This window comes from Homalodisca vitripennis, chromosome 5 (genome assembly GCF_021130785.1).
Source record: "Homalodisca vitripennis isolate AUS2020 chromosome 5, UT_GWSS_2.1, whole genome shotgun sequence".
NCBI lineage: Eukaryota > Metazoa > Arthropoda > Insecta > Hemiptera > Cicadellidae > Homalodisca > Homalodisca vitripennis.
The window spans coordinates 66,985,648-67,057,736 of record NC_060211.1 but is presented as its reverse complement, the minus strand read 5'-3'; the positions used below and the strand labels follow the sequence as shown (position 1 = coordinate 67,057,736).

Genomic DNA, 72,089 nt, shown 5'->3' with positions numbered 1-72,089 from the left:
CTTTCAATTAGGTCTTTTATTCCAACGTCGCTTTCTTCTGATATGAATGAGGTTAATGAACTGTCTGATGACGAATCTTCAATTTTTCTCTTCTTTAGGCCTACTTTCTTTACTTTCTTTTTATTTTCTTTGGAACTCTTCTTTTCAAGTTTATCATCAAACAGTGAAATCCTAGATTTAGACTTGATTTTTTTCACGTTGATATTTCTTTTCAAGATCAGTTTCTTCTTTTTTTCTGCTTCAGTTGCTACTTCATTTTTTTCTGGGGTGTCAGTTAAGATTCTGCATCGACCAGGTTTCCTACCCTTAACAGCAGGATTTCTTCTTTCTGCTTTAGGAAATGGTCTTATTTCCTCTACTGCTTTAGGGGTTAGGGGCTTGCCAGTGGCAGTGCTTGGAGTGGAAACCATTGTGCTACAAAAACTGTAAGGAACAGGATCCGATGACGATGATGGTCCATGAGCGAAAACATCTAGGCCTATATTATTAGGACCTGTGGCAGGAGAGACAATCATTGAGCTAGAATGATCAGGGGGGAAACTTGGGTCATCAACCATTCCTTCAGCGTTTATCAAAATGCTAGTCTGAGGGGAGATGACACAAGTCCTGGACTCTGGATTGGGCCTGTCACTTACGAGGCTAGCTGAATATTCATGGTCAAGGAATATGTTCCTATTAAAAGGCCACACACCAGATGATTTAAACCCAGATAGTATGTTTGAGGGAGTGAAAGCCAATGGGTAGGCCTTACCACAGATACTTGCAATGTTATAAATTGTCAATGGTTTGGGTTTGACAAAAACCAACTTTTACAAGAATCGTTGTAATATGTCTTAAAAGGACCAAAAACTCCCCTATCTAGAGGCTGGAGTTTGTGGCTAGTATGGGGTGGTATTGTTAACATAACAATACCATTCACCCTTGCTAGTTCAATGGCCTGAATAGAAATATGGGACTCATGGTTATCCATGATAACCAATACCTTATCATTCTGGCTTGGTTTCATGTGCTTAATGAAATGGTTTAAAAATTCTACAAAGACGTCAGTGTTGGACCAGCCAGAAATGTGGCAAGTGCCGATACTTCCAGGCGGGGCTCCATGAAGCATGTGGCTTTTGAAATTTACACGAGGGAATACAAAAACTGGTAGAATTGAATTTCCTACTGCATTTATGCACGCAAGCATTGTAGTGTTTAATCCTCTTTCAGTTGAGGTAATCCCTCCAACCTGTTTCAGTTTCTTTGAGGCAATAACCTTTGGAGGAGTGTGGACAGAAGATACTTCCGGCTCATCCATATTGTAAATCTTTTCTGGTGTAAATTTATATTTGGCCAGCACACTTTCATACTTGTCGAAAAACAACTGAACAATCGGTTTATTAAAACCTGATGCACGAGCAATACTCGTAGGTCTTGGAGTTCTTAGCGACAACTCCTGGTTTCGTTTGCGGAAATCGACAAGCCATTGCTCTCCAGCTTGGCAACTGACGTCCCAAGGTGTTGGATACTTTTTGTTATTAGACTTCGCAAACTGATATGCCAGCTTCTTCAAATCTTGTTTTGTTAATCCGTAGTGCATAGAGCTGGCAGTTAATAGATAATTCCGCAGACACATCTCTTCTTCCTTAGAAAAAAACTTGATGGATTGAACTGTTATTTTTGTATTCAAATTCTTTATTTCCACTTTCAACGTGAGATTCAAAATGCCTTTGGAGTTTAGTGCGCGATACATTGCACAGTTTTGCTGCATTTCTAATTGAAGTTCCTGATTCAAGGACAAGTTTAATAGCCTCCTGCAGATTTTGAATGGACACTTTCGGGCGTTTGATCCCTTCCTTGCTCCTTGGCATCTAAAGTAAAAAAGGCATTGTAAGAATTTATGTATTGTACCTTGGGCCGGCCCAAGGTACAAGGAGTGTTTGTAACCCATGGTACAATGATGGTAGAAACAATTTTTAGGTTAAGTTACCTCAACAAATCGTTAGTCTAGAAACCTAATCATAGCGTCATTTTAAGCCTATAAGAACACTCTTTATGAATCAAGTATTAAAGTTTTCATAATATACTTACTTTAAGAACAATGAAGTCGAAACTAAGTCGAAAAATATTTACTTTTGCACTTGCAAAACAAACTTTCACACATGCTTAGACAACAACTAAGGTTAGACATTGGAGTGTTAGCTGGGAAAGGTTCTTGCAGTGATGCCACTACAATGCCACCTTCAAAACTGAAATTCCCTGCATGGAGAGAGAAATACCCTGGGTGGCCTAAGGTACATTGTGGCCCAAGGTACAAGCATCTCCCCTACTTAAGGTAGGAAATAGTTATTTCCAAAGTCAATAACAAACTTTAAACTAAGGAGTAGAATAAATGATATGTAAAACAGCAAATTACATGTTATGCCTTTGTTATCCGGTGTTGAGCTTTATTCAAACTTATAAGAATCTAGGCCTACTCGTATGCAATATTTGTAAAATATCTGTGCTAAACAGACCGGAAAGTGGGTTAAAATTAACTTTCGAACTAATAAACTTGAGATTCATCCTCCGTCCGGACCATTTCCTATTAGATCCCAATCAACAAAACCCATGATAACAACTCTTTCCTTGTTTGAATTTTTTCTTTCTTGAAGAAAGAATTATAAAGGAAACATAGTTTACCCGACATTTGTAATCCTTCAGTGATCAAAAAATCAGTAGTAGCAGTACGTTTCGAAATCTGTAATCTGATCTCTTCCACTCGAAAAAGAATGAAGTTAAAACAGTTTTTCTGATAATTTATAATATTTTTATTTGTTATCTGCATATGTAGTGTAAATGAATCTGATTATCTGTAATTTAAAATTTTAACTTAGCCTGTACGGTTTTAAATTTATTTCTACTAATTCCGGTTTATATTTATGTATTATGTTTATAATGTATTTTTTAATACATAATCTTACTACCACATCTTTTTGTTAAAACATATACATAGCTAACACTAGTTTTATTATTATAACAAGTGCAAACATTAGATTGTTTCTTTTAGAAGGACAACCATATAATTATTTAAAAAATAATCAATTAGGCCTAATTCGTTTTTGATTCGCTTAACTTTTTATCTTTTTAAAAACTGTTTTATATAGCCTATTTTCTATTCTTTTATAATATTTCTAAATACATTTTTTTTCTTGTTTCCAACGCTATTTCTTGTAATTCTCGTTTCCCTATATTAAAGTTTTACATAAATAGAGAATTATTTGCATGACATTTCCTTAAATTGTCTGGAAATAATTTGTTTGCAATATGAACGGTTTTTAAGCAATATCTATCAGGAACAAATTTTTTTGATTATTCATAATTTCTTCTACATTTATCTTTTACGAAATTTTATAAATCATAGTATTAAAGTAAAAAAAATGTTTCTTTCCTGCAAAAAATATATTGATATTTAAAATGTATAAACATTTATAAATGTTATATTCTGTAATCTTAGGAAATATAGGACAATGTGGCAATAACTTCAATAGTTCTGATTTCCCGATATCATATATTTACAGCGCTTACGAAGAAATACAAATTTCATATGTTAAAATTAATCTATTTATAAAATGCTATTTTTGTTTTTATTACTTGTGATTTACCATTTTAACTGTCCAATAGAAGCTTAAAGAATTGTTATGTACGATTATTTTCAGTTATTAACAAATCACTATCAGTGTTGAAAGGAAAGAATTACTTTAACTTGGTTATACAAGACAAAAACTGTATGTGTTTATGAATTTATAACCTATACTAAATTTGATCATCTATTAAATAAATAAAGAATTGTTGAAAAACTAATTTAAGCTGTTAATTTATTAGATAAATACTAAAGCATTTTGTTGTGAACAAGTCTAATACATATGTTGTAAATGACTTAATCTGCCAGCATTCCGCTTATCAAGTAAAATGTGCGAGATAGAATTACCGAAGTAAATATGTTTTGCAAATCTCTATTAAATTACCTAATTATAATAATAAATATTATTGCTTATACATACTAACATAAAATGTAAAAATATGTAAACTGTAACATTTATTTATTTAAAACCGATTTAGTATCGTTCTTTTATGAGCAGCATTAATCTCAAAATTCTATTATTTCTACTGCAGAAATTTAGATAAATGGAATATAATTTTAAAAATAACGATATATGTTGGTACAATGTTTACCCCATAAGGAAAATGTCAAACACTTTTGCACATAACATAATGGAGGGGATCCTATTTAAATCATCTGAATAGTACAGATCTAAACGCTTTTCAGTTTGTCATATCAAGAATTTATCTAATATGTATAACATTGTATACAAATCGTTTAGGTTTTTTTTCAACTATATTGTTAGTTACTTCACATTAGTTAGACTACTTCACTTAATAATTCTTAAATGTTTCATACCAAACTGTTATTTGCTCGGTCAAGAAAAAAGTTTAAATAGTAATTTATATAACTTTCTGTCATAATAAATCTAAAACTCCGTACTTAAAAGCAGTACCCTTGTACATATCTCCTATAATAGTTGTTATTATTTGGATCTTAAGTTTATTAGAAAACGCTCCAAAAGTCGGTACCTGGTCGATCGATCGGTGACCGTTCTATTAAAACTATAGTGTGGTTGAATACTGTATAACACAGGGTAGATGCGGTGCTAGTATGAGTAATAAAAAAAGCAAAACCAATAAATGTTTGCAACTGTATTACGTCCTGTAATGATAACTTCACTTTGTTCACCACCTCAAGAGGCCCTGAGTATTGAGGCGACCTTTGCACTTAAACCCGCACACACTGTCAGATGTTCAGCCTGTCCTGATGACTCACGTATGACACGACCCTTCTGAAAAATATTTATAATGAAGGCAACTACATTCCTGCATTCCTGGCGTACTTTAGAAATAATGTGGTCAATGATCAAATTTTCTGTATAATATCAGATACGTAGAATTTATGTTAATAGATATCTATTAGAGACAATTAACTAAAGCAAATAAATAATATGTATTACAACAGAAAATAACTTTAGCGTGATTAACATAATATTTGCTTTTCTGCTAAAGAGAAATAGAAGCTACCACTAATGTGAGCAAAGTCTATGAAGGCATTCCCTTTATGTTTCATGAAGCAAATAAAACTTACCATTATACTCTTACACATCATGTTAGTTACTATGAAAAAGCTTGAATATACGACCATTGCTGAATACCTGTTTTAAAGATAGACCAAATTTATATATCATCTGACTAAAATTTTGAATCAAGGTAAGAGTACGGTTAATCTAACAAAGACATTTTTTAATATATAAGTTTAAACTTTAAAATACATGATAAAATTAAAAGTTTTTAATTTTTTTTATTACTAGCTGTTACCCGCGGCTTCGCAAGCAACTTTTAGAACCGTAGTCCTTATAAAAAGCAATTATTATACAGGGTGTCCCATGAAGAAACGGAGAAACTGTCAGGACTTGTTCTTACGGTGAAAATAATGAAAAAAGTTCATATACACATGGGTCCAGAAACGCTTAGTTAGCGAGCTATACAGGGTGAAAGATTTCGCCCAGATTTCAGTGCCACCGTTAAAACGGAGCCCTATTGAATTATTTTGGGCGTTACCCAGGACGTAAAATTTAATGTATATTATGCAAATTGAACTGAAAAATTGAATAAAATTGGTACCAGACCTCTAGCTGCAGTAATTTTTAAGATATCTGTAGAAATACGCAAAATTCGGCGTCCAAAAACAAGTTTCATTTAGGTTTCAAGTAGATTAACTTTGTTAAATGTGTAACAAACACGTAAAATTCTTTAAAAAAACTTGTAAAGAATTAATTTCTTAAGATAATGATGTAAAATAAGCCAATAACAATTATACGTAAACTTTAATAAAATAAATTTTTAATTAAATAAATAACGTACGAAGAATAGACAAATTCGGTTACACTTTTTTTCTTGCTGAACGTACATGTTTTTATAAAATTTTATTTTAACTTACTATTGCAAAAAAAATAAATGCTAACAAAATAACTAACCTTAGTTTAGTAACTGTTCGAAATTCCCTCCTTCACAATGGACACAGCACTCTGCTCGACGTAAAATATTTGGGGTGGCTCTGCGAATTATGTCTGGATTGTTTCTTATACTGTCAAATACGTTGCGAATTCTAACGAGTAATTCTTCCTTGGTATCAACTTTACGTTTATACACCATAGCTTTGATATGTCCCCATAAGAAGTAGTCAAGAGGCGATAAGTCAGGCGATCGTGGTGGCCAGTTGATTGGTCCACCACGCCCAATCCAGTTCAAGAAATTAGCATTCAAATGATTTCTAGCTACTAAAGAAAAATGAGGAGTTGCACCATCGTGTTGGAAAATCATTTTTAATCTTTTTTTGTAAAGGGATATCTTCCAAAAGAGCCGGTAAATCATTTTTCAAAAATTGTTCGTACATATTTCCTGTAAGGTTTCATTCAAAAACGAATGGCCCTAGAATTTTGTCATCAATAACGGCACACCAAACATTAATGTGAAATCTGTTGGAAAAAGGTTTCTACGGTACCATGTGGATTTTCTTCGCTCCATAAATGACTATTTCTACAATTGAAGGACCCGTTTCTCGTGAAAGTTGCTTCATCAGTAAATAAAATTGAATTCACCTTATCAGCATTGTCTAGAAGCCAATGAGAAAAGTTTAACCGTAAAGGGTAATCTGTCGGCAGCAAATGTTGTACCTTTTGAAGGTGAAAAGGATGAAGTCCCTCTTTACGCAAGATGCGCCACACTTTGTTTCTCGATAAACCAGTGCGATACGCAATTCGCCTCGTACTAGTACACGGGCTACGATGAATATGTTGAATCACTTGAAGTTCATTGTTAACGCGATGATGTGCCTGCCGTTCAACCGAAAACGAAATTGTTGGAAATGATCCATTCGTTCTTAAAAACTGAAACACTGAAGAAAAGGTTTTCGCATTCGGAATCCGCCTTGCAGGAAATCTTTCCTGATATTCACGTCGAGCAGCTTCCGCATTTCCATTAGCATATCCGTAACAGAACATTATTTCGGCATATTCTTCATTAGAAAATTTAGGCATATTAACTTTTATACTGTATCAATATTTACACTTAACTTATCTGTATGACACTTCAATATAAAATATTCAAAAAAAGTTCGTAATTGTGATTGTTGAACAGCTGTTAGTACTGCCAACCTATGAAAATAATATTTTTGTTACAAAAGTTGTAGAATAACGTAAATTAATTCGCAATTATTGTTAAGTTTCAGATTTTATGACACTAAAGTTTGTTTACTAGTAAGTAATTCATTAGAAAAAATAGAAGAATGTTTCTATAAATAAAATCTATACATAATTATTTTCAATAATTAACATGTTTTCTCCAAATATTAGGATGAACATTCCTGACAGTTTTCCGTTTCTTCATGGGACACCCTGTATAATATGATGGGAGTCCTACAGACATTTTAAAACGTAAGTAGGCATACATCAGGTAGATATTATTAAGTTAATGGTAAATAGTATCAGAGTTTAACTTAATTATTACGAGTATATCATGTTTGGCACGTGTAGGAGCATTTCTGGTTCTAATTAATTAAATACATAACCTAACAGCTGAATCTGCCTTGTAATCCCGATCAAGAAAACACAAATCTCGGATCACACAGGTCTCGGAAACTTACTTTGGTCAAAAAGCGTATATTTCCAGTCCTTGTCATATATTTCAGGTCTAAGATATTTCCAGTACCATAGTAGAGTTTGCCTTGTTGTTCTGAAGAAGAATATATATATATATATATATATATATATATATATATATATACTTATATAGGACCGAGATGCCTACTTCGGTTAAAAAGTGCCTACTTAAGACCGATTAAATTCACTTAGGTACCTACTATGTCACAGGTTTGCTTGCCATATTGCCTCGATTAAAATACTATATACGTTCGATTATATAGTTCTCGGAAATCTATTTTGGTCAAAATTGTGTTGGCATAGTTGAGTTTGCTAGGACTGAAAAGCCTATTACGACCTAGGGGGAAGTCGTACCTACTTCTTATGTACTTCCGGTATAAGGGGGAAATCCTTATTAAGGATATGCAACATTCCAAAATAATCGTTATTAAAGTTTTGCGTTACACTTTTTTTTGGACTGTAGCCAGGGAAAGAATGAATCGTTAAGTTATGTTAGTATTCATTTCTCTGTTTTTCCGTAAGCCATTGTTAAAATGTAATATCATAATGTCAAGGCAGCCCATCAATTTAAAGTAACTTATGTGAAAAATTAATAACTTTGTTCATTAAGGTTAGTTTTGTAACAGTATTTAATGCATTAGATGATTTTAATTCGTCACTGGCGCAATCTTGAGTTAAATTTATACATTAATGTTTTATTTACCATCTGCATTACACTACCGATCAAGTACTGTTTACTTATTATTGATAAAATTTAAATGTAAACAGATGTTTCAGAAAGTTTGTCGAATTATAGCTGTCAACAGTTGTTTAGTACCAGTTTGATTTGAATTATGAAACGTTATTATGTTTTGTTCTTATCATAACATTAAAATGTAAACAAACAAATTTTTCAATTTGAATTCGACTTTATTTGGTGAATGTGTTATGTGGAATGTGTTATGGGTGGTAAAAAGCACTCTAAGTGTTAATTCAGACCAAAAGCTATAACTGTTCCAAATTTCAGCACAATCCGTATAGCAGGTTCAGCGTGATTCGAGGACAAACCACCAAACATGTAAACATCTAAACATACAAACATCCAAATATCCAAACATTCAAACTTTCGCATTTATAATATTAATGGGATTTAGAAACTCACGTCTCGAGAAAGGGAGAGACAGCAAGAGCAACCTAGCGGCAGTGGTTTGAACTGCCCGTGCAGTCAAGGTTAGTTCACCCGGTTTCTCCTAGGGAGCACTCGTTATTATCATAACATTCAAGTCTAAACAAACTAATTTTTCAATTCGATTTCGACTTTATTTGGTGAAATGAATGTGTTATGGGTGGTGAAAAGTACTGTAAATATTAATTCAGACGAAAAGCTATACCTGTTCCAAATTTCAGCACAATCCGTATAGCAGTTTCAGTGTGATTCAAGGACAAACTTCCAAACATCTAAACATCCAAATATCCAAACATTCAAACTTTCGCATTTATAATATTAGTAGGATTAACAGTATAGTATCGTGTTCGTAATATCGTTATCGTTATGGAATTTTGTAATATATATATATATATATATATATATATATATATATATATATATATATATATATATATATATACTGTATATGTATTATTTATTTGCTTTACTAATTGGTTTACTTTCAAAAGTCTGAGTATCTTATATTAAAAGTTGATTTGGATTCATTAAATCATTTATTTTTAAGTTATAATTAAAAATATTTTTTGTAAAATAAATTAACCTGAACACTTTATTCATAAAAGTAAACAGTTGCAACTTAGTAATATAAACTCTGATTAAATTTAACAATATAAAAATTACTCAGTAACATTCTTGGCTACTTATAGAGATAACGGTGTAGTCTCATTGCACAATTGATTTTGCTGTTCAGGGTAGCTTAGTGCTCACTGTTGATGAAGAGTGCTAGATCATGTGTAATAATTGCATTCACCCTGTTAACAGGATTGGGTAGGCTATACAGTATTATCATGAGTAGAAGAATGGCGGTGAGCCGTAGAGAAATGAGAAGGCAAGTTCGCCTTGAACCAGGAGTTTCCTCAATTATACATAAGTATATGTGCTTCAACAATGGAAATGGATGACAGCTTAATATAACTAAAATAATAAAGTTGTAAAATAAAAAAACCTCAACACTTTAATTGTAAAAGTTTATAACAGTTTCAACTTAGTAATACAAAATCTGATTAAATTTAACAAAATAAACGTTACTCAGTAACATTTTTGGCTACTTTACTTAGTAGGCTAATTTTGGTTTTTCCAAGTATAAATTATTTTCAACGTGTTGCACGTTAAATTTAGTACAAGTATTGGCATTGGCTTATTTATATTGTTAAATTAGATAATATTATTTAGTATTGTTGTTTACTCTGTCCTGTAATTAACAATCCATTTGAAGATTTCTAGGGAGTACAACGTAACATTATGTAGGAAAACGTGCTGATTGTTAATGGACTATTACATTAATGAAGGCTTACTCCGTACTGTTATATTTCCTGGCATCCCTGGCGCAAATGACGGTAATAGCTATAAAAGTACACCAAATACCTCCTACAAGAAAACTAACAAAACACTATAAGTATAAATGCACTGGATATTTGAAGGTCAAACTAATAAGTAAAGTTAAAACACTAATCCCAAAAAACGGGTTGCTGTGATCTCGAGTTTTTTTTCAGACATAATTGAAAACTTTATTTTCGTTTAGGTTAAGAATCTCGTAATAAGAATTAAAATACTGTATTCACTAGAATTCATATTCTGTATACATATATACACATACAAATTAGGGTGGTCCAAAAACTAAAATGTTAGAAAATGTATTCTCCACTTTCATGCCCTTGTTCCGTTTGGTATTATATAATACAGAAAAACATTTATGTGAATAGGTCAATATGTGTCCGTAAGATTTGACACTTTAAAGAACAAAAGTGAATTTTTAGTAAAACATCGATACTTAGTTACAAAAACAACTTTATTAATTAAAATAATAAATCTATCTCCATACATGTAAAGTTTCTATTAAGTTCGAGTATACAGTAATATAGCTTATTAATATTAACAGCCATCAATGATCCCTTCTTAGCCGTAGGAAACTGTTTTCTGTGTAGTTGTACTAACTGAAGGAGGTGTTGAGACTGTTCTTAATTTTTTGTTTTAGAAGTATTACGTGTTTGAATCAGCAATCCCTCTTTCGGCAAAGTCGTTTACTAGTTTAATGTTCTGTGCTTTCTCTTGAACATCAATAAAGTTCGGATCAGTAGGCCACAACATAGGGTCCTTGCAAAGGAAAGAATGTGCTTTTTATTTACCATTTTTAAGTAGGATGTCGAACAGTTCCGTTGTCCACTGTGTAACGTATGTTTCCAGAGGACGCTCATGGTGAAATGATTTACTCTCTAGTCTCTTAAGGGCCTTAGGCTTTGGTGGGCGCTGTAGATTTTAAAAAATCGCAATTTTGATGTTAATACTGACGCCGGAATTAAGGAGTGCTATTCCAATCAAGTATTCCGAGAAAAGCCATAGGTGGTGTTTAAATGCTAAAGTGGCATTCCTTACGATGTAGTTAGAATATGATTCAACTTGCTTTAAAGGAAGGACGTCATTCATAACTGCCTTCTCAGCTTTGGGCGCTTTGTTCCAATGCCGTCCATAAATTAATGCTACAAACAAACTTACCTCAGTGATTCTCTTCTTTCCTTTAGAAGTTAAGGTAAACTGATCCTTAAATAAGTATATTTTGAGACAATAAATAGCCTCAGCCATCCAACGTGTGTTGTGCAAACCACCTGGGGCTCGGAACTTTACCTTCGATTCTAAGCTTGTATCACTAAGAAAAACATTACACAACTGTAGAAGCTCTAAGTAGTCATCTTGAGTCTGCTTTGATTGATTTGGGTCCTCGAAAATAGCAATATAACAGTCCATCATATCTTTTCTGATATTTTTTGTTTGGTCATTGGCTTCAAACAAATCATTATTACCGGGGGAAAATTTTCCTTGTCAATCTGAGGCCAGTAATTCTTGAAACGCTTAAATATGGCCAACTCCAAAAGCTGTATTTTTTGTCTACATGGAATCCACACAAAGCTATAATTTAAACTGTCTTCAAGAATGGAACATTCGCCACTCTTCAACCCAGTATTGGCAGCTGTTGTGTCAAATACTAAAGCACGCAATTTTTTTTCTGTTTCCAATCATCTAGAGTGTTTAGACAACCTGTAGCTTGTGCATGTCCAGTCCCACGATCAATCTTTGAGACTCCTATCAGTTTTTCGGCCCCGTATACAGTAACAAGAATCGCCAACTATTTCAGTGCTCCCCCGTAATGTTTGTGAGTAATTTACCATCCCAGTGTAAGAATAATGGATCTTCATAAGTGAAAGTTGACTTGTTAGTTTTTTCTACAGTTTCTCTTGTTTTCGTACGATTTTGTCTTTGAGATGCTGATAACTCATCTAAACTCACACCAAGGGGAAGAAACAAAGGGGAAATTCTGCTACCTTGTAGAAATTGGTGCAACTACTAAAAAACCTATTCAAAGCAAGTTTGTTGTAATTGTTAGCTGAATTAACCTTTAAAGTGTTAATTTATAGAAATTTGAATTACAAACTAGAACGTTCATATCTTCAATAAAAATAGAAAAAAGAACATAAAAATTCTCTATATTTCGTCTTAAGACATTTTCAAGAGATATAGGTAAAAATAGTAAATATATCAACAAAAAATAATAAACAAAAGAAACATCATATGTTAATAAAAGTAATTTTGAATTACGTATAAGAGTAAATAATTTTGCTTAATACAAGGAATATAAAGTTATATATTTGTAGTTAAATGTGTAATGTTATAAATTAAAATTGTAAAGTGTAATGTATACATACTGCTATCCATATCTTAAATTTAGACCATCCGGATTAGTTTGTAGCACCCTCTGATGAGCTATTTTTAAATAATTAACTTTAAGTTTATGGGGGTTCTGAATGTTGTTAATACTTTCTAGATAAAAGCATTCATCGAATTTTTTGTTATGCTCCATTGCATGGGCCGAGATAGGATTTAATTTAATTTTAAGGTTTGTATCGCTGCAATTTTTGTTCATTCTAATGTGCAATGGAGTTATGGTCTGACAAATGTAGTCTTTCGGACTGTCTTTACATGACAATTGGTAAATGACATTGCTGGATTCACAAGTCATTTTACCAATTATCGGATAATTTCTTTTCGTTGTGCTGCTACAGAAATGTTTTGAATTTATTATTAAATTACATGTTTTGCAGCGAGGCTTACAACAGGGTTCACAGCCAAAAGGTTTGTTTAAATTTTGAGTTAGGTGATCAGAGGGTAGTTTTGGTCTTACTAATATGTTTTTCAAATGTTGAGGCTTTTTAAAAATTACTTTAGGTGGATTAGTAAATACATTTTTTGTTACAGGTGAAGCTTGTAGAATATTGTTTGCAGTTTTTATTATACCATTAATTTTGTATAGCCCTGGATAATAGGTGGTAATAGATTTTCCTTGGTTGTTATAGTTCCTAGGAGTAGAGTTATTTTTATTTTTGCATGTTATCATTTACAATTTTGTTAGGATATCCTATATTTCTAATAACAATTTTAATTTTTCTCTGAGACAATCATTATCGTGTTTATATTAGAGTAAAGTCTATTTGCTCTAATAGTTAGACTTATAGGAATAGATATTTTAACAAAACCAGGATGGTAACTTGAGTAATGTAAATATTGCATTGGACTTTTATCTTTGACATGGATGTTCGTTTTTAGGTATCCCTGGTCTAAAAACACATCGACATCTAAAAATGTAACAAGATTTTTAGAAATATTGAAAGTGAATTTTAAAACTGAAAAGGAATTTAATTGTTGAATAAAATGGGTTAAACAATCCATGCCATGTTGCCAAATAATAAAAGTATCGTCAATAAATTGGAACCAAACTAACGGTTTTAAATTTTGAGATGATAAAACATTTTGTTCCAGAAGTCCCAAAAATAAATTTGAATATGAAGGTACCATTCTGGTTCTCATTGCGGTTCCTTTCACTTTAAGTAACTTTTGTTTTTAAATCTAAAATTATTCATGGTAAGTATAAAGGTTACTAGGGCAGATAAAAAAAAGTAGAAGGTTTTGAATTCCTAGGTCTTAAATTTAACAAATGTTCTACAGTTCTTATTCCATCGTCATGAGGAATATTTGTGTATAGTGATTCCACGTCAACTATTGCCAATTAGTTCACCATCCAAGGGCTGGGGTATTTCAGAAAGCCTGTCAATGAAGTGGTTGGTGTCCTTTATGTGTGACTCTAAAGATTTAGAGTGCGGCCAAAGGTTGCAGATGAGCGTCAACGAAGCTTGAAATTCTTTCTGTTGGTGAATCGTAGCTGGAAACAATGGGTCGTCCAGGCGGAGGGCGAATCGGTTTATGTATTTTAGGTAGCGTATAGAAAACTGGAGTTCTAGGTGAGTCTGGTGTTAGTAGACTGATTTCTTGATCGGACAAGTTTTGAGTTGGGCCTTTCATTTTCAAAAGTTCAGAAATTTCAGTGTTAAATTGTTGAGTTGGATCTTTTGACAATAATTTGTATGTAGTAGTATCACTGAGTTGTCTTTCAGCCTCTAACGTATAGTCAGTGATATTTTGAATAACAATCGAGTTGCTTTTGTCTGAAGGTAAAATGACTATGTTTTCGTTTTGTTTTAATGAAGTGATTGCTTTTGTTTCATTATAACTCGTTTTGTTTTTCGATGTGAATCACCAAATGTGGGATTTGCTATACTTGATATTATGGTGTTAATATACTGTTCCACAGGCTGATCAGGCGGTAGGCTAGGAGGCTTCCACTCAGAATTTGTCTTGAACTTCATAATCGATTCATGTATATGAGACTGAAGTGGAATCTGGTTTTGCGAGAAGTAAATTTTGACACGGACATCTCTAGCGAAAGCAAGAGCATCAGCTACTAAGTCAATATGATTGAATTTAGGAGTAGGTGAAAAGTTCAATCCTTTAGAAAGCACAGACATTTCAGCTTTGTTAGGTATGTAGCTAGATAAATTTACAATCGATTTGCAGATATCTGAGATATTTTTAGCTTTTTTTACAACTTTCACTAAATTTGTTGCATTTTGTTGTTCATTACTTGCTATGACTGGTTTGGCTGTATTACTGGTTGATGGATTGTTGATTATTAAAGGATCTTTTGAATTTGGATTAAACATATTCTTAATAATTTTGTAAATTTTGTATATATATTACACAATTCCAATTAATGACGATATATATTTGATAACTTTTATGTTAAATATAAAATTTGAAATACAAATATTCGTTGTTAGATTAACCGTACTCTAATCTAGTTATCCTATATTAGTCAGATGATATATATATATTTGGCCTAAGTTTAAAAAGAGGTATTCAGCAATGGTCGTATACTAAAGTTTTTTTTTTTTTTTCAGAATAACTAACATGATGTGGGAGATAGCAATGGTCAGCCACCTGCTCCATAGGACATAAAGGAAATGCCTCCATAGAATTTGCTCACATTAGTGGTAGCTTATATTTATCACTATCAGGAAAACATGTAAAATATGGCAATCTCGTTAAAGCTATGTACTTATGTTATTTATTATTTTTTATCTTTATTCATTTACCTATAATAGGTGTTTATAAAAATAAAGCAACTCATATTATACAGAAGAGTTAATCATTTACCCTGTTATTTCTAAGATACGTCAATAATGTCTTAGCCTTTATATAAATCTTTCTCAGAAGGGTAGTGTCATACGTGAGTCATCAACACAGTGACGACAGGTAGGCTGGGCTGCACGTCTGACAGTGTATGCGCGTTCGTGTGTAAAGGTCGCCTTTTAATCCTCAGGGCCTATTGAGGCGGCGCACATGTAAAATTATAATATTATACTAAGTTTAAAGGTAGAATAAGGCTGGTACTAGCAATCATAACAAGAAGTATTAAGGTTGCAAACATTTATTGCTTTTTGCTCTCAAATACTATTCAACTCAAATTTCCATGATGTAATGCAATTTTAATAAACAATAAATTGAGATTTTTGTATTATATTATAAGTTTTTTAAAGTTCTATATCACTTTCAACTCGGGTAATCTCCGAGGAATCCAGTGATTTCCATGCCTTAAAGTGTGAAGTACGGGTAGTGTTAGCGTTACAGCATACTTCTTCAGTAGTAGTTTGTAAGACAAATAAAGTAAAAGAAAATGTCCTTCAGATTCCTTTATATCATCAAACAAAATACTAAATCAAAATTTGAAGAAAATTATAATTTGTATATAGTAAATAACCCAAAGGAAATCATAGAAATTTATGACCATTAAAAAAATATATTAGGTGTAACAGTTTCATACATCACAGATTGTGTGTGCGTTCAGGTGTAAAGGTCGCCTTTCAATCGTCTGGGCCTTTTGAGTCGGTGAACATAGTAAAATTATTAAAATTATAATATCAGACTAAGCGTAAGGGAAATGAGTATGGTTTTTTCGTACTTTATTACAATTTTGTTGGAAATCATTACAGAATGGAGTAAAGTTGTAAACATTTATTGCTTCTTACCCTCAACTACTATTTCAAAACAAATTTCTATTATGTATTTTTGTACGAATATTAAAAACGAGATTTTTGTATTTTTTAGTTCCATACAGTTCTATATCATCTTCAACTCCGGTAATATCCCCAATTTCCCCGATGTCCATGCCTTAAGTGTAAAATGCGGGTAGTATTATTAGTTACAGCACTTCCACAATAGTAGTTTCTGATACAACTTAAATAAAATAAAACGTCATTCAGATCCCATTGTTAATATTTAAATCACCAACTAAATTAATAAATCATAACAGTAATAATGCAAAGGAAATCGTAAAATCTATTAACTTCTTAAAAATAATTAATGTTTAATAGTTTCCAAATTACACTTTACGAACTTTTGGAACAAATACTGTCACGTTACATAAAAACGAGCTTATAAAATGGCAAAATGTTTAAAATCTCGTAGGCTTCATCTCATTTAGTATAATTTGTTTAACGTAAAATAAATTTATGTTATTAATGAAATGAGTTAATCTATGTCTATTAATGATGTCTATTCAAAAAAAGCATTACATTATGAAAATGTGTGTTGAAATCGTATTTAAGAGCAAAACCAATGAATGTTTGCAATGTATTACATCCTGTAATTATAACTTCACTTTGTTCACCACCTAAAGAGGCCCTGAGGTTTGAAAGACACCTTTGAACTTGAACCCGCACACTGTCAGACGTCCAGCCTGTCCAGATGACGAATAATGAAGGCAGGGTCAATGATTATCTTCTGTATAGTATTAGATACGTAGACTTTGTTTTAATAGGCACCTATTAACTAAAGCTAATAAGTAATATGTATTACAAAAGAAAATAACTTTGAATAGATTAACAAAATATTTGCTTTTCTGCTAAAGTATATGGAGGCATTTCCTTTATGTTCTTTGGAGCAAACAACTGACCATTGCACTCTTCCACATCATGTTAGTTATTATGGAAATGCTTGAATATACGACCATTGCTGAATATAAAGATAAGCTAACTTATATATCATCTGACTAAAGTTTTAAAACGAGGTTATAGTACGATTGATCTAGCAAAGACATTTTGTAATCCTTAAGAGTAAACTTTAACATACATGATAATATTAAAAATATGGTATGGTTTTGATTTATTATTAACAATATTGTATTGTTTTCGTAATATCGTTATCGTTTTGGAATTTTGTAATATATATTATTTATTTGCTTTACTAACTGGTTTCCTTTCAAAAGTCTGAGTAATTTATATTAAAAGTTGATTTGGAACCATCAAATCCTTTACTTATAAGATACGTCAGAAATGACGCAGGCATTTCGTGTTTTTATTTTCACAATAGAAATTGCGGTATTAAATATTTCAAGATTAATAATCTAAAATAAAACTTGAGGGGTTTTAAAATCGAAATACCACCCTAGGTGTGTTTGTATACTTATTTACAGCATTCGACTGTGTTGACCACAAAACTCTGATTGAAAAACTGGAATATCACGGCACCCGAGGCTTCCCACAACTGTGGCTTAGATCACTTCTAAGCGACAGAACTCAAGTTGTCCAAATTTCAGATCATCTTTCGAAACCAATTCAATTGAGCTATGGGGTTCCACAAGGGTCAATTCTCAGTCCGATTTTGTTTCTGATATATGTCAACGACATTGGGTCTTCATTACTGCACGGAAATGTCGTGCAGTATGCTGAATACACGAGTCTCTGTATCAGCGGAAAATCAAAATCTCTTGTGGAAGAACGCACTTTTCTTGAAATCAACAATTGTGTACAACACTTCAACTGCCTCAATCTCAAAACAAACAAATCCAAAACCAATGTCATCAACTTTGCCCTGCGGCCTTTAGACTCTGAGTGTGACCCTGCCGTCATGATAGCAGATTCCATAACAGAAGAAGTCTACAGCTCGAAATTCCTTGGAATACATCTTGATCGAGGTTTCACATGGAACGATCATAATGACCATGTTTGCACCAAATTATCCTCAGGGATTTATCTTTTTTAGGTCCCTAGCCAAATATTGCCCAACTCAGGTTCTGATGACGGCTTATTATGGCTTGATTTACCCCCACCTCTGCTACGGATTGGTATTTTACGGTGCTTGTGCAAACAACTAGTTGATGAGAGTGTTCAAATAGCAAAAACAAGCGATTCGACTAATCGCACATATGCATTTCAGAGAGTCTTGCAGAGAAACCTTCAAAAAATTGCAGCTGTTGACTCTGCCGGGTGTCTACATTTTCGAAACATCTCTGTTTGGTATGTATAAATGTGTCAAGACAAGTGGCCGAGACATACATTCATATGAGACTAGAGGCAGAGATAGCTATCGAACTGGTAAACGGTGGATTATGAACCTTCACAGGCAGGTGTTCATTTCATCAACAAGCTGTCGAATTGGATCAAACATGCTAAAACGCCCAAGGCGCTCAAAACTCGTTTGAAGCGCTTTTTGGCTTCACAAGCTTTTTATGATGTCAACGAGTTTTTGGCATGTAACTGGGAGACCACCCAATCAGAAGATTGACTACGTCGTTGAAAGTGGGAAAATTGGCGAGTGCATGGAAAATGAATGAATGCTGAATTGTATGTCTGAGTGGGATTTTATGTAGTGTAAATAAAAAAAAATTTAGTTATAAAAACTGACGTTTGCTATACATGTCAACCCATGTCTTTGCAATAAAGATTTTATTGATTGATTGATCATTATCTAATTTAACAATATAAATAAACCAATACCAATACTTGTACTAAATTCCAGGTACTAAACATTAAAAACATTATATATTTGAAAAAGAAACAAAAACATTATGTAACTAGTAGCCAAGAATGTTTCAGAGTAACGTTTATTTTGTTAAATTTAATCAGATCTTATATTACTAAGTTGCAACTGTTATAAACTTTTATAATTAAAGTGTTGAGGTTAATTTATTTTATAACATTATTATTTTAATTATATTAAGTTGTCACCCATTTCTATAGTTGAAGCACGTATACTTACATGTAATTAATTGAGGAAACTTCTGGTTTGTGGCGAACTTGCATTGTCATTTTTCTACGGCTCACCGTTATTCTTCTACTCCTGACAATAGACCTTATCCTGTTAACAGGGTGAATGCAAATATTACACATGGTCTAGCACTCTTCATTTACAATAAGCACTAAGCTATCCCTAAACAGCAAAATCAATTTTGTGCAATGAGACTACATCGTTATCTCTATTACAAGTTTGAGTGGTCTTAGTGTCTCTAATGTCGAAGCAATGCAGATAGTTCGTTTTGAGCTACTTCGACGCCGCTTTTTTGATCTTTTCAGACGGACGTTGTCGTAGGATACTAGGTGGGAAGTCTGTGGATTTAAGAAGCCGAACTGAACGGAAGATTAAATGGAGCTGAACCCAATAATATTTGTATTAAATCGTTCATAATTGTCACATGTCCATTTTTTAAAATTTTAACGTTGTTGGCGGATAGACTTTGAAGAACGATCCAAACATTTTTAACCATTTTTATTCCGATTAAAAATGAATACTTACTGGAACATTTCAGTACATGCTACTAATAATTACTATTATTTCAATGTATTATACAATCTTAGTTGAATGTAAATGTTATTTTATTATTTTTCCTTTATAGGAAGTTGTTTATGATTTACATTTGAGGTAAATATAAGGTAAATATATCGGTTCCATTATAAGGTATTTTGTGCAATTAATTGTTTAAATGTTTTGATTGGTTTTTGGTAGTTAACAAAAATACACTTCCTATGTAAAAAATAATTATTTGTTATATATAAAATATTGTATAACACTAGTTGAACATGTATAGGTATTTATAAATCATTTATTTGTAATAAAAGTATGAGTTTATATCTGCAATTAGCCCAAGTTATATAAATAAAATACAAGGTGTACAATCTTAGCGTGCATACAACGCCATCTGAAAGGTCTGTAGTACAGTGTATCATGTATACGAGTTAATCTTGTTAAAATAGAAGAATAATACCAGTTGTGTAGTTATTTATCAATGTTACAGTTATTGAGTAGTGTGCGGCCTTTACTTGAAAGTGGCAATGCTCCATCTTACTGTTAAATATTTGGTTTTTAGTCATTATTATAATATCAAAAAAGATTGTATTTTAGATTTGTAACACAAATTTAAAAATTACAGTATTGCATGGTATTATTTGAAAGATTGTGACATGAAGTATGAAAGAAAATTATTTTGTTTGGTTATATTTAATTTCATATCACAGGCATAGCGATAAAACTAATGCTGTTTTCTAAACACTTGATACAGCGATTTCAAAACGAATAGAAGTAAGCATTTTTTTTCACCAACATGTTAAGAATGCACAGGCCTTCAAAATTATGTACGTTACGACTTATGTTTGAATATTAAAGTTTTAAAATTAGTTTTAAAACTTGACTGGTAAACGTCCACCTGAATAATTAGTTACCATTTTAATTATTTTTAATATTTAGTTTCTTGAATTTAGTACAAGTATTGACATAGGTTTATTTATATTTTAAAATTATATAATTGGATGTACTATTGTTTTGTGCTCTCTCCTGTAATTAGCAACCCATTTGAAGATGTTTAGGGACTAGAATGTAACATCTTTTAGGAAAACGTACTGATTCTTAATGTATTATTATATTAATTAAGGCTAAGAACCATGACTTATTCCATGACTATATTGTAGTTTGTACGAAAACTTAAGAGCCCTGAGGATTTGGCGTCCATCGCACTCCGACGCACGCCACGCAGCCCGGGCTACCTGCTCTCATGTTTGTTTACGTGATGCACATGATAGGTTTTAGTCTGCAAAACTGCTAATGTTTACTTTTTTTTATTTTAGAGTTATATTATTGCAATTTTTAATCCTGAATCTTTATAAAAATAGCCTAAACTCGAAATTACCTACGACATTCCTGACATTTATAAATAAAGTGTTTAATAGTCAACTCAAAATTTTAATATAAGTTAATCATACTTTTAAAATCAAACCGGTTAATAAAGTACATAATTAATATATATTGCGGGTATCTCACGAAGAGCTTTAACTTTTAATTTTATATTACTTGCTAATTTATGCACCGAACATTCATTTAATATTTTTAATACTCTTCTGTGAAAAGCTCTCTAGCAATTGTTGAAACAAAATGGTGGCATTTTGAAAAACTCCTTTAAACCGTATATTTGGTTTTGTACAATTACTAATTGTCATATTCTAGAGAACTAAAGCATTTCAATCAGAAAATTAGAACATAGCCTATTAAAACACCTACAATTACAGTCCACAATTATTCAAACAAACAACCACTGATACCAGCGCTTAACAAATGAATCGCAAACTCTTACTAAGAAATTCTGCGGTATCGGGAGAATTTCCTCTTCAATTGATTGTTTTTAATTAATCATTATTATTGGAGCTACGAGTATAAACTTTTTCATCAAAGTAAACCCATAGAAAGAAATCACATACAGTTAAATCAGGAGATCGGGGTGACCAATCTAAAAAATCAAGTCTACGACCAATCTAATGGCCATGAAGGTTGACATTTAGTAATCACTTGACAGGGTTTGCGAAATGAGGAGAAGCACCATCTTGTTGGAAGATTGCTTCATCCATTTTCGGAACCGGAAAATAAGGCAAGACTTGTAATTTTAAAACCTGATCATACCTATTCCCAGTTATTGTACTATCTGAGATATCGTATGATAGCACCTCATTACAACTGACAGCTGCTCAAACAGTAATTCATTTTGATATCAGTAGAGTCTGTTCAAGAATGTGTGGATTATCGATGTTGTAATAATTACAATTATGCCAATTTACAGCACCACTGGGATAGAAAGTGGGCCCGTCCGAAAAAAAAAAAAACAATTTGTGTATGCCAATTAGGATCTAGCCCATGAAAGTCAATTATATGAGAACAAAATTCCACTCTCCTGTCCGGATCATATTCAAGAAGATTATAAATCAGGTGACTTTTGTCAAATTTAATTTTGTTTTTATTAATTATTCTCTGTACTGAAGACTTTAGAACACCAGTTTCAAGTTCAACCTTCCTTAGTGATTTCGGTTTGCCTGGAGAGCGGACCATTGATGGCCATACTAGTAGGCCTACTTCTCTTCCCTCATTTTACGAGATTTCTCGAATTAATCAAACGAGTTATTCATGAGATGAACTTTTGTAAGAAGCAAAATAGTAAAATGTTCAATATGTCACCGTTTGGTTTGTACAATTGCTGATAAAAAATCATTAAACTTTTTAAATCTTATCGTTTATGTTAAATATTAAAGTTTAAATACAAATATTTGTTGTTAGATCTAATCTCGTTATGAAATTATAGTTAGATGATATATACATTTGACCTAAGTTTAAAAAAAGGACATCTTAACTTAAATAAAATGTCCTTCAGATTCCAATTCCATTTTCTAAATAACCTACCAAATTACTAAATAATAATTTGGAGTATACTTTATTTTTGTTATAGTAAATAACTCAAAGGAATTCATAAAATTTATCACCAATTAAAAAATAAAGTATGCGTAGCAGTTTTCATACCTTAATTTACAAGCATTATTAATAGACAATGTCACGTTACATATAATCTAGCGCATAAAATTCCAAAATGTTTAGAATCTTATAAGCTGTATCTCACTTAGTATAATATGTTTAGTGTAAGATTAATTATTGATAATTTATGATAATTATTAACTATATACTGTTTTTGTTCTCTGATTCAGTGATACAGGGAATGAGTACAAATCTGCAAACAAGTTTAATGGCCTATGCATACTATTAGCCCAAAGTGCTTTCAACATTATATGATACTCCTACTTAACACAACTGTATTGCTGTTATGCCAGGGCGTTTACTTGCCTACTAGATTTTTGTGGGAAATTAATATGATAGACAGAATTAATCATATCCTTATCAAAACTCTATTATGTATAATTATAATTAGTAAATAATAGCCAAACAAATATAACAATACATATGCTTTCTTATTTATTAATTTATTGGAATATGTAATAACTATGCTATAAAAGCAAAACTATTTAAGAGACCCTATTGCATTAAGACCATGAATATTTAATTTACCGGTTACGATGGAAATGGTGCTATATCTTAATTTTAAGAAGCTAGATAAGCTTTTATTTGTTGGGTTTCAAGTTGATATTGATTGCGTATTCTGTTACCAGAAGGGGCGCATAGATGTATGGGAGTAGAGTTGGACTTATGTTTAGAGTTTGTCTGGTCAGCTTGTCTCGAATATTATAGCCAATATTTCACCGCAGAAGTGAAATTGACCAAGCCATCCGGTCGTTAAGGCGCTGCTGTGTTTGTAGAGGAGTAAAATTATTTGAAAGGATGAACTTTTGCCGTAAATTGGAGTTCAGGTATGACGCGTTATAAGAGATTTCAGCTACTAAGTAAATGGATAGTTTTGTGATTTTGTTTTGTTTTTTGATAAGTTTGGCAACTTGGATTACCTAAATACGAAGAGCTAACGGCAAAAGTTCTTCGTTGCTATGACCAAGAATATTTTTGAAAAAAACGGCTTCGAAAATTCATATCATAGATGGAAATGCGTGTACTTCTTGCCATTGTCATATACTTCCGGTTTAATTAAAACCCTGCATACATAATAAGGGATAATAATAAGAAAAGATGTTATATGCATCATATATAAATACTATTTTAAAATAGTACCTAATACTAATAAAAAGTAAAATTTCAAAATTTATTTAAGTAAGTACATATAGAATTTTTTTTAATTTTAAATAAATATAAATTGATAAAATGCTTTTCTAAGAAGGATCTTTAAACTAGACTGTTCAAAGGCCATTTCCAAATAATAGAACCGCATATGTAGGTTTGTTAGTTTTGCTAAGGGCAAACATTGTTAAAATTTCTAAGAATTGTAATTAACAGAAACTGCTACCTGCTAGAGATGTGTTTACGGTATTGTCGGCGAGGATTAGTAGACTTAGGATTCTGGAAATTCAGAGGTCAGTTCAGGTTCGTGGTCGATCGGTGACCGTTCTACTAAAACTATATTGTGATAATACAAGTAAAGAAAACTGTATAATACAAGGCAGATGCAATGATAGTATGAGAAATAAAATATGTGTACTTAAAAACCACTGGAATAAAAATTATTCCTCACTCGGGATATTTTTATTCAATTTTTATCTAAGTATGACTATTAGTAGGATAGAAATTTAAAAATTAAGTACTCGTAGAGCCGTCATGTATATGGTTTTATTCTACTAACCATATACATGAAGGGTAGCAGTTGATATATAAAGGAAATTAATTATGTTTCAATTTACAAAAATATGTTTATTTCCCTAATCGTATTAGAATGGTTATGTAAATATGCAAGTCAGTAGACCTATATTTAAGGAAATAACATTAATTGTCATTAAGTTTAAAAAGAAAATAAAAAGGAGTAGATCAATTATTATAAAAAAGTCTTTGATAAAAATTAAACATAATCTAGGTAAAACACAACACTGTACAAAACAAGCATGAAAGCACAAAAAATATATGAAGAGCTCAAAGTATTTTGTAATACAAATCATGATAAGCCTACCGTCAATGTGTTGTCACCGAAGCATCCAAGATACGGGTGTAAATATATTGGTTGTATTTCGTCGTAAGATGAATTAACCGCATTCTTTATTTGTTTGACTCGTTAGAATGTTTTCAATATTACATTTCCCATCGGCTTTTCTCATGAGGGCTTTGGACCTCCAATGGCAGCCTTAAAAATGTGTTTTGGCTGTCCTTTTCAATAAAGGATCCTCACAGCCATTAGCCTTAAAAACTAAAAGAACCACACAATTAATGTTAATTCAATAGAAACACATAATAAAAAATTAACTCTTGATCTAACATGCTATAAAAATATAATAACCATGTACAGGAAATAAAATATGTCCGTAACATGTTAACTTATTCTAACTCTGCTTATCATATTTATAATTTATTAAAACCAAATAGAATACAAATATGTAAATTAGTTCAGTAACTAAACACTGACAATTAATGGTAAATACCCACCACCGATTAAATATAAGTATAATATAACATGCAAGTAATCTATATTAAAGAAAGTATTAGTTGTAAATAGCTATATATTTTTAATAAAATCATAATACAGCATTTATACTTTGGTCTCTGATATAACCGCCACCGATTTAATACAAGTATAAAATGACATAAAAGTAATCAACATCGTATATATTATTAGTTGTAAATAGCTGTATTATATTAATAATATCATAATACAACTTTTTTACATTGTCCTCTATTATACCCACCACCGATTTAATACAAGTATAAAATAACATGAAAGTAACCAACATCGAATACATTATTAGTGGTAAGTAGATATATATGATGAGCCTGAAAAACTAAAAAATCATACTATTAGTATTAAAGCAGTAGAAATACATATGGTAAAAAAACAATTTTAAACTAACATGCTATAAAAATTATACTAATCGTGTGAAGGAAATAAAAATATTTTCGTCACATGTCAACTTACTCTAGTATTAATGATTCTTATTAGCTATTCTTATCACATGTATAATATATTATAACCACAAAGAATAAATATATATATATATATATATATATATATATATATATATATATATCAATAATGTCACTAACTAACCACCGACAATTAACAGTAAAATAAATTTGAATAGAAAATTAGTACGGTAATGTATTTTAATGCAAAACACGCCGCTTATTAAATAGAAGTATAAAATAACATGCAAGTAACCTATATTATGAAATCATAGTTGTAAATAGTCAATTATTGTTTATATATTATTAATATAATCATAATATAATATATACTTGCGTGTGTCGAGGCAGGGCATGGACTGAGATCTGTTAGATATTATCCCTGATTATGGATGGTTTATCAGACAGTCAGCGATCTGCTGTGGCAAGTACAGCTTTCGTAATTTGTCCTCTAGTCAGACATTTCCAATAGACTGTATCACCACAGTCCTGCACAGCTCCATCAATGACCGAGGTTCCGCTAAAACAACAGACATACATCGTGTAATACAATTTCCTTTTCATAAATCATGGTGATGTGTGTGGTAAAAGGTATAGCTTTTAAGTTTAATGTAGTCGGCTACCCAGTAAGTCCTTCACAGCTCCATCGACGACAGAGATCTGTTAGACGTTGGCTAGAAGATACTCAGCGATCTTGCGTGGCAAGTACAGCTTTTGTACTTTGTCCTCTAAGTGGACATCTCCAATAGACTGTATCACCACAGTCCTGCACAGCTCCATCAATGACCGAGGTTCCGCTAAAACAACAGACATACATCGTTTAATACAAATTCCTTTTCATAAATAATGGTATTATGTGTGGTAAAAGGTATAGCTTTTAAGTTCAATATAGTCGGCTACCTAGTAAGTTTATCATTTAACATCTAGTTGTAGCATTGTACTGTTTGTAATATCCAAGCAATATAATGTGCATTATATTCATTCAAAAACAACATAATTATTTTTGATTACTTTTTTATAATAATAGAAATTAAATATTAGAATTAAAATAAAGAACACAGACTATAACCTACAATATCAATAATTAATTAATTGTGTTACATAACGACTAATATGCTGCGTTAATGTTTGTCAAATTCGTTATATTATGATTGTTTAAACGATATCAGTATATGAGAGCTGAAATTCTTTTATTTAGCAAATTAAATATTTTAAGACATTGCGTATTGCTTAATAATCCTTTTTAAATTGTAATAAATTTTTATTACGATATAAGAAGTAACCCATTAAATGTTATCAGTTTAATAAATAAACTATTTGAAAATATTTTTTTAAATTCTTTTCTAAATCGAAGTCTTTAGTTTTCAAAGTATAAAATATTTATTTTTCCCGATTTCATTCCTTTGATAAAATATTTATTAGATAGATATTATATTATGATATATTATATTATTCGCAAAATCTTTTCTTTCAAACAAGGTAAAATCCCTAGGAGAATACTATGTAATGTTGTACAGCGCAATATTGCATATTAGAAATATCAATGAAAAAGTTTATAAATTCCAGAAGAAAGAAAGGTTTACTCACAGTCTAAGCCACCGATGTACGTCATGGTTATTTGACAGGGTGATGAGCTGGTGCTGATGATGGGGAACAGCACTTTCCCCCGTAGTCCAGTGAAGGCATGCCCCAGGTAACGTGTCTCCCCATACAGATGGATGACAAAACCTAGGGTCCCCTCGTGCATGTCCAGGACAACTAAAACATAAAAAGATTTATTGATATAATGTTTACAAATAATACTGTAAACATCTTACATTTAAATAACAGCTGTAAAACCTGACTACACTTAAATCGCAGTAAAAGTTATTGATTAACATTTTAATTTTTACATAATTGTACTCTTTTGTAAATTCCTCAATAAGAAGCTTAATAATATTAGTTAGAATACTATTAGTATTGTAATTGTTGAAATTAAAGAACAACTTACCGCCAAAACTCTCAGGCACTTCAAAGTCATCGGAAGGTATTACAACAGGATAGTCAGCACACGTGTTGCAATTGTGACGTAGTGTCAGGGTTTCGAGGTTCCAGCCCCAGGACTGATCGTTACTCCCCACGATCGCCTAGAAACAAATAAATGTGGCATGAAACTAAATATTCACTATAAATACTCTATTTCTTGTCAGTAAGTAAAACCTAAACGCTCAATATAGGTTCAGTTTTAAATTCGATAATGCATAATAAACGTTTATCGTGTGAATGTTTTATCAAAGTAGACAACACTTAAACAATCATTTTAAAAGTGACACCCAAAACTAATCACTGTATTTGTATTTAAAAATCTAATACTTACATCGATTCCTTCGCTTTGTAGAGGGGCGTCTTTTGTCGCAACGCCCACCATAGGGTGGAAGCCACGAAGTTCGATTGGCCATTGAATTACCCAAAAGTGGATTCCTTGACTAAATCCAACTTTTCCTCTGACGGCATCGAATGCTACGATTGGTAGTGATCGAAAGCATGTGAGAGGGTATTTTGGCTGAAATTAATACACAATATTTGTATTAGGTTGGTTATACATTCACTACATAAGTATGAAAAATTGATGTTCAACGACATAGTTTTAATTTGGGAACGATAGTAAGAAAAACATTTCTGACAGAACTTTAAAAATATGTGATTTGGTTATTAAACCTTAAGAAATTTATCCTTCTTACGATCGTATTACCCTCTGTATAACTCTATGTAGAAAGGTATTAGGAAACTGAGTGCAAAAGTGATCTCTTTTTTGTTTTCTTTGTGTGAAAATGTCAAATAAATGAAAGTAGAAAGAAATTCCAAATAGAGACATCTTGTTACGTATTCTTGCTATTTCTAATTACCATGATATCGTACATAATACACATTTTTGACTACTTTAGTTGTTACTACATTTTCAGACAGATAACCATTCTTACTTAATGATGATTATTGAAAATGTCTTTGATTTCACAGTGTTGCTCAGTTGTCTTTTAAGAAGACATCTCTTCGGGCTACCTCTAAGAATCTTACAACCACAATCAGATATGTTGGTTTAAACCTAAGAGGACCGTAATACAATTATATTCAAACAAATTATGATTCGAAGCAATTCTAATTAACGTAATTCTTAAATAAACTTTCCATAGAAGTTTAAATTCAAACATCTTTTGTGCCAAATCAGTAACAGTGTCTATATCGGTCCCAGGGATCGTCTACTACACCTTAAACTTTGTCATTCAAATATTTGAAAGGTTAATAATTGTGCATTTCATTACTTGTCTCAAGTACTTTTGAAGTCATTCAAGAGGTAATATATAATTCTTTTAATACAAACAATTAATTGTAGGAAAATTATAATATTGCACTTTATATTTTCCTACGTATTAGGTAACAAATTATTGATTGTAACTTATTATTATTGTCATTTAACAATCTTAATACTTAACAATAATAAAAGATTATCATTTATCAACGTATAGCAGGAAATTTTAGTGCTTTTAAAATTACAAACCTCTATTACGGCATATAGAAGATTATATAAAATGTTCGCGTATTATCAGAAATAAAGCTGTAATTTCGTTACAGAATTCTTTTCACCTACCTTGAAGTAGATGTTCTCAGAACAATCTTGAGAATTCCAGGCGTGCATCAATTCCTGCTGATAAGTCGCTGGAGGATATTTAGTCTGCATTAACATATTCACACGGCTGGGAAGAGTCGGCAATCCCATCCGATTCTCGGTTGCTCTTCTTACTTCTTCATCTTTCTCGGTCCCTAAATTGTACAGTAAATATATCTGGTAAGTATTATATGAAAGACACTTTAGTGATATTAACTTTAACAGAAATGTATATAGGCTAATATGTTATTGAGTAAAGTCTGACAGTAAAATGTATTCAAATGTATTAATTAAAAAGAGTATTAAATATGAAAGAATTAAACGTATTAAAATCTTTATAAAATTACTCAACAAAGTAGTGCTATTTAAAATCACCTATTACAGCACATCATTCTGACACATAGCTCAAATATTACCACTCATATTACTAAAGCTACCTGAGACGTCGCTGTAACTTTGGTTGTACAAACAGTAAACGACACTTTCTGTCCATTTCATATTAAAAATACTATATCGCAAATATTAGATATAGTTTACGCAGTTATTTGAGGTTTAAATTTCGTTGCAGTACACATAATATATGTATATATGCGTAAATGTATGTACTCTGTAATACCAATCGGTTTCAATACCCTCCCGAGTAGTTTATAAAACAAAATAAATAAAGAAATAAAAGTGCTCGTGTTGTAATTTTTATATTTTCCAGAAGCCTTCATCAGAAACACAATAATTTAATGAATTAAAGAAAAAGAACTCAGAAAAAGAATTTAAAATACAAGCAAAAAAGAATTTTAACACATAAATACCATAAACAACTAGATTCCCATCAGCGGTATGTAATTTTATAATTTATTTTAATGTGTTTTACCTGATTTCTGTTTTTTTTTTTTTTTTTTTAACTTTGTACTAATTAGAAGGCTATATATTTATTCCTGCTTTAACATTATCCGTAAGCTACTGCATTTATTGAAACCAAAATAAATATATGATAAAGGACTGGTTTTCTTTACAGAGATACTGCGTAGTCTGCACAACAACGGTAGCGGTTGGCGCCCTACGTGACTTGCGACCCCACATCAAACACTCATTTACAATTGTCATGCCGATCCAAATGTTCAGTAGCGCAACAAAACATATTGTAACATAACCACCATAAACATAATTATATTACTGAAACGATAGAATATTTTAATTCCAGCAATAATTATGTTTAAAACAATTTCGATATAATTCATCTTTTTTCATTTATTTTAATGTTTATTATTTTATTTATATTTTGTTTATATTCCTGAATTCCTCCCTCAAAATTGGTCGCCCTAAAATCAAACAGCCATTTAGCTAATAGGTAATTCCAACCTTGAATCTGTGTGTGCATTAAGAATCTTCTTCCAATGTTATCAGTTTTGTGCAAAGTAACATACACCAGCATTATTCTATGTATAACATGGTCGGTTAATATAAATCTGTTTGTAACAAAAGTTAAATAAATTATTATTCTGTAAAGTTAATAAAGTATATGGTGAATTGTAAAACTGTTACGTTTTAAGTTTAATGTATAAACTAGTCTTGGCAGCATCATCATAAAACATTTTAACTGTCATATTCCTTACTGCTAAACAAACAGATGCGATATCATTGCTAGCAAACTTATCCAAGATCGTCTCTCATATCAAAAAGAAAACGAACATTTTCTTAAGTCAAACTTATTGGCTGTGCAATGAAGCGGTTAGTTATATCTCACAAGAAAATGTAATCCAAATATTAGTTGATCACAGAAAAGAGTAATACATTTTAGCTTGGTCACAGTGTCCAAAAGCTGATCCAAAGCCAGAAAATTTTGAATCCCGTAATATCTAAATGGCCCGGTGAAATATTGGTAATAGAATCGAAGGTTTTATCATTGCCAAGTTTAAGTAGTTTCCGTACTTTATCCCCCAGCTAGTTTAATCATGAGTTTCACATTTCTTTGTAATTAGTATATGATAATAGACTATGGGAAGCAGTAAAAGTATGAATGTAACAATATATAATACTTACATGAGTCGTTGAGATCCTCGAGTGACATATTGGCCAGGTACCACAGAACGGCGAAAATTCCCGGATCACGGCGTACCTTCCTCCTGAGCTCGTTACGACTCGCCTTCATTCTCCTTCTGTCAGTAGAACTGATTCTGGGAACAATTAGAATACAATGATTAAACGCGATTTCTATATTGACTACATGTCTTCATGCTTGTACGTATTGTTCCTCTTTACGCATTCGACAAGGACTAAGATAGGTGAAAGTTCGCTGGACTTTTTTAGTTTTTAATGAAACAAACACGATTTATTGTTAATCTACTCTTAACTGTACATTCATAGCAAAATTTTAATAACTTTATTGGGTATAAAAAATAAAGTTACTATTTAACTTTTACTATATATAAAGATTGTTTTAAACACAATATTAGTTGTCCTTTGACAGAACTAGGCTTCTCTGATCTGTGATGTACATTTTTTTGCTCAGGAAACAAGGTAAAATCAACTATGGCACATAAATACTAAAGCTGGAGTAAATTACAATGGCTGTAAATATACACTATTCAACATATACTCTTGATCACGGTAATATGGCTAATAAATCATTGGCGTCAGATATACCATTCGATGCAAAAGTGCTCATACAGGTGCAAAATACTAGGAAATTGCGTGCGAAACCAATTATAGTGACTGCTAATAAATTTATATTTTTGTTTAAAATTGAAGAATATAATTAATTTATTAACAAATTATGTTTTCTTAATTAAAATATTTCTTTAATATATTCTGTGGATGTACAAAGTCATCTACACATTCTTTTCTTAGCATACTGAATTAGACAGAAATAAATGTGCTCAACAGTTTTAATTTTAATGATCATGTCTTGTTTTTTATAATAAATGGAACACAAAATAGTTCCAATCAAATTAATGTCTTTAACACAATTAATAAAATTAATGATCCAATGATTAAAGATAACACTACCCATAATTTAATATCATTACCCATCAATATTGATATCACTTATTAAACCTAAAGCTGAAAGTTTGATAACCGTTAATAAAATAAAATAAACTAATAGTCTTAAATAAAAATTACATACAAAACTAGATTAATTAAAATCTAAATTTAATCATATGAAGCCTTTTTCATTCTCAAATTATAAATCTTCCTTTTATTACATTGATATTTTAATACCAAAAACCAAATCAAATAAAGTGGTAGTTGAATTGAAAGGAACAGAACTATTTCTCCATGTTTTGGATAATTTGCAATAAAAGTAATTAAATTACATCATTTATCCTATTAAAATAATCCTAAAACCTATGTACTATATTTTAATTTGTTTGTAATGATGTGGTAAATATACTAAAGGTACGAAATAGTACTTTCAAAATTAAATAGCATATCTAAACTAAGGAGTAGTATAAATGGTATGTAAAACAGTAAATTACATGTTATGCCTTTGTTAGCCGGTGTTGAGATATGTTCTAACTTTTACGAATCTATGTCTATGCAACAATAGTATAATATTTGTGCTGAACAGACTGGAAATTCGGTTAATAGTAACTTTCGAACTAACGAACTTAGACTCATCCTTCGTCCGGACCATTTCCTATTAGATCCCAATCAATAAATTCCGTAATAAAAGTTCTTTACTTTGAATTTTTTTCTTGAATAAAGAATTATAAAAGAAACATAATTTCCGCGTCAGTGGCACAGTACGTTTCAAAATCTGTAATCTGATCTTTTCCACCATATGAAGAATAAAATTAAAACAGCTTTTTCTGATAATTTCTTATATTTTTTATATTTGTCCTCTACTGTAAAGGAATCTGATTATTTGTAATTTTAAATATTAACCTTACCTGTACGGTTTTAAACTTTATATATACTAATTCTGGTTTCTATTTATATATTATGCTTACAAAGTATTTTTTTTAATACATAATCTTACGGTCATGTCTTTCTTCTAAAACATATACATAGCTAACACTAGTTTTATTTTTACAACAAGTACAATCATTGGATAGTTCTTTTAGAAGGTAAATCATGTAATTATTTGAAAAGTAATGAATTAATTGATTTTTGATTCCCCTAACTTTTTATCTTTTTCTAATCTATTTTTTATATATTTTCTATTCATTTATAATTATTTATTTTCCAAAAAAGACAATATGTTAATCATTTGGCATCTACTAGTTTTACATTAAATAATTACAGGTTATTTATATTAATGTTTTTATAGTTTTATAGGTTTTGTATGAGAATATAAAAATAGTGGACATTTTACACCAAAATGTTGCTAAGGGAAATCTAGAAAATCTAGTTTTAAATAACTATTAAATGATCAGAATTTATCTTTTATTAACAATTTCCAGTCTAAATCTATATATATATATATATATATATATATATATATATATATATATATATAGCATCTGTGAATAAAATTTATATATATATCAAAATGTATATAACAATAACTTAATATAGCTATTAGCTCAATATATATATATATATATTGATTGAGCTAATAGCTATATTAAGTTATTGTTATATACATTTTTTATTAAAACTATAGTCCAAAACTTTTGTTAGTTAGTTAACTTTCCTAAGAATTATGTTAAGGAATTAAATTTTTCAAGAGCGCAAAATTTATTTCCAGCATTCATTTATCAAGAAAAATCTAATAAAAAAATGTGCCTAATTTAATATTATGCAGAAATCTATATAATATGATTATTTAGTATTATATTGTTATTATTACAGGTAGTCTATACACAATACTGTGTTTGTTTACTAACCTCCTCCAGTTCCTAACATTGCGGCGTTGCCTGTTGATCGCAGTGATGGATCTCATGGTCTTGAATATCACGACACGAACTATATCACTCCAAAAGAAAGACTGACCGAGTCCAGTGTCAACCCTTAGGTCCCACTTATGGTGGAGGGGGTAGGCGAGTTGAGGGCGGTGCTTCTATGAGGAGTGGGGGTGGCTGTGGCTGTGCCTGTGGTAGGGGTGTGGATGCGGACAAAGAGATAAATAACTAAGCGAAAACATGACAATATTATTAATACATTTTATATTCCGATAGCATATACTTATACTACTATTAATATCAAGGATTTTTAAAACTAAAATCTTGCAAAAAGCTATTCGTAATGGTTTAATCTGTTATGTGGGGGAAATATAGGACAATGTGGCAATAACTTTAATAGTTCTGATTTCCCGATATCATATATTTACAGCGCTTACGAGAAAATACAAATTTCATATGTTAAGATTTATATATTTTAAAATGATATTCTTGTTATTAATACTTATGTGATTTGCCATTTTAAATGTCAAAATAAGCTTAAAAAATTGTTATGTACGATTATTTTCAATTAATAACGAATCACTATCAATGTTTCAGTGTTGAAAAAAACATTACCTTAACTATACTAACACTGCATGTATTTATTTATGTATAACCTATACAATATTTGATCTTCTGATAGCCTAAATAAATAAAGAGTCGTTGAAAAATTAATTTAAGCTGTTATTTTGTTAGATAAATACTATAGCATTTTGTTGTGAACAAGTCTAATACGTACGTTGTAAATGACTTAATCTGCCAGCATACCACTTATCAAGTAAAATGTGCGAGATCGAACTAGCGAAGTAAATATTTTTTGCAAATCTCTATTAAATTACCTAATTATAATAATAAAGATTATTGCTTATACGTACTAATATGAAATGTTAAAATATGTAAACTGTGTAACAATTATTTATTTAAAATCGTTTTGATATCGTGTTTTTTTGTGCAGCAATAATCTTAAAATTTGATAATATCTACTTCAGAAATTTACAAAAATGCAATATCATTTTAAAACCATCAGTATACGTATGTTAGTACAACGTTTACCACATAAGAAAAATGTTAAACACTTCTATGCCCTATTGCACGTAAAATAATGGAGGGGGTCCTATTTAAATAATCTGAATAGTACTCTTCTAAATGCTTTTCAGTTTGTTTTATCAAGTCTAAATTTTTCTAAAATTGAAAATATTATATACAAATACGTTTAGGATTTTTTTTCTGGATAACTAAATATAGAAAAACTATTCTTGTTAGTCTTATTAAACACGCATTATTATAACAGCCATGTTGTGAGTTGCTTCACATTAGTTAGACTACTTCACTTAATTCTCCAATTTTTAATATCAAACTTTTAATTATTAGGTCAAGAAAAAGGTTTTAAAGAGTAAAGTATATAAATTTCTGTCGTAATAAATCTAAACTCCATACTTAAAAGGAGTGCCCTTGCACATGTCTCCTATAACAGTTGTTATTAATTGGATTTTATATTTCACAGTTTATCTGAAACGCTCCAAAAATCGGTACCTTTATTTGTTGTTGTGGAATTTTTTTTATTATTTGCCTATATATACTATACTTATAATGCAACACCAGTTACCTCATCATTTTGCGGTCAGCTAGATTTAATACACGCTACGTGTTACTTCAAATGTAATGTCAAAAATTCCTGTTCCAGGAAAATATACAGATCTCCGACCTTTGTCTTGTACTGCTTTATTGGACAGGTATTTTGGTACCAGGCGACACAAAGGGTGTGGGTCTACTGAGGGACCACCAAATTATGGGGATGTATGTTAGATGCTTTTTGACAGTTTAACTGCTTTTGTGACTTCTTGGAAAATATGCATGTTGAAAAATAAGAAAATTAAAATAAAGACACTGCTACCTGTTGCTGATGTGTTTATGGTGTTGTCGGCGAGGATTAATGGACTTAGGGTTTTGGAAATTTCCAGGCGTAAGGGGTCCGTTCAGGGTCATGGTCGATCGATCGGTGACCGTTATACTAAAACTATAGTGTGGTTGAATACTGTATAACACATGGCAATGCTGTGCTAGTATGAGAAATGAAAAACTTCTTAATTGTGGATTCGACGATTTTATATTACTAGTCTACCCGCTCGATGAGGCTAGGTCTCTGGGTTGGTAGGCCTGGTGCACTTTATCAGCTAGTTGTTATTATTGTCGGTTGTAGCTAATGAGGTAGAGTAATAGACTGCCGCGTCAATGATCTTATGGTCGATCCTCAGTAACTATCGAAACTTTTTATGTCCAATTGAAACTGTTTTTCTATTTCAATAAATACTTGTTACGCTTTTAAGCTTTAAGCAGTATTTATTCGTTATCTGTTAACCATATTTTATTGTTGTTTGTTGTTGTTATCATTCTCTTTACATTTTGTCTATTTACTTATTACATTTATTAACCCAACAATGTTTGCCATTGAAAAAAGGAAAACTGGAAACCCGTGCATACTCTTTAATAATGATGCTTAATACAGACAGCACAGAGTTCTTAAAAATGGAGATTTGGTATCGCGCTGTCTCGGAAGATTTTGCGTCGCATCAATAAAAACTGACGCATACACGACATACGTATAGCCAGTGTATGCAATCTAAAACATAGTGGCGAACTTCCTGTCACCATGCGATCGTTTTCACATAGACAGTGGCGAAGCGAAGGGGGGGTCTAGGGGGTCCGGACCCCCCCTGAAATTTTAAGATATATTAAAAAATAAAGCATGGAGCAGGAGAAAAAAGGAGAGTTATCATTACTCTTGTCTACAAACATTAAATTGATTTATTTAATTGATTAAAGTGACCGTTGTTAAAAATATAATTGTCCTTTCGTTTAAATCATAAAGCATCAAACGATAATTTTGGACTCGGCCTTTCGGATAGTGTAGTGTAGTCACGGTATTTCTATAAGGCGCGGTCACGTGACGTCGCAATGTAACCTGAACCGTAACACGGCGAACAGTTTAAATTAGCGACCACTTCGTTCAAATTCGTCTTGAGGACGTAAAATGACTGCTTAGAATTAAGTAACGACGTTGATTTTAGGTGTCATTACACTTTAGACGTGTATATAATTATCGAAAAAAATATAAAAAATCACTTTCGGTCGGAAAAATACACTTGAAAAACTCTACTGGTTAGAACTTCAACTAATTTGGACTTCAGTGATTGAGGTAAATGTGGTGTTTTCGACTGAGTTAGGACGATTTTTGTTGTCATTAAACTGTACAGTGTACCTATGTAATTATCGAGAAAAAAATCACTTCCGGTCGGTAAATACCGAAGAAAAGCTCTCTACAGATTCAAGTTTTGACGATTTTGGAATTTACGGGTTGAGTGGTTGAGGTAAAAGTGGTACTTATAATTATGTTAGGACGTTTATTTTAGGTCGGCCGTCAGTGGCCCAATATCCCCGAAGGGGTATTTCATTTTCTCCACAGAATAACTTATAGTTGTGTCAATTATACGCTTGAGTGAAGCTCTGTTTTGTTCTTTTTCTTTCTTATCCAGTGAATCCAACATCACTTTGGTGCCTTCTATTCGGCCAGAATTGAACTTCGTAAAGTTTCTGTAGCTATACAAGAAAATTTGTGGTACTAGAGTTCCTGTGAGAGTTGAATTTGCCTATTACATCTTTCCACTTTCTATAAGGTGTAGTTACTAAAGCTCCATATTTTTGGTATTTACCTTTTACCAGTGAACTCATTGGCAAATAACACACAAAACGTCCCCCGGATCCCCCGGTTTCGGACCCCCCCGAACGAAATTTCTGGCTACGCTACTGAACATAGATTTTTAACTTATCACTATTTATTATTTATCAAAATAATTTTCAACATAGAACAAAAACAATTGTTACCCTTAGAGTTACAGGTTTTACTAATTTTATCATATAATTATTTTAAATGCACGTTTCGTTGTAAACAAATTTAAAATCTTTAAATTTGGAATAAGGGCTAAAAGCTCTTAGAATTTTAATAAAGAGAATTTCCTATCGGAAAAGACTGCCGATAATGTATTTATAGTGTTGTTGGTGATGATTAATGGACCTAGGTTTGTAGAAAATTTGGGTTCCTGTTTTCGGTCAGTGACCGTCATACTAAGACTAAATTGAGGTAAATGACTCTTTAATACATTGCACCCACAACTCTATACAGTATGACTAACAACATGGATATATAAGGCATTTTAATTGTGGTGGCTATTAATTTATATCAATTGATTAACACATGACTAAACAGTTGTTTTTAGTTAGATTGGTGAATCAAATTTTAAGCCGTTTTCTCATATGCTTAAAAAATAATAACAATTTCGTTGTATTAGTTAAGCCTAATTCCTCGACATTATATTTCTATATTAGCACTCTCCCCGTATATGAATTTCTAACATCTTTTAGTTGTAGTAGATTAAATTGCTCTATAAAATCAAGAATCATTATTTCCTATAGAATTTATTTTTATATTTTTTTAATTTTAAGTTTTTTAAATTGTTTAAAAAGAAAAGTGCATTTTAAATAATCATATGATAAAATTAGTAACAACTGTAGGTCTAAGAGGAACAATCGTTTTCGTTTCACGTCGAACAATATTTTAATAAATAATAAATATTGATAATTTAAAAATCTATGTGATTTCTTTGTTAATCTAATTTAATTGGGGACTTTAGGGTTCTCTATAAGTATCTACTGGGGGTTGACAATAGTATCACCAATACCAACGAAATAGTTTTGGTCGTTTATCCCACCAAAGACTAACGTAACTGGGAGCTGCACTAATCTAATGAACTAATTGTTAGTTTTAACAGTATAAAGTAACTTATGATTAACATTCGATTCTAAATTTAAAAAGGTCAGTTTAAATTATGTCCTATGACCCAACGTCCCAGAAGTTTAACGTTATCGGATACAAAATGCAAGAAATTGTTCAAAACCAGAAAATCTAAAAGTAATTTTATAGTCATGTATTAATGAAATAATACGAAATTGTCGAATCCACAATTAAGAAGTTTTTTATTTATCATACTAACAATCCATGTACCCAATATTATACAGTATTCAATCACAATATAGTTTTAGTAAAACGGTCATCGATCAACAACAACCCTGAACTGACCTCTTAAAAGGTAGCAGTTTCTCTTAGTTACAATTCTTAGAAATCTTAACAATGTTAGTCCTAGCAAACTTACACGTGGAGTTCTATTCATTAGAAATGTACTCTGAACAGAGTCTAGTTTGAAAACCATGCTTAGAGAAACGTTTTATCTATTTATTTATTTTTTATTTTAAGAAATAACTTCTTAGAAAATAACATATACAATTACACAATTTCTAATTTTAAATTATTTGTATAAATTTCAAAAATTGTTACTTCTTATTGGTATTAGGTAATACTTAAGAGTAGTATTTATGGGTTGGTAATGAGCTATATATGCTGCATATGACCTAATTTTCTTATTATTATCCTTTAATCAATGTATACAGGGTTTTTATAAAACGCTACTACCTAAGACCGGAAGTATATGACAATGGCAAGAAGTACGCGCTTTCTCACTGATAAGATAAACACCAATTACCTAATAGCCGAGATACAAACTTAAATCGACCGTCTTCTAACATCTCTTATAAGGCGTCCCGCTTTAACTCCAATTTACGGTAAAGTTTCATCCGTTCAAATAATTATATACCTCTTCAAAACACACAGCAGCGCCTTATCGAGCGGATACCTTGGCCAGTACATTTCGTCGGTGCAATAATTGACAAGCATATTTGTAACAAGCTCACCAGACCAACGCAAAACAAAAGTTTTACTCTCCTTATACGCATCTGTGCGCTCCTTTAGACAACAAATAGAATCAAAACCTGCGTATAAAGTAGGAGTTTCATATAATGTTGAAAGCACTTGCGCTAAAAGCATGCATTTCTCATTCTAGCACAGAATTGCCCTGTGTTATACAGTATTCAATCACACTATAGTTTTAGTAGAACGGTCACCGATCGATCGACCATGACCCTGAATGGCTCCCTTACGCCTGGAAATTTCCAAAACCCTAAGTCCACTAATCCTCGCCGACAACACCATAAACACATCAGCAACATGTAGCAGTGTCTTTATTTTAATTTTCTTATTTTTCAACATGCATATTTTCCAAGAAGTCACAAAAGCAGTTAAACTGTCAATAAGCACCTAGCCTACATCCCCATAATTTGGCGGTCTCCTCAGTAGACCCACACCCTTTGTGTCGCCTGGTACCAAAATACCTGTCCAATAAAGCAGTACAAGACAAAGGGCGGAGATTGGTACATTTTCCTGGAACAGGAATTTTTGACATTACATTTGAAGTAACACGCAGCGTGTATTAAATCTAGCTGACCGCAAAAGGATGAGGTAACTGGTGTTACATTATAAGTTGTTTATATATATATATGTATATATATATATATATAAAAAATAATAATATATAAATATATAGGAAAATAATTTAAAAAAATCCACAACAACAAATAAAGGTACCGATTTTTGGAGCGTTTCAGATAAACTATGAAATATAAATCCAATTAATAACAACTGTTATAGGAGATATATGCAAGGGCACTGCTTTTAAGTATGGAGTTTAGATTTATTACGACAGAAAGTTATATACGTTACTCTTTAAAACCTTTTTCTTGACCTAGTAATTAAAAGTTTGATATTCAAAATTGAAGAATTAAGTGAAGTAGTTTAACTAATGTGAAGCAACTCACAACATGGCTGTTATAAATGCGTGTTTAATAAGACTAACAAGAATAGTTTTTCTATGTTTAGTTACCCAGAAAAAAGATCCTAAACGTATTTGTATATAATATTTTCAATTTTAGAAAAATATAGACTTGATAAGACAAACTGAAAAGCATTTAGAAGAGTACTAATCAGATGATTAAAATAGGAGCCCCCCCATTATTTTACGTGCAACAGGGCATAGAAGTGTTTAACATTTTTCTTATGTGGTAAACATTGTACTAACATACGTAAGTAGTATACTTTGGCCGTTCCTGGGACAACGCACCCGAGACCGGATCTGGGACAAACCGTGTGAGACCGAATCTGGGACAGAATTTTTAGAGAGCGACTAAGAGTGTGAGTATGGGTGGTCAGAACCGCGCCGCGCGAATCACCACGCATGTCATCGCTGTCCCGCCACCGCGCAGACACCACGCGTTGTTACTGTAAGTATGCAAGCAATCGGCACGCGCCTCGTCAGCACCGCGCCGCGCGACTGCTGAACCGTCACCCCCAAGCAATTGGCACGCGCCTCGTCATCACCGCGCCGCGCGACTGTTGAACCGTCACCACCACCGCGCCGTGTGAGACACCGCACCTTATAAATTACTAGTTTGGTATAATGTAAGTGTATTGTGGATATTATCAGGAATTAATGAAGCAGAAAAGTCGGAAAGAAATCCTGCTTCGAGCATTAGAGGTTCATAAACCTGTGGTTAAGCGATTCCCTAAGAGAAAAATTGTAACTTTGGGTATTGATGATTTGTGGGCTGCAGACCTTGTTGTAATGATTAGGTTTTCAAAGGAAAACGATGGATTCAGATACATACTTAATGTAATTGATACGTTTTCAAAATATGCGTGGTCAGAACCATTAAAAACTAAAAGCTCACAAGAGGTTACTAAATCGTTTGGTAAAATATTAAGAAGAGCGAAATTGGTTGGTCACAAACCCCCGAACCTTCTTCACACGGATAAAGGACGAGAATTTGTTAATAAGGAATTTAGAGAGTTTTTACACAAAAATCAAATAAAGTTATACCATACTGAAAATGAGGAAAAAAGTGCCATTATAGAGCGTTTCCATAGAACTCTCAATGAAAAAATGAAAGTGCACTTTGAAATTCAAAACTCTTTTAGATGGGTGTCACATTTACAGAAGCTTCTACGTCAATATAACAGTAAATTTCATAGCACTATAAAGATGAGCCCATCAGAAGTGAATTCAAGCAATGAACAAACTTTAAGAAACATGTACGCAAACACTGGACGATGTCTAGTATTCAGACCCAGACTTTCGGTTGGAGACCGTGTAAGAATTACTATAAAGAAAGATGTATTTGGAAATAAATACCGCAGAAATTGGACAAGAGAAATTTTTCGGATTGTGGCCGTCAACAAAACTTGCCCTGTTACCTACAAAATAGCAGACCAGTCTGGTGAGGAAATAATAGGATCGTTTTATGAAAAAGAGTTACAAAAAACTATGTTCTAGTTCAGAGTCAAATGTATTAATAATGCTCTCATCCTTCCTTCCACTCATCCCACACACCCACCCTCTTCCTACTCCTCTTCCTATTCTCATCCATCCATACCTCATCCTTTTCCATCGTCAATCGCCCATACAATAAGAGAGTAGCCAGCTCTATAATAATGGTGTTTTCTCCTGCTAGCAAGCAAACAGCATTTCTCAATGCTACGGATGGTCTTCGAAGATCATCAGTCAAGAAATGTTCGAATTGTGGAGAAGAGGTTACTGCATCTAACCTATCCCGCCACCAAAAAACAAAGAAGTGCATCCATACCTCATCCTTTTCCATCGTCAATCGCCCATACAGTAAGAGAGTAGCCAGCTCTGTAATAATGGCGTTTTCTCCTGCTAGCAAGCAAACAGCATTTCTCAATGCTACGGACGGTCTTCGAAGATCATCAGTCAAGAAATGTCCGAATTGTGGAGCTGAGGTTACTGCATCTAACCTATCCCGCCACCAAAAAACAAAGAAGTTGTATGTCAGCGTCAAATCCACCAGCTTATGCTTCTTCCAACGGATTCAATGAAAAACCTCCTTCGATGAAACAAGTATGTTCAAGGTGTGGTGTTGAAGTCAGGAACTCCTCCATGTCCCGCCATAAAAAAACAAAGAAATGCATGTCCACGTTAGATAGACAAACTCCGGATTTTGATATGTCTATGTTGGAAAACTACGCTGATGCTGTGAGTGACAATCAATTCCAGAACGTGATTGCTGATTTTGATATGTCTATGTTGCCAGAGTCCTATTCAAATCTCAGACCTGAAGAACAAGACGTGATTGCTGATTTTGATATGTCTATATTGCCAGAGTCCTATTCAAATCTCAGACCTGAAGAACAAGACGCGATTGCTGATTTTGATTTGTCTATGTTAGACACTCCAGATTTCTATTCCAAAATTAGAGCTATAATTGGTCCATCTACAGCTGACGCTCCAAAGTTTGAACCACCAGTAAAAAGGATACACCCCGATTCATCGAAAATTATATCAATACTTGGTCCACCACCATTTGCAGTTCCGGATAAGTCAGACTATTCACTGCATATACCATATAGTCCTGTATACCATTCACCACTACATATCCCAGAGAGTCCAACATACAACGTGCTTAGTCCGACCGATGTACGTGCTCAAATAAAACCCCAGAAGAAACCATGTCCAAAATGCAGTAAGGAAATAACGGTTTCCAACATGGCTCGGCACCAAAAATCTCAGAAATGTGCCAAAAACCAGCATGGTATGACATATAACGAACGTCTGAAAAAGATGGAAATCAAACCAGCTCCTAAAAGTAAAATGTGTTGGATTTGTGAAACACCAATAGAGTCATCCAACTGGAACCGTCACAAACAATCGAAACGTCATATCCGTTTGTCAGCACTTCATGAAGGTCCTCGATACAGGAGTGAAATATTACCCATTACGAGACTGACACCAAGACTGCCGGCACCCACTCCAGACATCAAAATGCTGGTAAAGAAATACCCAAAACGGCCAAGGGAAGTCAAACAAGTACCGAAGGTCAATACAAACGATATAGCTCTTGAAGCGATGATCCGAAAACCGACTAGACCACAAAAGATTCCTACAGGTGTGAAAAAGATTATTAGTGAGACACCGACTAGTACAATTAATAGTGAGAATTCGATTAGCCCTACCATGGAAGAGAGACAGCTTCTGTCTGAAACAGAATCACCTTCAACACCTCATCTGGTTCCGGTACGTACTCCAGAGGAGTCGCAGACAATACTTGATGAAATATCAGAAGTCCAGTCGGCATTCACGGGAAGATTGAAAACGTATGTGATTATGAACAAACGTGGGCTCAAAGATCCAAAAATGTTTCTTGAGATATGCAAACCACTCGTTGTTGAAAAACTTCAGGAAGCTGTAAAAGAAAAAAATCTTAAGGTAAACATGGTTTATCATGCTGAATTCAAGAAAATAATAAACGATGTGGAGGTGACTCAAGTCATGAACTTTAAAACAAAAAATGAAATTCTTTACTCGACAACGTCTCTGTCTGACTATTATAACTCAGCAAAACTTAAGATGTTGGTTGAGATGGAGGAGTTTGAGGCAAACGGTTCTCCATGGTCACTAAAAAGTGTGAAAGACTTGGAGATCAGAGTCAACCGATACGTTCCTTTTCATGGATCCAGCTATGTGGTTCTACCAAAACAGATTCAATCCAAAAAGGCTGTTATTAATGTAAAAAACGAAGATCAGAAATGTTTTATGTGGTCTATTCTGGCAGCTTTACACCCAGTTAAGGTTCATCCAGAAAGAATCAGCAATTACGAACCTTTCAAACGAGAGCTGCTTCATGCACTAGCAACTTGCGAATGCCCCATGAAACTTGATGATATAGCAAAGTTTGAAAGACGTAGTGGAATTTCTGTTAATGTCTATGCTTATGATGACAAGTTCGATATATTCCCGCTGAGAATAACTGATAACGAGATGGAAAAACATGTTAATCTACTGTTTATCAGAGAAAAAACAAACACTCACTACTGCTGGATCAAAGATATGTCCCGTTTGGTTAGTTCACAGATCTCACGAAATGGACATAAGATGTGGATATGCAATAGGTGTTTGCAACACTTTACGAGAGAGGATTTACTCATCAAGCATAGAGAAGACTGTAACACACACGATGCTGTGAAATTGGAACTACCAGAGTCAGGAACTGTAATTAGATTTAAAGATTTCAATTGCTCAATGAGAGTGCCCTTTGTGTATTACGCAGACTTTGAATGCTGTCTAGCACCTATTTCAACATGTCAACCGTGTAAAGTGGATTGTAATGGTAATCATCAGTCGTTCACTATCAAATATCAGAAACATAATGCCATTTCCTTCTGTATGTATGGGGTGTCAGAGGACGGCTTTTCCAAACCACCGATTAAATACTTTGGAGACGATGCTGCACATGTATTTGTAAAATCATTGATTGAGGAGTCGATAAGGATTAATGAACTTTACAAGAGTGAAGCAATAGTCCCCATGCAGTTGATGACAAAAGAGCAACAGGAAATGTTTGAATCTACTACTACGTGTCATATCTGTGGAAATTTTCTTGGTGATGATCGTGTTAGAGACCATAACCATTTGACGGGTTTGTTTAGAGGAGCAGCTCACAACAAGTGTAACATCAATTTCAAAAAACCTAGGTTCATTCCTGTTTTCATTCATAATTTAGCAGGTTACGACACTCACCTATTCATTAAAGAGTTTGGTAAGTTCGAAAATCGCATATCATTGATACCCAACAACGAGGAGCGGTACATTTCCTTTACGGTCAGTGTGGAAGGTGGAATTGAACTACGATTCATCGATTCATTCAAGTTCATGTCACAAAGTCTCGATAGGTTGGTAAAGTATCTGACTAGATCTCAATTCAAACACATCTCAACATATTACAATGGTAAGGACCTCAATTTATTGCTACGAAAAGGAGTGTACCCTTACGACTACATGGACAGTATAGAAAAATATAGTGAAACATCTCTACCTAGTCAAGAAGAATTTTACAATAGACTGAATAAACAACACATAACAAATGAAGATTACAAACATGCGTGCGATGTATGGACCGCCTTTAACATTCAGAACATGAAAGAATATACAATGCTATATAACGAAACCGATGTCTTGCTGCTTGCAGATGTTATGGAAAACTTCAGGGATGTATGTCTCAATACATACAAATTAGATCCTGCATGGTATTTCACAGCACCTGGGTTGGCTTGGAACGCAATGCTAAAAATTACAAAAGTCGAACTGTCCCTATTGACTGACATCGATATGGTACTCATGGTTGAAAAAGGTATTCGTGGTGGTATTTCACAGTGTTCTCATCGATATGCGAAGGCAAACAATCCCTACATGAAAGACTACGACAAATCGAAACCAAACAACTACCTCATGTACTTGGATGCAAACAACCTGTATGGGTGGGCAATGTCTGTAAAACTACCATATGCAAACTTTCAGTGGAGCAGTACAGACATCGATGTAATGAAAGTTAGTGACGATTCACCCACAGGCTACATATTAGAAGTTGATTTGGAATATCCTGAAGAACTACACGACGTACACTCTGATCTACCTCTCGCTCCAGAACGTAGAGTCCCACCAGGATCGAAAATGGCAAAGCTTCTGACAACTCTCTACAGCAAAGAAAAGTATGTCGTAAATACAAAAATTTAAAGCTTTATTTGAGTCTGGGTATGAAACTAAAACATGTTCATAGAGTTCTTAGTTTCATTCAAAGCAATTGGTTGCAACCGTACATTAATCTGAATACCATGGAGCGTACAAAGGCGAAAAATGATTTTGAGAAAGACTTTTTCAAACTTATGAACAACTCAGTTTTTGGAAAAACTATGGAAAATATGAGAAATCGTGTGGACATTCGTTTGGGTACTAAGTCCAAATTAGTGGAAAGATGGGTTAGCAAACCGAACTTTAAGAGTCGAACCATCTTTACAGAAAACCTAGTTGCTGTACATTTTAGTAAGAAAAAACTTTTGTTAAATAAACCTATTTACGTAGGTATGAGTATTCTAGACATATCAAAGACACTGATGTATGATTTCCACTACAATGTAATGAAAGAGAAGTATGGATCTAATATAAAAATGGTGTACACCGATACCGATTCCCTGATATATGACATCAAAACTAAAAACTTCTACGAAGACATGAAACATATAATTGGATTATTTGATACAAGTGACTACCCCAACCCCAACCAATATGGGCTCCCCCACGTAAACAAAAAAGTTCTGGTTAAAATGAAAGATGAACTTAATGGTCGAATCATGCGAGAATTTGTAGGACTACGATCCAAGATGTATGCGAGCAATATAGAAGACAACCATTACATAAAGAGGTCTAAGGGCGTGAAAAAAGCTGTAGTTGAAAATGAAATTACCTTTAGCAACTATAAAGACTGTTTGTTTAGTAACATCGAGCACTACAAAACGATGAATACAATTCGGAGTCAAGCACACAATCTCTACAGCGTAGAACACCATAAAGTGGTACTTTCATCAAAGGACGACAAGCGTTTCGTACTCGAAGACAATATCCGAACCCTAGCATGGGGTCATCATAGAATATGCGAAAACTGTTAAATTTTAAATGTATGTAAGAGAACATACTATGGAAATTCAAGTGTATTGCAGAGAGAAATTCGAAGACCAATTTTTACCTAGACCGTTACGGTGTCTTATTGTAGGACCGTCTGGGAGTGGTAAAACGAACTTGTTATTGAATTTCATTTACAACAAAGATGTAGTTCCGTTCAAGAATCTATACGTGTTTAGTCGTTCAATAGAACAACCTGCATATGTAGATCTGCGTGAACAATACAGTAGATTAGAAAAAAACCTTAGAAGACACATTGCGTTTTTCTATTCGTCCTGTCAAGATCTCATTTCTATCGATGACTGCAAACCAAACTCACTTGTGGTATTCGATGACTGCCTCCTAGAAGAGCAAACTAAAATCAAAGACTATTTCATTAGAGGACGTCATAAAGGGATTTCTTGTGTCTACCTGAGTCAGAGCTATGGTCGGGTTGATATGCAGGTCATACGAAACAATGTTAATCTGTTGTGTCTGTTTACAATGAACAAGTACTATACAAAGAGAGTGTTCCAGGACTTTGTAGGTTCTGACATAACTTTCAACCAATTTGAGGCTCTCTGTTTTGAGTGTTGGAAAACACCTCATGGATTCATATCTATTAATACTACAGCTAAACCACAAGAAAGGAAATATATGTGCAATTTAAAAAGGAAACTAAGTGTTGAATAATACTTCGTTGTAAAACGTACCAGTATAAACGTAATTTGACGTTTAAGTGTAAACGTAATTTGACGTTCATAAACGTAATTTGACGTTCATAAACGTAATTTGACGTTCAATTATAAACGTAATTTGACGTTCGTAAACGTAATTTGACGTTCGTAAACGTAATTTTACGTTCATAAACGTATTTTGACGTTCATAAACGTAATTTGACGTTTAAGTATAAACGTAATTTAACGTTCATAAACGTAATTTGACGTTCATAAACGTAATTTGACGTTCATAAACGTAATTTGACGTTCATAAACGTAATTTGACGTTTAAGTATAAACGTAATTTAACGTTCATAAACGTAATTTGACGTTAATAAACGTAATTTGACGTTCATAAACGTAATTTGACGTTCTCTAAACGTAATTTGACGTTCCAGTGTAAACGTGACTTGAAAGATTTGAAGAATAACGCTGTATCTATTACTATAAGTATACAACATGGCGAATAAACTAGATGCAAAAGAAGCAAGGCGACTTGAAAAAATTCAGACTGTCTTGGCTGCAAAGTTCAAACGTGCTGAACAGGATGAATTAAAAAACTTCTCAAACAAAAATACTATATCATCAAATGCTAATGAGACGTCTGCCAATCGTAACATATCAATAACACATGATCGATCGCTCACTGTTTCTAAAGCTAGAAAGTTGGATGAGTTAAACCGGAAATTACAAAGTGAGTTTGCTCAGACCCATTTTAAAGAGTTAGAAGATGTTCGTGAAAATGAGAAAAAGTACGAACCAATCACCAGAGCCATTAGGGAACAACAACATAGAGAATTGGAAACACAAAAGATACGTAGTCAAAACCGTATGAAACAGTTGGTAAGATTTCAACCTCAAGCATCAGATCGTCGAACGTTTGAGGATGTAGATTACGATGATGAGCCAGAAGTACAACCTCAAGAGCAATCGATGAAACAGTTGATGGATTCTAAAGTAGTAACACTTGGTTCTCTAGGAGCCCGATACCTTCCAAAATCCAACAACAAACAGTTTGGTATTTGGTACGATGAAAATCTAGAGCAGCCGATGATCGGTTCCGAACCGATTACATTTGATTATGATGACATTATATTAGTCAGCTCTCAAAAGAAATACAAAGGGACTGAGGGTCTTTGGAGATTGTTGACGAAAAACAATATAGTAGAGAAGGATCTGTACACCGATGAAGACTGGAACTCTTACAAGGACATGTTGGTGAGGACAAACTCGCTTTTCCAAAGAAACAATCCCAAAAGTAATCGTCCCAAATCAAGTCAAGGACTAAAGTGGAAACATATGATAAAACCTATTTGGGATGAGTTGGTGAATGGAAAAGTGGCAACAATTGGTTCAGGGTTAAAGGTTTACAATGAAAGTCCGGTCGAATATAGGTACATCAAGAACTTCAAAGACCTCATTGACAGGTTACACTACATTCAAGCTCAGGAAGAAGCTGGGAACAACAACTTTCATAATGAAAAACTTTCTGTGGTTGATTTCCTTCACGATGAAATGGAAGACTTAATTACTACACCTAAAGGGTTGAAGTACCTAGTCAGATGTTTGTCTGTTTTGCCTGAACATGTTATAGAAGGTAAAGGGCTTTTGAACGACATCATTAACAAGTTACCATTCGAGTTACATGCGCCCAAGAACTGGAATCTTGATACGTACAACTACTGTGGCCCCGGCACCCAGCTTGACAAGAGACTTGCTAGGGGAGATAAGGGAATTAACCCCCTCGATGAGGCTTGTAAGAAGCATGATATATGGTATAGGGATCATAAAAACACAGAAGACAGGTGGGAGGCGGACAAAATATTACAAAAGAAAGCTTGGGAGAGGGTTACCTCAGATGATGCTGACTTGAATGAGCGTATGGTCGGCCTAGCAACGACAGGAGGAATGTGGTTGAAACGTAAACTCGGTATGGGGTTAGGAACTTCAGGATGTATCTACCCATCAGATATATAAAGCAATGAAAGCAAATATTTTTTACCCTATATATAAGAGAGGATATAATAGAACAGTGATCAGTGGTAAAACCAGTGATGGAGAAACTGTATATTGAATTTTCGAGCGGTATAGCAAGAAGTGAGTATAGAACTGCAATGCCAGTTTCAGAGCTCAACTTCAATGCACCCAACAACAATACAACATTCAAACTGGATCATGGAGACGCATTTTATGATTCACGCATAATGTACCACATTCAAGGAAAGTATGTGCAAAAATCTGATGGATCTGATTATCAAACTAACTCTACCGTCAAACTGGTAGACAACTTCGCGGCCTTCTTGTTTTCAAGAATAGAGCTGAGGAAACACAATACATTGATCGACACAGTAGAACTCCCCGGCATCACCAGCACTATAAAGGGGATTGTTAGTTACAGTAACACTGAAAAACAAACACTCTCAAGTAGTGGTTTCTCATCATCGTTTACAGGAGGTGGGAAGTTTGAGGCACTCGGCACACTTGGTCATTTAGGATTAGGGTTCTTTGACCACCTACGTTACCCGATGTACAAGGGAGGTTTTGAAATCACATTTACTAGGAATGAAGATAATGATGCGTTGTTTCACTGGAAAGGGGCAGGGTCCACAGCAACGGATCCTGGTGATGGGAAAATTGTGATAGAGTCGTTTGTGTTACGAGTCCACATAGTCGATTATACCAGCACTTCCAAAATCCAGTTAATTGATGGTTTGAAACATTTGAGTGACAAGGATGCTTTAGTCTACAACTTCTTTCAATGGCAATGCATCGACAAAAGAGGGGTGTTCGGTTCATCGTTCAGCTTCGATATTACAAGTGTTTACAGAAATGTGTACAATCCTAGATTTGTTATAATCGCACTTCAGACAAACAGAACAAACACCCAGGCAAAAGATCCTAGTAGATTTGACAGCTGCAACATCAAAAATGTGTCTGTGAAAATTAATGGAGAAAGGTACCCTCAGGAATTGCAGAATTTTGATATTACTAATGGTATATACAGGATCATGTACGATCAGTACCTAGGGTTCCGAAAAATAAACTTCGGAGACAATAACGTGTTAGTAAACCTGAAAGAATTTATTGATAACTCACCTTTGGTTGTAATTGACACACATCTACATCAACCAACAACAGACAGATCTCGAAGTGACATTCAGATTGAATTAGATTTTGTAAAAGCTATTGCATCTCCACAGGGGAGCAGCGGCACCACAGCATATGTTGTCGTTGTATCTGAGGCACATTTCTCATATGACATTACTCGAAACATAATCAAATTCCTGTAAAAACAAATAAAAAAAACAACAAAAAACAAAAAAAAAGTAAAATAAAAATGTTTTTTTTCATTAGTAGGCGGCCATTATTGTTTTCATGTCAGTGTTTTGTATATAAGAAAGCGTATAGAATGGAAAGTCAGCATAATTATACAGTTCGGCTATCCGAAGCTCAAAAACGTAAGCTTCGTACAGCGTACAAAAGACGGAAACCTACAGTAATCAGATTATCTAATGAACAGCTGTCTCACGGAAGTGATCGTATACTTCTTTCTGGAGAGCAACACAAAGCCGTTTCTAGAGCCGTTAAGGACAAAAAAGGTTTACAATTGCTTCTAAGTTACAACCAACTCGTATCTAATAAACAAGGAGGGTTTTTGAAGGAAATTATGGAAATGGTGGATTCGTCAGTTCCTGGAGGTAAACGTTTCATCTCTCCATTAATAAGACGAAAGGTGGCTCCTTTACTGAGAGAAAAATTTATACCTTGGTTAAAGAGTTTAGTCGATGAGGAGTTAGACACCATTATTGAAAAAGATCCTACGGGTAGAGGGTTGAAACGACGTATTGGTCGGAAGCTTGATGCATTGTTGTCTGTGAATACAAAAAAGAGATCTTCCCGCTGTCTCTTGGTGAAATAGAAACATTAGCAGGTATATTAAACATTAATGAGTTTAGAGGTGTTTTCATGCGACAGTTACTTCCAGACAAACCTACAAATATCGAACGTGGTATTGTAAATCTTGGTGACCTTTCATCTGGTGGTACTCACTGGACGTGTTATGTGAAACGTGGTGAAAAGAAATTCTATTTTGATTCATATGGCGATGTCAATCCTCCAATAGAAGTAGTCAGGTACTTGGGGCCAAAAGGGTTGGTTTATAACTCAGAGCGTATTCAGGGGTTTGACGATCCTCCTATCTGTGGACATCTGTGCCTGGAGGTTCTACGACGAGATTCAGCTGGTGAGGACTGGGAACATATTCTTCGTAGTATAAGAAACAATAAAAATGCATGGAAACCGTGGTTTTATTTTCAACAGATTTGGAGACGAAATTGAAATTGGATCAATACCAACTCAGCCCAATTCAGACCCTTCTCCTGACGAGATAATTGAGCTTGCAAGTGATGTATCAAAACTCTCACAAGATTTATCCAAAGTCAAGAAATTATTGGAATCGCATTTGGTAAAATCGGAAAAAATAATAAATGCGATCGAGATTGTCCCCACTAGTACCGTAAATGGTGAAAAGATATGGGGCAGCTTCCTATTGAAAAACCACCAGAGAATTGGTCAAGTGAGCAAAGCAGTGGAGCCATATGATGTGGTTGTCAAAGTTCAATTGAGTGAATTAGAAGGCAAGATATACATCATGCAGAAAAAATTCAACAACGAAATAAAAAATATATGGAAAGAGGTTTTGAAGACTTCCATGATGGTAGTAACTTCATCTAAAACTTGTATAGAATTATAAGTATATAAAAAACTGCAACCATGCCATTACTCAAACTAACTGGAACTGAGTCTGTACTGACTCTCCATCTAGAACACCCCATCCACTTGGATCCAAACGTAGAGTATTATATGGCTCTTGTTGGATTTTACTCTGAGAACAACATATACAACTTGTTGCAACATGCAAAAGTCTATTTTTGGGACTTGGAAATACATTTCATTCCGAAACCACTGATACTTCAATGCGGTTACTGGACCATTGAAAAACTTGAAAAGAGTTTCAGAGATTACATAAAATCGTTGAATCTTAGTATAAATTCTAACGATTTCAAGATCTTTAAAGATGGTGACAAAATATCAATTAATTCTCCAATTAAATTCCACTTGGATAAAACCGTTAGTGATCTCTTAGGTTTTGAAAAATCTGATGCAACAAACTTACAAAAAGAATCGTCTTACTTCAACTCAAATGAAAATGTAATTGCATCGAATCCACCGAATCTCAGAGCCGTTGATGTCATCGAGATACACTGCAATATTGTCAACAACAGTCTTGTCAATCATGATGTTCACTCTCATAAACATTTGGAGACAGCAATCCTCTACTCCTTTTCCCCTAATGTACCACACGGCTACAAAATATCTCAATCACCTCAAGAAAAACACTACATACCTCTTCGGAGCGGTTTACGAAAGATTCAACAGATCACAATCACACTTGTAGACCAAAACAACCAACTGCTCCTGAACAACCATGTAAACAACATCGTCTATTTAGATCTGATCATTAAATCACAAACACATACATACTCAAAATTGTGGTAAATAAAAACGCGTGGTGTCTGCGCGGTGGCGGGACAGCGATGACATGCGTGGTGATTCGCGCGGCGCGGTTCTGACCACCCATACTCACACTCTTAGTCGCTCTCTAAAAATTCTGTCCCAGATTCGGTCTCACACGGTTTGTCCCAGATCCGGTCTCGGGTGCGTTGTCCCAGGAACGGCCAAAGTATACTACTTACGTATATTGATGGTTTTAAAATGATATTGCATTTTTCTAAATTTCTGAAGTAGAAATTATTAAATTTTGAGATTATTGCTGCACAAAAAAAACACGATATTAAAGCGATTTTAAATAAATAAGTGTTGACACAGTTTATATATTTTTAACATATCATATTAGTACTTATAAGCAATAATCTTTATTATTATAATTAGGTAATTTAATAGAGATTTGCAAAACATATTTACTTCGCTAATTCTATCTCGCACATTTTACTTGGTAAATATATGATATCGGGAAATCAGAATTATTGAAGTTATTGCTATATTGTCCTATACTTCCCCCATATAACAAATTAAACAATTACGAATAGCTTTTTGCAAGATTTTAGTTTTAAAAATCCTTGGTATTAATAGTAGTATAAGTATAAGCTAGTAGTATAAGTATTGTTAATATTGTCATGTTTTCGCTTAGTTATCTCTTTGTCCACATCCACATCCACACCCCTACCACAGCGACAGCCACAGCCACACCCCCACTCTTCATAGAAGCACCGCCCTCAACTCGCCTACCCCCTCCACCATAAGTGGGACCTAGGGGTTGATACTGGACTCGTCAGTCTCTCTTTTGGAGTGATATAGTTCGTGTCGTGATATTCAAGACCATGAGATCCATCACTGCGATCAACAGGCAACGCCGCAATGTTAGGAACTGGAGGAGGTTAGTAAACAAACACATACTGTATGTACAGACTACCTGTCATAATAACAAAATAATACTAAATAATCATATTGTACAGATTTCTCCATAACATTAAATTAGGCACATTTTTTTAATTCGATTTTTCTTGATAAATGAATGCTGGAAATATAATTTGGCGCTCTTGAAAAATCCTTAGCATAACTCTTAGAAAATTTAACTAACCAACAAAAGTTTTGGACGATAGTTTTAATCAAATATTTATATAATAATAACTTAATATAGCTAATAGCTATATATAGTATACAGAAACAGACGAAATAAAATTTTAAAACAATTAAATGTATTTTTTTAAATAGATGCTATAGATTTAGACTGGAAATTGTTAATAAAAGATGATTTCTGATCATTTAATAGTTATTTAAAAGTAGATTTTCTAGCCCTTAGCAACATTTTGGTGTAAAATTTCCACTATTTTTAGATTCTCATACAAAACCTGTAAAACTATAAAAACATTAATATAAATAACCTGTAATTATATAATGTAAAACTAGTAGATGCCAAATGATTAACATAATATCTTTTCTGGAAAATAAGATAATTTTATTAAGATTTCAGAATATAAACATTAATAAATATTTAATAAATATTAAATATCTATATATTTTTTTGAAGGAAAGAAAACAATGTTTTAAACTAAATACTGTGTTTTATAAAATTTTGTAAAAGGTACATTTAGAAGAATTATGACTAACAAAAAAATTAGTTTCTGATAGATATTACTTAAAAAAGCGTTAATATTGCAAACAATAAGGCTAATTTCCAAACAATTTAAAGAAATGTTATGCTATTAATTATACTTTTTTTTAAACTTTAATAATGTGAAAAGAGAATTACAAGAAATAGCATTGGAAACAAGATAAGAATGTATTTAGACATTTTATAAATGAATAGAAAATATATAAAAAATAGCTTGGAAAAAGATAAGAAGTTAGGGGAATCAAAAATCAATTAATTGATTATTTTTCAAATAATCACATGATTTACTTTCTAAAAGAACTATCCAATGTTTGTACTTGTTGTAATAATAAAACAAAAGTGTTAGCTTTGTATATGATTTAGAACAAAGATGTGACAGTAAGATTATGTATCCAGAATTAGTATATATAAAGTTTAAAACCGTACAGGTAAGGTTAATATTTAAAATTACAAATAATCAGATTCCTTTACAGTAGAGGACAAATATAAAATATAAGAAATTATCAGAAAAAGCTGTTTTAATTTTATTCTGCATATGGTGGAAAAGATCAGATTACAGATTTTGAAACGTACTGTGCCACTGACTTATTTGTATCACTGACGGATTACAATGTCGCGGAAATTATGTTTCCTTTATAATTCTTTCTTCAAGAAATAAATTCAAAGTAGGCCTAAAGAACTTTTATTACGGAATTTGTTGATTGGGATCTAATAGGAAATGGTCCGGACGGAGGATGAGTCTAAGTTTGTTAGTTCGAAAGTTACTATTAACCGAATTTCCAGTCTGTTCAGCACAAATATTATACTATTGTTGCATAGACATAGATTCGTAAAAGTTAGAACATATCTCAACACCGGCTAACAAAGGCATAACATGTCATTTACTGTTTTACATACCATTTATACTACTCCTTAGTTTAGATTTGCTATTAAAGTTTGAAAGTACTATTTCGTACCTTTAGTATATTTACCACATCATTACAAAAAAATTAAAATATAGTACATAGGTTTTAGGATTATTTTAATAGGATAAATTATGTTATTTAATTACTTTTATTGCAAATTGTCCAAAACATGGAGGAATAGTTCTGTTCCTTTCAATTCAACTACCACTTTATTTGATTTGATTTTTTGTATTAAAATATCAATGTAATAAAAGGACGATTTATAATTTGAGAATAAAAAAAGCTTCATATGATTAAATTTATATTTTAATTTTAAGTTAATACGGTCTAATATTATAATCTAGTTTTGTATGTAATTTTTATTTCAGACTATTAGTTTATTTTATTTTATTAACGGTTATCTAACTTTCAGCTTTAGGTTTAATAAGTCATATCAATATTGATGGGTAATGATATTAAATTATGAGTAGCGTTATCTTTAATCATTGGATCATTATTTTTATTAATTGTGTTAAAGACAATAATTTGATTAGAACTATTTTGTATTCCATTTAATGATAAAAAACAAGACATGATCATTAAAATTAAAACTGTTGAGCACATTTAGTTCTGTATAATTCAGTATGCTAAGAAAAGAATGTGTAGATGACTTTGTACATCCACAGAATATATTGAAGAAATATTTTAATAAAGAAAACATAATTTATTAATAAATAAATTATATTCTTCAATTTTAAACAAAAATATAAATTTATTAGCAGTCACTATTGGTTTTGCACACAATTTCCTAGTATTTTGCACCTGTATGAGCACTTTTGCATCGAATGGTATATCCGACGCCAATGATGTATTAGCCATATTACCGTGATCAAGAGTATTATGTTGAATAGTGTATATTTACAGCCATTGTAATTTACTCCAGTTTTAGTATTTATGTGCCATAGTTGATTTTACCTTGTTTCTTGAGCAAAAAATGTACATCACATATCAGACAAGCCTAATTCTGTCAAAAGACAACTAATATGGTGTTTAAAACAATCTTTATATATAGTAAAAGTTAAATAGTAACTTTATTTTGTATACCAAATAAAGTTATTAAAATTTTGCTGTGAATGTACAGTTAAGAGTAGATTAACAATGAAACTTGTTTGTTTCATTAAAAACTAAAATTGCTCAGCGAACTTTCACCTAGCTTAGTCCTTGTCGAATGCGTAAAGAGGAACAATACGTACAAGCATGAAGACATGTAGTCAATATAGAAATCGCGTTTAATCATTGTATTCTAATTGTTCCCAGAATCAGTTCTACTGACAGAAGGAGAATGAAGGCGAGTCGTAGGGAACTCAGGAGGATGGTACGCCGTGATCCGGGAATTTTCGCCGTTCTGTGGTACCTGGCCAATATGTCACTCGAGGATCTCAACGACTCTTGTAAGTATTATATATTGTTACATTTATACTTTTACTGCTTTTTAATAGTCCGTTTTTATATACGAATTACAAAGAAATGTGAAACTCATGATTAATCTAGCTAGGGGATAAAGTACGGAAACTACATAAAAACGTGGCAATGATAAAACCTTCGATTTCCATTACCAATATTTTTCCGGGCCATGTAGATATTACGGGATTCAAATTTTTATAGTTATTGATCAGCTTTTGGACACTATGACCAAGCTAAAATGCATTACTCTTTTCTGTGATAAACTAATATTTGAATTTAGATTACATTTTCTTGTGAGATATAACTAACCGTTTCATTGCACAGCCAATAAGTTTGACAAGAAATTTTTCGTTTTCTTTTTTAAATGAGAGACGATCTTGGATAAGTTTGCTAGCAATGATATTGCATCTGTTGGTTTAGCAGTGAGGTATATGACAGTTACAATTTTGTATGAAGAACCTGCTAAGGCTAGTTTATACATTAAACTTAAAACGTAACATTTTTACAGTTCACCATATACTTTATTAACTTTTAATAATAATAATTCATTTAACTTTTGTTAGAAACAGATTTATTTAACCGACCATATTATACATAGAATAATGCTGATTTATGTTACTTTGCACAAAACCGTTGGCATATCGGTTCAAGTAATTAAAATAAAGACATCTACGCGAACATGGAAGAAGATTCTTAATGCACACACAGATTCAAGTTAGGAATTACATATAAGCTGAACGGCTGTTTGATTTTGGGGCGACCAATTTTGAGGGAGCAATTAAGAAATATAAACAAAATATAAATAAAATAATAAACATCAAAATAAATTCAAAAAAGGATTATATCAAAATTGTTTTAAACATAACGGGAGATTAGACTGAAAAGGCGAGCTCTAATAAAGTACCGGTAGCATTATTGCTGGAATAGAAATAGTCTATCGTTACAGTAATATAATTATGTTTATGGTGGTTATGGTACAATATGTTTAATTGTGCTACTGATAATTTGGATCGGCATGACAATTATTGTGAATGAGTGTTTGATGTCGTGTCGCAAGTCATGTTGGGCGCCAACCGCTACCGTTGTTGTGCAGACTTACGCAGCGATATCTGTAAAGAAAAACAGTTTTTTATTATATATTTATTTTGATTTTAATAAACGCAGTAGCTTACGGATATTGTTAAAGCTGAACAAAATATATAGCCTTCTAATTAGTACAAAGTTAAAAAAAAACTGAAAAACAGGTACAACACATTAAAATAAATTATAAAATTACACACCGCTGAGGGGAATCTTGTTTTTTGTGGTATTTTTGTGTTACAATTCTTTTTGCTTGTATTTTAAATTCTTTTTCTGAGTTCTTTTTCTTTAATTCATTAAATTATTGTGTTCGTGATGAAGGCTTCTGGAAAATCTAAAATTACAACATGAGCACTTTTATTTCTTTATTTAGTTTGTTTTATAAACTACTTGGAAGAGTATTGAAGCCAATTCTTATTACAGGGACATACATACATGCATATATACATATATTATGTGTACTGCGATGAAATTTAAACCGCAAATAATTGCGTAACCTATATCTAATATTGCGATATAGTATTTTTAATATGAAATGGACAGAAAGTGTCGTTCACTGTTTGTACAATCAAAGTTACAGCGACGTCTCAGGTAGCTTTAGTAATATGAGTGGTAACATTTGAGCTATGTGTCAGAATGATGTGCTGTAATAGGTGATTTTAAATAGCACTACTTTGTTAAACAATTTTATAAGGATTTTAATACATTTAATTCTTTCATATTTCACACTCTTTTTAATTAATACATATGAATACATGTTACTGCCAGACTTTACTCAATAACATATTAGATACATTTCTGTTAAAGTTATTATCATTAAAGTGTCTTTCATATAATACTTACCACATATATTTACTGTACAATTTAGGGACCGAGAAAGATGAAGAAGTAAGAAGAGCAACCGAGAATCGGTTGGGATTACCGACTCTTCCCAGCCGTGTGAATATGTTGATGCAGTCAAAATATCCTCCAGCGACCTATCAGCAGGAATTGATGCACGCCTGGAATTCTGAAGATTGTTCTGAGAACATCTACTTCAAGGTAGGTGAAAAGATTCTATAACCAAAGTACAGCTTTATTGCTGATAATACGCGAAGATTTTATATAATCTTGTATAGGCCATAATAAAAGTTTGGAATTTTAAAAGCACTAAAATTTCCAGCTATACGTTGATAAATGATAATCTGTTATTATTTTTAAGTATTATGATTGTTAAATGACAATAATAATAAGTTATAATCAATAATTTGCTACCTAATACGTACGAAAATATAAAATGCAAAATTATAATTTTCCTACAGTTAATTGTTTATATTAAAAGAATTATATATTACCTTTTGAATGACTTCAAAATTACTTGAGTTAAGTAATGTTATGCACAATTACTAACCTTTCAAATGTTTGAATGACAAAGTTTAAGGTGTAGTAGACGATCGCTTGGACCGATATAGACACTGTTACTGATTTGGCACAAAAGATGTTTGAATTTAAACTTTAAGTTTATTAAAGTTTAATTACGTTAATACGTTAATTAGAATATTGGTTCTAATCATAATTTGTTTGAATATAATTGTATTACGGTGCTCTTAGTTTTCAATCAACATATCTGATTGTGTTTGTAAGATTCTCAGAGGTAGCCCGAAGAGATGTCTTCTTAAAAGACAACTGAGCCACACTGTGAAATCAAAGACATCATTTTCAATAATCATCATTAAGTTAGAATGGTTATCTGTCTGAAAATATAGCAACAACTAAAGTAGTCAAAAATGTGTATTATGTATTTACACTACATTAAACATAATCCTAGGTACGGGCTGTTTTTGTGAAACATATCATGGTAATTAGAAATAGCAAGAAAACGTAAAAAGATTTCTCTATTTGGAGTTTATTTCTACTTTCATTTATTTGACATTTTCACACAAACGAAAACAAAAAAAGAGACCACTTTTGCACTCAGTTTCCTACTACCTTTCTACCTTGAGTTATACAGAGGGTAATACGGTCGTAAGAAAGATAAATTTCTTAAGGTTTAATAACCAAATCACATATTTTTAAAGTTCTGAAAGAAATATTTTTCTTACCATCGTTCCCAAATTAAAACTATGTCATTGAACATCAATTTTTCATACTTATGTAATGAATGTATAACCAACCTAATACAAATATGGTGTATTAATTTCAGCCAAAATACCCTCTCACAATCTTTCGGTCAGTACCAACCGCAACATTCGATGCCGTCAGAGGAAAAGTTGGATTTAGTCAAGGAATCCACTTTTGGGTAATTCAATGGCCAATCGAACATCGTGGCTTCCATTCTATGGTGGGCGTTGCGACAAAAGACGCCCCTCTACAAAGCGAAGGAATCGATGTAAGTATTAGATTTTTAAATACAAATACAGTGATTAGGTTTGTGTGTCACTTTTAAAATTTTTGTTTAAGTGTTGTCTACTTTAATAAAACATTCATACGATAAAATGTGTATTAACCATTATCGAGTTTAAAACGGAACCTATATTGAGCGTTTAGGTTTTACTAAATGACAATAAATAGAGTATTTATAGTAAATATTTAGTTTCATGCCACATTTATTGTTTCTAGGCGATCGTGGGGAGTAACGATCAGTCCTGGGGCTGGAACCTCGAAACCCTGACACTACGGCACAATTGCAACACGTGTGCTGACTATCCTGTTGTAATACCTTCCGATGACTTTGAAGTGCCTGAGAGTTTTGGTGGTAAGTTGTTCTTTAATTTAAACAATTACAATACTAATAATATTCTAACTAATATTATTAAGCTTCTTATTGAGGAATTTACAAAAGAGTACAATTATGTAAACAATTAAAATGTTAATCAATAACTTTTACTGCGATTTAAGTGTAGTCAGGTTTTACAGCTATTACTTAAACGTAAGATGTTCCATTAAGTAGTTTACGAATCAAGAGACAATAATTGGATCATAATACACGTACAAACACGAAAAAGGGGGAGCTATTCAAGTTATATATGTAAGATAGTAAATATTATTATATATTTCGAATATATAAACTTGTTAGTTTTATATATCGGAATGGCTAATGTAACAAACTAACCAATCTCTGTAATATTATTTGTGAACAATATATCAATAAATCTTGTTATGTTTTAGTTGTCCTGGACATGCACGAGGGGACCGTAGGTTTTGTCATCCATCTGTATGGGGAGACACGTTACCTGGGGCATGCCTTCACTGGACTACGGGGGAAAGTGCTGTTCCCCATCATCAGCACCAGCTCAGCACCCTGTCAAATAACGATGACGTACATCGGTGGCTTAGACTGTGAGTAAACCTTTCTTTCTTCTGGAATTTATAAACTATTTTCATTGATATTTCTAATATAATACTATTGTGCTGTACAGCATTACATAGTATTTGCCTAGGGATTTTCCTTGTTTGAAAGTAAAGACTTTGCTAATAATATAATATATCATAATATAATGTTTATCTAATAAATATTTTATTAAAGAAATGAAATCGAGAAAATAAATATTTTATACTTTGAAAACTAAAGACTTCGATTTAGAAAAGAATTTAGAAAAATATTTTAAAATTCTTTATTAAACTGATAACATTTAATGGGTTACCTCTTATATCATAACAGAAACTTATTACAATTTAAAGAGGATTATTAAGCAATACGCAATGTCTTAAAGTTTTGAATTTGCCAATTAAAAAAGTTCAGCTCTTATATACTGTTATTTTGTAAAGAATCATAATATAACGAATTAGACAACATTAACGCTGCATAGTAGTCGTTATGTAACAGAGTTATTTAATTATTAGTATTGTATGTTATAGTCTGTGTTCTTTATTTTAATTCTAATATTTATTTTCTATTATTATAAAAAAGTAATCAGAAATAATTATGTTGTTTTTGAATGATTATAATGTACATTATATTGATTGGATATTACTAACATTACAATGCTACAACTAGATATTAAATGATAAACTTACTAGGTTGCCGACTATATTAAACTTAAAAGCTATACCTTTTACCACACTTGTCACCATGATTTATGAAAAGGAAATTGTATTAAACGATGTATGTCTGTTGTTTCAGCGGAACCTCGGTCATTGATGGAGCTGTGCAGGACTGTGGTGATACAGTCTATTGGAAATGTCCACTTAGAGGACAAAGTACAAAAGCTGTACTTGCCTCGCAAGATCGCTGAGTATCTTCTAACCAACGTCTAACAGGTCTCTGTCGTCGATGGAGCTGTGAAGGACTTACTAGGTAATTGACTACATTACACTTAAAAGCTATACCTTTTACCACACATATCACCATGATTTATAAAAAGGAAATTGTATTAAACGATGTATGTCTGAGGTTTCAGCGGAACCTCGGTCATTGATGGAGCTGTGCAGGACTGTGGTGATAGTCTATTGGAAATGTCTGACTAATGGACAAAGTACGAAAGCTGTACTTGCCACAGCAGATCTCTGACTGTCTGATAATCCATCCATAATCAGGGATCATTTCTAACAGATCTCAGTTCATGCCCTGCCTCGACACACGCAAGTACATATTATATTATGATTTTATTAATAATATACATACAATAAATTGCTATTTACAACTATGATTTCATAATATAGGTTACTTGCATGTTATTTTATACTTCTATTTAATAAGTGGTGTGTATCATGAAAATACATTATTAATTTTCTATTTCAAATTTATTTTATTGCTAATTGTCGGTGGTTAGTTAGTGACATTACTGATATATATATATATATTTAATCTTTGTGGTTATAATATATTATACATGTGATTAGAATAGCTAATACTAGAGTAAGTTGACATGTGACGGGAATATTTTTATTTCCTTCACACGTTTAGTATAACTTTTATAGCATTTTAGTTTAAGAATAGTTTTTTACCATATGTGTTTCTACTGCTTTAATACTAATAGTATGATTTTTTAGTTTTTCAGGCTCGTCATATACTTACCACTAATAATGTATTCGATGTTAATTACTTTCATGTTATTTTATACTTGTATTAAATCGGTGATGGGTATAATAGAGGACAATGTACAAAAGCTGTATTATGATATTATTAGTATAATACAGCTATATACAACTAATAATTTATACGATGTTGATTACTTTTATGTTATTATATACTTGTATTAGGGCGGTGGCGGTTATATCAGAGACCAAAGTACAAATGCTGTATTATGATTTTATTAAAAATATATAGCAATTTACAACTAATAATTTCTTTAATATAGATTACTTGCATGTTATTTTTACTTATATTTAATCGGTGGTGGGTATTTTACCGTTAATTGTCGGTGGTTAGTTACTGAACTATTTATATATTTTTATTCTATTTGGTTTTAATAAATTTCCTTCACACGTTTAGTATAAATTTAAAGAATTTTAGTTTAAGTATAGTTTTAATAAGCTGAAGGATAAACAGAGGTAATAGTAGAATAAGTTAACATGTTACGGACATATTTTATTTCCTTTACATGGTTATTATATTTTTTATAGCATGTTAGATTAAGAGTATATTTTTTATCATGTGTTTCTATTGAATTAACATTAATTGTGTGGTGTTTTTTTAGTTTTTAAGGCTAATGGCTGTGAGGGTCCTTTATTGAAAAGGATAGCCAAAACACATTTTTAAGGCTGCCGTTGGAGGTCCAAAGCCCTCATGAGAAAAGCCGATGGGAAATGTAATATTGGAAACATTCTAACGAGACAAACAGATGAAGAATGCAGTTAATTCATCTTACGACGAAATACAACCAATATATTTACCCCCGTATCTTTGATGCTTCGGTGACAACACATTGACGGTAGGCTTATCATGATTAGTATTACAAAATACTTTGAGCTATTCATATATTTTTTGTGCTTCAATGCTTATCTTGTACAGTTTTTTGTTTTACCTAGATTAAGTTTAATTTTTATCAAAGACTTTTTTATAATAATTGATCTGCTCCTTTTTATTTTCTTTTTAAACTTAATGACAATTAATGTTATTTCCTTAAATATAGGTCTACGGACTTGCATATTTACAAAACCATTCTAATATGATTAGGTAATTAAAAATATTTGTAATATTGAAACATTATTAATTTCCTTTATAGATCAACTGCTAGCCTTCATTTATATGGTTAGTAGAATAAAACCATACACATGACGGCTCTACGAGTACTTAATTTTTAAATTTCCATCCTACTAATAGTCATACTTCGATAAAAAGTGAATGAAAATATCCCAAATGAGGAATAATTTTTATTCCAGTGGTTTTCAAGTACACATATTTTATTTCTCATACTATCATTGCACCTGCCTTGTATTATACAGTTTTCGATCACAATATAGTTTTAGTAGAACGGTCACCGATCGACCACGAACCTGAACTGACCTCTGACGCCTGAGAATTTCCAGAATCCTAAGTCTACTAATCCTCGCCGACAATACCATAAACACATCTCCAGCAGGTAGCAGTTTCTGTTAATTACAATTCTTAGAAATTTTAACAATGTTTGCCCTTAGCAAAACTAACAAACCTACATATGCTGTTCTATTCTTTGGAAATGGTCTTTGAACAGTCTTGTTTAAAGATCCTCCTTAGAAAAGCGTTTGATAAATTTATATTTATTTACAATTTTAAAAACTACTATATGTTTTTATTTATATGAATTTTAAAATTTAAATTTTTATTAGTATTAGGTACTATTTTAAAATAGTATTATTATATGATGCATATAACATCTTTTCTTATTATTATCCCTTATTATGTATGCAGGGTTTTAATTAAACCGGAAGTATATGACAATGGCAAGAAGTACACGCATTTCCATCTATGATATGAATTTTCGAACCTGTGTTTTCAAATATTTCCTTGGTCATACCAACGAAGAACTTTTGCTCTTCGTATTTAGATAATCGAGGTTGCCAAACTTATCAAAAAACAAAACAAAATCATGAAACTATCCTTTTACTTAGTAGCTGAAATACAAACTTAAATCGATCGTCTTATAACATCTCTTATAACGCGTCATACCTGAACTCCAATTTACGGTAAAATTTCATCCTTTCAAATAATTTTACTCCTCTACAAACACAACAGCGTCTTAACGACCGGATGGCTTGGTCAATACACTTCTGCGGTGAAATATTGGCTATAATATTCGAGACAAGCTGACCAGACAAACTCTAAACATAACTCTACTCCCATACATCTATGCGCCCCTTCTGGTAACAGAATACGCAATCAATATCAACTTGAAACCCAACAAATAAAAGCTTATCTAGATTCTTAAAATTAAGATATAGCACCATTTCCATCGTAACCGGTAAATTAAATATTCATGGTCTTAATGCAATAGGGTCTTTCCTTTAAATTGTTTTGCTTTTATGGCATACTTATTACATATTCCAATAAATTATTAAATAGAAAACATATGTATTGTTATATTTCTTTGGATAATATTTACTAATTATAATTATACATAATAGAGTTTTGACAAGGATATGATTCATTCTGTCTATCATATTAATTTCCCACTAACATCTAGTAGGCAAGTAAACGTGCTGGCGCAACAGCAATACAGTTGTGTTAAGTAGGAGTATCATATAATGTTGAAAGCACTTTGGGCTAATGGTATGCATAGGTCATTAAACTTGTTAGCAGATTTGTACTCATTCCCTGTATCACTGTATCAGAGAACAAAAACAGTATTTAGTTAATAATTAATTGCATAAATTAACTATAATTAATCTTACATTAAACATATTATACTCAGTGAGATACAGCTTATAAGATTCTAAATATTTTGGAATTTTATGAGCTAGCTTATATGTAACGTGACATAGTCTATTATTAATGCTCGTAAAGTAAAGTATGAAAACTGTTACACATACTTTATTTTTAAATGGTGATAAAGTTTTATGAATTCCTTTGAGTTATTTACTAAATACAAAAATAAAATATACTCCAAATTATTACTTAGTAATTTGGTAGGTTTTTTAGAAAATGGAATTGTAATCTGAAGGACATTTTATTTAATTTAAGATGTCTCAGAAATTATTAATGTGGAAGTGTAAAGTTACCACTTCACACTTTAAGGCATGGAAATCACCGGATATCTCGGAGATTACCGGAGTTAAAGTTTATATAGCACTGTAGAAAACTTGTAATAAAATACAAAATCTCGTTTTTAATATTCGTACAAAAAAGCATTACATAATATAAGTTTTTTGAAATAGTATTTGAGAGTATAAAGCAATAAATGTTTTCAACTTTATTACATTCTGTAATGACTTCCAACAACATTGTCATAAAGTACCAAAAAACCAAACCCATTTCCCTTTACGCTTAGTCTGATATTATAATTTTACTATGTTCACCGTCTCAATATGCCCTAAGGATTGAAAAGCGACCTTTACACTTGAACGTGCACACGCTGTCAGACGTGCAGCCCGGCCTACCTGTTGTCACTGTGCTGATGACTCACGTACAATACGACCCTTCTGAGAAAGATCTATAATGAAGGCTACGGTATTCCTAACGTATCTTAGAAATGACGGGGTAAATGATTATCTCTTCTGTATAACATGAGTTTTGTAGACTTTATTTTATATTAGAGGAAATAAATAAAGCTAATAAATATTATATTATAATGGTACATAAGTTTAACGAGATTGATGTATTTACAATTCTTTTCTGATAAAGAGAAATAGAAGCAACAACCAATAGGGGCAAAGTATATGTAGGTATTTCCTTTATGTCATATGGAGCAGGTAGCTGAGTATTGCACTATTCTATAGTTTGTTAGTTGTAAAAAGGTTTAGTATTCGACCATTGCTGAGTACCTCGTTTTAAACTTAGGCCAAATGTATATATCGTCCGACTATAATTTCATAACGAGATTAGATCTAACAACGATTATTTGTATTTAAACTTCAATATTTAACATAAACGATAAGATTAACAAAGTTAGATGATTTTTTTATCAGCAATTGTAGAAACAATACGGTGAGACATTGAACATTTTACTATTTTGCTTCTTACAAAAGTTCATCTCATGAATAACTCGTTTGATTAATTCGAGAAATCACGTAAAACGAGGAAAGAGAAGTACTAGTATGGGCATCAATGGTCCGCTCTCCAGGCAACCGAAATCACTAAGGAAGGTTAAACTTGAAACTGGTGTTCTAAAGTCTTCAGTACAGAGAATAATTAATAAAAACTAAATTAAATTTTACAAAAGTCACCTAATTTATAATCTTCTTGAAGATGATCCGGACAGGAGAGTGGAATTTAGTTATCATATTATTGACTTTCATGGGCTAGATCCTAATTGGCATACTCAAATTGTTTTTTTTTTTCGGACGGGCCCACTTTCTATCCCAGAGGTGCTGTAAATTGGCATAAGTGTATTTATTACAACATCGGTAATCCAAACATTCTTAAACAGACTCTACTGATATCAAAATGAATTACTGTTAGAGCAGCTGTCAGTTGTAATGAGGTGCTATCATACGACATTTCAGACCGTATAATAACTGGGAATAGGTATGATCAGGTTTTAAAATAACAAGTCTTGCCTTATTTTCCATTTCCGAAAATAGATCAAGCAATCTTCCAACAAGATGGTGCTTCTGCTTTACTAAATGTCAACCTTCATGGCCATTAGATTGGTCGTAGACGTGATTCTTTACATTGGCCACCCCGATCCCCCGATTTAACTGTATGTGATTTCTTTCCATGTGTTTACTTTGATGAACAAGTTTATACTCGTAGCTCCAATAATAATGATAAATTAAAAACAATCAATTGAAGAGGAAATTCTCCCGATACCGCAGAATTTCTTAGTCAGAGTTTACGATGCATTTGTTAAGCGCTGGTATCAGTTTGTTTGAATAATTGTGGACTGTAATTGTAGGTGTTTTATAGGCTTATGTTCTAATTTTCTGATTCAAATGCTTTAGTTCTCTACAATATGACAATAAATAATTTTACAAAACCAAATATACTGTTTAAAGGAGTTTTTCAAATGCTACCAGTTTGATTCAACAATTGCTAGAGAGCTTTTCACAGAATAGTATTAAACCTATTAAATGAATGTTCGGTGCATAAATTGGCGGTGCGCCTGAATTAGCACCCCCTGGACATAGCACCCCCTCGCTACTGACGTCATTTTGACGTCACGAAAGGGGGTGCTAAATCAGCACAGTGGCCGTGTTCAGGCCCTGAATAAGCACCCCCTTCGAATACGGGGGTCCTAATTCAGCGCCTTGACCGTGTTCATGTGCTGATTTAGCACCCCCTTCGAATAGGGGGGTCCTAATTCAGTGCGTTGACCGTGCTCATGTGCTGATTTAACACCCCCTTGAATCTGGGGGCTGCTAAATCAGCGCCGTATTGATGAGATGAATAATTACCCCAACAGAATAGAATAATAAACGTTTAACCGTATTGTGATTTATTTCTCAATAAAATAAAATAATATATATATATATATATATATATATATATATATAATAATTTAAATATATTGCAATGAGTATATTTACTGCATCGCTGTGGTTTACTTAATATTTCAAAAACAAACAGTTCATTACCAATTGTGAAAATAGTATGCATCAAATATACTAAAGTAAAAAACTAGGTTCTAGGCATTCAAATACAGGTTTATTTTAAAGTAAATTTAATTTGAAATCATGGTACGAACAATGCAGAGGAACTGATACTCCGTAAATCCGGCATGTGTAATAAATATACATGGTCATAGATTATATCAACTTATTAACCACTTTAAAAACAATTATTTATTTATTTTAATTTTTTGAATACCAATCAAAAGCGGGAAAATTTAGAACCGTGAAATTGTAATTTTGCGACGGCTAAGAGCCAATTATTTTTAAAGACGCATCATAAACTGAATTATACTATTTAAACTGAATAGTATAATTCAAACACACTTGACAAACAGTTTAAATATTAGTTTATATCTACAAGAATCAATATCATTCAGTTATATCCATATCAGTTAGTTCAACTATAATTAAAAAAAAGTTGAAAACAATGTTAAAACAATGTTAATACTACCGTTTTTTCAAAAGCGTTATTGCTTAGGTGAAAACATACATTTATATACTGAGTATTATGGATCTACATTGCTTAATTTCCCCTCTGTCGGTTAGTGTGCATTTTATTGTTTTTGTTAAAAATGGAATATCTTGGAAAATCTGAAAGGAAAACCTAATAAATTTAATCCTACCAAGTCTTGGTCAAAATTTTATGGTGGCTAAAAATATATTATGATGTTATCTTTAATACTTTCAAAATAGTGGCTATTAAAATATTTTACCTTTTAACTTCTTAAAATCTGCAATTATTCTAAAATATTGCAAGAAAATGAATTTGAGAGGGTTCTATCACAAATCTAATGACCAAATATATAAAATATAATATGCACAGATTTCCTGTAACAAAACACTGTCGATATTGAGGTTCTCAGCGAGTAGGTCACAATACAAAAATCGAGTAAACGGCAGCTCCAGAATATCTTATGCCAATTGTGCTCACATCTTAGTCCCTTCATTTAAAGTACAGGAAATACATTAATATCTGTTGCCAAGCAACTTTTTTGTCTAATAAATTAAAAACTACTAGAGATATTGCAAATTTATCAACAATGAACGCCTTTATGAACAATGAAGGACAAAAACAAACGTCTTAATTAACAATAATAAACTGTTGTATTTGTCATAAAGCTTAAATGTATTCACAATATATGTTAAAAAAACTAAATAAAGTGACTAGGTTATCTGTTATATATTAAGAATAATAAACAACAAGAAAAATCGTACAGTAATATTCAGACAATAATGCTTTTATAGATGACAAAACCAAAGATAAGCGGTTTTATTGGAAATACATCTGATTGTCGCTTGACTAAATTTTCGTAAATAAATATGTCCTAAAACAACAGATATTTAAATAAATTGATTACACATCTAATATATGATTCTATTCTATCCTTAGATAGGCCTGAAACATGTATTTCAAATGTTTTGCATAATAAATCACAAAAATAAAAGAAATAGGGATAAGATACTCTAAAGCTGATATTAATTTATTTTCACGAACCATGTTTTTTTACAGTAAAGATGCTCTTAATGAGTTATTTATTATTAGTTTGAAATAGTATTTGAGTAATTAGATTTGTGATACAATCCACGATCAGATTTATTCTTGTATACCTGCTGGATTTTAAGACATTCAAAGTTAATCAGATTTAATGGCCGCCATTTCGAAAGTATTAATGAATATTGTTTATAACTGGCCTTATTACCACAAATATTTGATCCAAATTAGGTAGGATTTGTTTATTCGTTTTAAGATATTAAAGCGAATTTGTATATAAAAAACACATACAGACTGACGGATAGGAAACTAAGCACCAAAGGTCTATTTCCATATTCTGAAATGCGTTTGCCATGACCTGAGCAGTTGCGGTATATAGACTTGTCCTAAGAATTACAGGACACTCTGTACATAAAATTATTATAGAGAGTGTTCCACAATCTCTACCAATATTTTCAGACATTATTCATGGACCAAAGGCAAAAACAATCATATTCACCTTTCTAAAACTCAATAATTACTCTAATAGCCACAATTTTGTTTTGTTTTTGTCTTTTTTACTTTACTATTTATATTTGATGGATTGTTTAGGTTAAAATTTTGTATATACCTTTATATCCTTAAGGAAAATCAAAAATTTAAATTTCTTACAAGCTTTATTTTCAAAATAGTGATTTCTAAAAGATCTTTAAGCGTAAATATCTT

The 72,089-nt window shown here is 32.2% G+C and overlaps 2 protein-coding genes across 2 annotated transcripts; one reads left to right on the top strand and one right to left on the bottom strand.

Annotated features, from left to right (window-relative positions):
• Positions 1–26,574: 26,574 nt before the first annotated feature.
• On the bottom strand, positions 26,575–34,436 carry LOC124363500 (protein gustavus-like). The gene is made up of 7 exons (XM_046818748.1): positions 34,381–34,436; positions 31,592–31,725; positions 29,537–29,709; positions 28,268–28,453; positions 27,902–28,037; positions 27,499–27,669; positions 26,575–26,708 (listed from the first exon to the last, which is right to left on the bottom strand). Exons 1-7 carry the CDS (start codon positions 34,434–34,436, stop codon positions 26,575–26,577), a joined length of 990 nt encoding a protein of 329 aa, XP_046674704.1.
• Positions 34,437–55,002: 20,566 nt separating this feature from the next.
• LOC124363498 (protein gustavus-like) lies at positions 55,003–63,460 on the top strand. The gene is made up of 7 exons (XM_046818747.1): positions 55,003–55,058; positions 57,998–58,131; positions 60,093–60,265; positions 61,407–61,592; positions 61,823–61,958; positions 62,372–62,542; positions 63,327–63,460. The coding sequence occupies exons 1-7, from the start codon at positions 55,003–55,005 to the stop codon at positions 63,458–63,460; spliced, it is 990 nt and encodes a 329-aa protein (XP_046674703.1).
• The last annotated feature ends 8,629 nt before the right edge of the window (positions 63,461–72,089 follow it).

Coding starts and splice junctions, on each gene's coding strand:
- LOC124363500 (XM_046818748.1), bottom strand. CDS start 34,436: ATGAGATCCATCACTGCGATCAACAGGCAACGCCGCAATGTTAGGAAC. Junction 31,726..34,380: donor AATGTTAGGAACTGGAGGAG/GTTAGTAAACAA, acceptor AATTGTTCCCAG/AATCAGTTCTACTGACAGAA. Junction 27,670..27,901: donor AGTGCCTGAGAGTTTTGGCG/GTAAGTTGTTCT, acceptor TTTATGTTTTAG/TTGTCCTGGACATGCACGAG.
- LOC124363498 (XM_046818747.1), top strand. CDS start 55,003: ATGAGATCCATCACTGCGATCAACAGGCAACGCCGCAATGTTAGGAAC. Junction 55,059..57,997: donor AATGTTAGGAACTGGAGGAG/GTTAGTAAACAA, acceptor AATTGTTCCCAG/AATCAGTTCTACTGACAGAA. Junction 58,132..60,092: donor CGAGGATCTCAACGACTCTT/GTAAGTATTATA, acceptor TGTACAATTTAG/GGACCGAGAAAGATGAAGAA.